At 41.3% G+C, this 58,440-nt stretch overlaps 2 protein-coding genes, 1 long non-coding RNA gene and 2 other non-coding genes across 10 annotated transcripts; 2 read left to right on the top strand and 3 right to left on the bottom strand.

Annotated features, from left to right (window-relative positions):
- Nucleotides 1-1,926: 1,926 nt before the first annotated feature.
- LOC118015179 lies at nucleotides 1,927-3,120 on the bottom strand. Its single transcript, XR_004680553.1, has 2 exons — nucleotides 2,930-3,120; nucleotides 1,927-2,765 (listed from the first exon to the last, which is right to left on the bottom strand). It is a non-coding gene; the product is annotated as an uncharacterized LOC118015179 (long non-coding RNA).
- Nucleotides 3,121-3,124: 4 nt separating this feature from the next.
- ZHX1 (zinc fingers and homeoboxes 1) lies at nucleotides 3,125-27,343 on the top strand. 5 transcript variants are annotated; one of them, XR_004680551.1, is made up of 5 exons: nucleotides 3,130-3,314; nucleotides 10,476-10,588; nucleotides 20,423-23,272; nucleotides 23,663-23,730; nucleotides 25,753-27,343. XR_004680551.1 is itself a non-coding variant. In XM_035011858.1 (4 exons), exon 3 carries the CDS (start codon nucleotides 20,648-20,650, stop codon nucleotides 23,267-23,269), a length of 2,622 nt encoding a protein of 873 aa, XP_034867749.1. In that variant the 5' UTR covers nucleotides 3,125-3,227; nucleotides 10,476-10,588; nucleotides 20,423-20,647; the 3' UTR covers nucleotides 23,270-23,272; nucleotides 25,753-27,343. The 5 variants fall into 5 exon arrangements, 3 of the variants coding, with proteins under 3 accessions (XP_034867749.1, XP_034867750.1, XP_034867751.1); XR_004680552.1 differs by having other exon boundaries at nucleotides 23,663-23,759; XM_035011858.1 differs by lacking the exon at nucleotides 23,663-23,730 and having other exon boundaries at nucleotides 3,125-3,227.
- Nucleotides 27,344-36,173: 8,830 nt separating this feature from the next.
- CUNH8orf76 (chromosome unknown C8orf76 homolog) lies at nucleotides 36,174-56,323 on the top strand. Of its 2 annotated transcripts, none has more exons than XM_035011857.1 (6): nucleotides 36,174-36,311; nucleotides 39,916-40,011; nucleotides 40,739-40,882; nucleotides 45,888-46,294; nucleotides 50,346-50,478; nucleotides 55,984-56,323. In XM_035011857.1, the coding sequence occupies exons 1-6, from the start codon at nucleotides 36,195-36,197 to the stop codon at nucleotides 56,179-56,181; spliced, it is 1,095 nt and encodes a 364-aa protein (XP_034867748.1). In that variant the 5' UTR covers nucleotides 36,174-36,194; the 3' UTR covers nucleotides 56,182-56,323. The 2 variants fall into 2 exon arrangements, with proteins under 2 accessions (XP_034867748.1, XP_034867747.1); XM_035011856.1 differs by having other exon boundaries at nucleotides 45,837-46,294.
- LOC118015480 lies at nucleotides 38,527-38,605 on the bottom strand. Its single transcript, XR_004680647.1, has one exon.
- LOC118015484 lies at nucleotides 38,697-38,844 on the bottom strand. The gene has a single exon (XR_004680651.1).
- Nucleotides 56,324-58,440: the final 2,117 nt, after the last annotated feature.

Below are 58,440 nucleotides of genomic sequence, written 5' to 3'. Positions count from 1 at the left end.
TAGCCACTAACTTTTTGGTGAAAATAGAATACATAGCAATGATTGAACCAACCCAGATGACACCATGATTAAAAAAAAAAAAAGCATATAAACATGTTACTCCTTGAATAAATACTGGGAAATCAGTTTTTCCTGTTTTTCTCGTTTTGCATCTGTAGTGCCATAGTCCTATATCTATAGTCTTAGGCTAGATGCAGAAACAGGGGAGGAGTGGAATGCGGAGAGCATTACTAAGAGTATTACCTTGTTTTTACTGTTGTTATTATCAACATTCCTATTTTCACAAAGTCAGCATTCAGAGAAATAGGAAATGACTTGACCCTAACCTGACTTTGAAAGTTTGTTCGGTCTGAACCAGCTTTAGCCAGAACGTTTTTGTTTACCTTCGGAACTAGCCATTGGAGAGCACTGTGGGAGTATTTCACTCAGGCTAAATTCTTGAGTTCACCTACCTGTAATTAAAAGTTTAAAGTGTCTTCGTTTGACGTCTTCTCGGCCAATCTGTTTTCACACTATCATGTTTTTCAGACGTTGTCACCAAAAGTAGAAAAAGGAAAAATAATAACAGAAGGAACTACTACAAAAAAGTGCTGTTGGAAGCCTATTCCTCTTCAGATGACACCAGAGCTTAGAACTTTGGATTCAAAGCTCTTCATTTCCTACAAATATTTTTTTTTCACCGTTCCAAATATGGAAGAGGCTCTGAATAGCAAAAGTGCTGTGCTTTTTAAAAACCTGCTGGACAACTTTTCATCTCTAGCGGTACTGAAGTTTTGCCATACCAGACTGTGTATGACAAACTGCAAAACATATGCATAAGAAATCTAGACTCTTCTAATTGTGCCAATCCATGGCTCAAAACTTACTTCTGGAGCCGCACAGCTGTTGAAATCAGTCATATTTACAATTTTTACAAATGAGTTTATTTTAATAAAAACAAGTTACTCTGTGAGCATGATCTCTAAACAGATTTATGTGGGCTGGCACAATCTGCTATGCTAAACATATATTCATATTGCTTGGGTCTGCAAGCAGGTTTTTGTTGGGTTTTTTTTTTTTTTTTTTTTTGAGGGTGATAACACTCTTGCTTTGTACAAGGATACCAAATAATTGGCAGCAATTCAGACAAGGACACTGTTCTAAGCACTGTGGTATTGAAGTTGTTTTCCTGGACAGAAGTTGTTTTCCTGTGGGCATGGCCCTAAATTGGGAGGACTCTGGGCTGCTAGCATCGGCAGTGACCCAGGCAGACAGCTTATAGTGAGAAGGAGGTGACTATAAACTGGTGCTAAAGAAGATGAAGAGGAGGAGAAAAAGAAGGAAAAAGGGAAGAAGGGAGAGAAGAAGGAAGAGGGAGAAAGGCAGAGAGAGAGGGTGAGATTTATATTCATCAGTCCATACCCTTAAAAGGGATCTCTTTTTGTATTCCATCTTGATCTCTTCTCCCTCTCACCTTGATGTTTTTATGCTCATGTTTTTCACTTGGTTACTCGACTGTAGCCTCCTTGAGGACAGAAATATTGGGTCTCAGCTTTGCATCTCCCAAAGCGCCTGGCGAACGCTGGTGCTCAAAAACCTAGCTGTTAAGTGTATGAACAAAAGAATGAATTTCTGTATCTGAAGCATTTCCTCGGAAAGAAGTCCTTAGCAGTTTCTCAGTGGGCACAGTACTGCCCCCTACGGGGCGTCCTGAGATTTTGTAGGGGCAGTTTTTGTTCCGCAGTTCTCATGTTGGGGCCAGAGTATTTACATAGTGAAAACCGTATTTTATTATTTTTATTGATATTAGTATTTTAGAATAAACTACTTTCTCTTTTTCCACCTTTATAACATTACACTGGTTTATTGAACTTAATTTGTGTGTTTACATTATCTGTGAATTTAATTCCAGGAGAGTAAAGCGGTGTTACATTTTTGTTGTAATACAGGATGTTGAGTATGGTAGGGTTGAGTACCTCTGTTTATAAGATCATTAAGCTTTGCTTGCTTCTGCTTCCTCAAGTTCTAGCATTCTAAGATGAAACATACAAATAAAGAAGCTGGTGTACATTGATTTCAAAAATCAGGCTTTCACTTTAAGCAACTGCACATTTTAGGATTAACGTGGCTCAGGGGAGCATTGCTGTCAAAGAACGGAGGGTCCAGCGTCCAGGCCCATGAATCTGTGTAGAGTAGCTTGGAGGGTAAGACGTTTCTGTCCGCTTTGGTTTGCACGTTTCATAATTTTGAAAGTGATGGGAGGGTGAGGAGGCGTGGTGACGCCGTTCGGTTTTCCCCAAAGCCTGGGGTCCTTGGCTGGCCCCCTCTGCGGGACTAGCTCACATGGAAGCTGTCCGAATTTGAAGACCACGGCTTGAAAAGAAAGCCCTTCAGCAGAGTGGCTCGCGAAGGGGGAAGCGAGGGCTTTCGGGGAGCAAAGGGTGGCTCCGTCTTCAACAGCAGCTCGAAGTGAAGCAGAACTGAACTTTCGGTGTCAGGGGGTGGAGCTGCGGTTGGTGGTGGAGTAGAGACCCGGAGGCGAGAAGAGGCGGGGCGGCGGTTGACAGAAGGTGGGGCTTCGGGCTGGGATCCAGACCGGTCTCGGAGAGGCGGGGCTTCTTTTGACAGTGGGCGGGGATTCCGACGAAGGGGCGGGGCTTGGGTGGACTGCCACCAGGAGATGGGGCTTACGATGACAAGGGGCGTTTCTTGCGAGCCGGTGGTGACAGTAGCAAGGCGGAGCGCCCAGAGGGCAGGGCCACAAGTGACAGAAGGCGGGGATTGACCTGAGTAAAGACAAGGCTTCTGTTGATAGCGGGGGGAGCTACCGGCGGCAAGGGGCGGGGCCGCTTCGAGACCTAGAGAAGGCGGGGCTTCTGCTGACAGGGGGCGGGGCTAACGCGGGCCGGGGCGGGGCTTCTGTTGACAGAGGGGCGGGGCGGCTCCCTACCTCCCCGTGCGCCAATCCAAAGGGTAGAGGCTCGGGTCGAACCCCAAGGGAGCAGCGGGGTGCGGGGTCCGGGAGTGGAGAGCCTGGCGCGGAGCGGGGTGGGGGCGCGCGGACGGCGCGCGCGCGGGAGGGCCCCGCCTCGGCCGGCTCCTTCCCTCCCTCCCCGCCCCCGGTCGGCCGCTGGGGCGCGCGCCTCGCGTCGCACCCCCACCCCCGACCCTCCACGCTCCGCGAGGCCCGCCGAGCTGCCGAGGCCGTGTGCCGGCCCGCCGAGCGGTTCCGGGTGTAGGGTTCACAGGTCAGAGTTGACTCCCTGAAAAGTGCAGCCGGTTTGAAATGCAAGATGGCGGCGGCGGGGCGCTGAGAGGCGCGGCGGCCCCTGCAGGTAGCGGCGCGAGCCGGCTCCGGGACGAGTGGGCCGGGACGCCGGGGGACTGCGGGGGGGAACCGGCAGCGCAGCGCCCGCGAGCGGCGCGGCGGCCGGGGAAGGCGAGCGGCTCGCGGGCCGACCGGAGGAGGGCGGCTCCAGGGCAGAGACCCCGGGGGCTCAGCGCACTGGCGGCGGCGGGTGGCGAAGCGGCCGCGGCGCGGGGCGTCCGAGGGGGAGGGACCCGGCCTGCCGGCACCAGGGAATCGCCACCGAGGGACGGCCCCTGAGGCTCCTTCCCGCTTTCGGGGTGTCTGCGGCCGTGGACGGAGCTCGGGTGCACTCTGCGAGGGAAAATCTCAGCCCCCGTCCTTCCGAGAGCACCGAGCAACTTGGGACTGTTGAGGGGAGTGAAGACGGGGCCTCCAGGGGTTGTGGGGGGGCGGGAGGCGCCGCAGGGGCGGAGGAGCCCAGCGAGGTTGAGGGTCCTAGAGGAGGTCGGAGGCCTGCCCTGAGGGGGCGCGTGGCCTCGTTGGGGACTGCCTCTCGGAAAGTAGGGGGCGATCCGCTTGCTGGAGCTGAGCGCATTGGCACTGGGGTTGGAGCCCCGGGAAATCTTTCGGGGGAGGCTGTACCCCACTTCAGAGAAGGCCAGGCACCCATGTCGGGGCCAGGCCCTTCCCCACTTTGGGGCCAGACTCAGAATTGAGTCCTTAGGAACTGTATTCCGTTTTGAGGAAGACTGGGACTTCGAAGTTAATTGAAGAGAATGGAAACGTTATCCGTCCCTTTCAGAAGGGAGACAAGGGAGGCCGACCAGGGACTCCTCCGAGCCTCGGGGCCTAACGGGAACAATCTCCTAATCTTGGCCGGGGATGAAGGGCTGGGAAGGAGGTGTGAGGGCGCGGGGAGCGGGGTCTAAGGGCAGGGAAGAAGAGCCCGGGCGGATGCCCTTTCCCTGTGGATTTACACCAAAGTTCTAGGTAAAGGGACTTGACATTCTTTGTTTCGTGCGTCTCCCTCCACCTCTCCCCTCTGTAGGTAACAGTAAGGAAAGAGCAAAACCCCAGAGAAGGAGAAGGTTCCGCTTGATATCCTTAGTTTAGGTTAGCGAAGCAGCGAGCTCTGGCCAGGCTTCAATGAGAGAGACTCAGGGTAGGGGAAGTAGGAAGCGGGGAAAGGGGTGGATAGAGGAGGAATCCAGGGTAGAAATGGGGCAGAGTGGGAATTCCACAGAGCTTTTCTGTCATCACACCCCAGAGCTGAAGAAAAGCATGAGAAGGAGCTCATCTTTGTGGGGAAGATGTTAAAAAAAGAAAAAAAAGAAAAAAAAAAAGGCTGATAGTTTGTGATGTGACTAGGTTGGAATTCCATGTAACTTGAAAAAGCAATTCTCTTAAAGGTTAAGAGGATAACAGAAACGGGGGAAATCACAGGATTGGCAGATACAGGGTTCACAGGGAGGAAGAAGCAGTTTTCCCTCCAGGAAGAGTGCCCATCTGTGGGTTTGGAGGGTACGTGTACCCACCTACATAAGTGCTCCTTTAGATTCGTTGGTATTGGTCGTTGTATCTCAGTCTTTGTCTGAAAGCTTTAACTTGTGTTGTATGTGTTACATGAATTATCTTTGTGTCTGAAAAATTATCCAAAAAAAATAAAAGTCGTTTGTTTTTATGCCATCAGTGAGGATGAATGGGAGTTGGTTTTAACAGGGATATTGGCCTTAGTATATCCATAGATTTTAAAAAATTTCTTAAGTAGCAATTCTGACTCTTGATTTCAAGCAAAAGAAATGTGGGTGCTGCCAAAGACAATAATGCATAACAGGATGTAAAAGGGCCCTCATGAGTATTTTTTCCTCTTAATCTGTCTCTCCTTACTCTTAAGCATTTTAGGGCAAAACTGACTAATCTTATGCAAAATCAAATGTAAAGTCTTGGGTTCTTTCAGTGTAGAAATGATAGCATTTCACTTATCAGTGAATCGTTTTGTAGAAGTACCTCTTCAAATGCTTTATTTAATGATCAGGATTAAAATGAGAAAAAAAGAAAGTAAGACTTGGGTACCTGCTGACAGCTATGATTCATACAGATTTCTTGAACCATTCTAGTATTTTTAAAAGAGCTTTAATGTCTTTCATGGCAATGTCTTCTCAAACACATTTCAAGTATAAACTAGTTGAGAGCTGCACATTTGGAGTATTATTATACATGTGAGCTATTCTTTGGTTTCCCCAAAGTGCATGTAGCTCTAGTTTTGTATTCAATTCTGAACAGATTAGGCTGGATGAACCAGAGTGGCACTGATGCCAGATGGTTTGAAAATATGCTAAGGCTGAAAACATAAATGTGCTTGTGCTGTGCTTGTACTCATTAATAGTAGATTTCTTTCCCTTATAGCGAGCTTATTATTTCACTGGATGTGGAGGACAGTTCGTGAATGATGTAGCAATTATTTCACCTTTGGTGATACTTGTAAGGTTTTGGGTTTTTTTTTCAATAAATGTGAATAAAGTTTTACAGTTATTTTATTCGTGAACTTAATAGCATAGGTGAGGTGGTTCATGTTGGAGATTTTCTCCCTTTTATATTATATTTTACATTAAGACTGAAAGGTGATGTTATAATGTATTTATATTTTCTTTCTTATAAGGTTAATTGGGCACAAAAAATGGGTTATTAGGGACTCAGTTTGCTGTAAATCATGGCTTTATATTTAAACGGAGATACTCTTAAAATTACTAAAATGATTAAAATGTAGCTGAGGAGATAACCATTTTATGTATATTGCATCATTGTGGATTTGGGCTCAAGAGACTCTACTTATTTGAATATTAGCAGTGTTAAACTTCAGTGCCTAAGCTAGGTTTTATTTTTTTTATTTTTTAAAAGATTTTATTTATTTATTTGACAGAGAGAGAGATAGTGAGAGCAGGAACACAAGCAGGGGGAGTGGGAGAGGGAGAAGGAGGCTTCCCGCCGAGCAGGGAGCCCGATGCGGGGCTCAATCCCAGGACCCTGGGATCATGACCTGAGCCGAAGGCAGACGCTTAAGGACTGAGCCACCCGGGTGCCCCCTAAGCTAGGTTCCTTAATATTCCTTAATTTAGGGAGGTGTTCAGAAATATCTATTGCACTGTAGCCAGTGTAACACATTCACTTGTATTCTAAATTTCTTCTAACTTAAAATCCTTCTAAATCATCCTATGTAATCTCAAAAGTAATTTAAATTACATTTACTTGAAGGGGGGAAAAAACTGTAATGCTAGCCTTTGAATAATAGCCAATGTTTCCATAATGTTACTGATCTATTTTATTGTATCCTCGTTGCTGATATTTTTGTGGTTGTGAGTAACCAAATTTGAATGGCTGAAGCTGCTGAGTTAGATTACTAATCAGGATATACATTTGAGTTTACATTTTGGAGATCTGTATTTTATACAGTTAATTTTTAAAGTAAATTATGTAAATGTTTATGTAGTTGCCAGGTTTTGACCTTAAAAGATACTTAATCTTTGCAGTTTATATTATCAGTATTCTATGATGTATTCAAGAGGTAGTAAGATGGTCTTATATACCTTTGATCCAAACAAAAATATAATGATATACTTTGGAAAAGAAGTTTTTATGAGCAGGTTAAGAATGACATTTATTCAAGGCAGTCAACATTTTTTAAAAAATATTTTATTTATTTATTTGACAGAGAGAGAGATAGCGAGAACAGGAACACAAGCAGGGGGAGTGGGAGAGGGAGAAGCAGGCCTCTCACGGAGCAAGGAGCCTGACACGGGTCTTGTTCCCAGGACCCTGGGATCACGACCCAGGCTGAAGGCAGACACCCAACAGCTGAGCCACCCAGCTCCCCCGCAGTCAACATTTTTTACTTGTTTTTTTTTTAAGTAGGCTCCACACTTAGCTCACGTGAAGCCCAACATGGGGCTTAAAGTCACAACTCTGAGATCAAGACCTGAGCTGAGACCAAGGGTCTGTTGCTCAACCAAGCTCACTCAGGCACCCAAGGCAGTCAAAATTTTTATGCAGGATTTTTGTTTTTAGTTTTTATATATAGATTTTTAAAAAATAGTATTCTCAAAGCCTATCTAAAAAACCAAAACATTAAAGTAGTAGCCATATACATATTATTTTAAATAAAAGAACTTTGTCATTAAGTTTTAGTGATTTCATATTTCTCATAGGATTTCTGACTCCCTTTTCCACCTTCCTGAAGGTCTTTCTTTCTCTTTTTTTTGGTTATTGTGAGGAATGAAAGGAGATAGAAAGATTTTCTTTTTTTTTTTTTAAGATTTTATTTCTTTATTTGACAGAGAGACACAGCGAGAGAGAGAGAGAGAGAGAGAGCACACAAGCAGGGGGAGTGGGAGAGGGAGAAGCAGGCTCCCTGCTGAGCAGGGAGCCCGATATGGGGCTCGATCCTGAGACCTTGGGACCATGACCTGAGCCGAAGGCAGACGCTTAACGACTGAGCCACCCAGGGGCCCCAAGATTTTGATATTTCTAAGCACTTCGCTCATAATTATGTTCTTCTTCTATACTAAGTCTATTCCTTTTTACCTTCTAATATTGTCAAAAAGAAATTTGTTTAGAACTTTGCTGGGTGTGGACTGTATTTGAAAGTGAGGAGGAGAGAACAATTTCTCTTCATGACTACAATAAGATGATTTATGTCAGAGCTTTGTTAGTTCTGTGAAACACTTTTTAAAATGTGTCATACATTAGGGGCGCCTGGGTGGCTCAGTCGTTAAGCGTCTGCCTTCAGCTCGGGTCATGATCCCAGAGTCCTGGGATCGAGTCCCACATCGGGCTCCCTGCTCAGCGGGAAGCCTGCTTCTCCCTCTCCCACTCCCCCTGCTTGTGTTCCTGCTCTTGCTGTCTCTCTCTCTGTCAAATAAATAAATAAAATTTTAAAAAAAATGTGTCATACATTAATGATTCTCCTTGAAGCTAAGGTCAGAGGAAATATGTGTATATTGGGGTGGAGGATATAAATTATGATTGATTAATGTCTACCTGTTAAAGCCAACTTGTTCTAGCATTGCTTAATATGCTCTAAGGTATGAAATGGAAAATAAAATTGATTGATTGTTGCCCAGACTTTAAAATATTTTATAATGTCTTAACATTTAGCAAAGTTTATGTGAAGACTTCTTTATTGTATAACTTAAAGTTAATACCTTAAATAAAAGTCAGAAAAATCTAAGTGTGGACTCACTAAGTGCCAAAAAATATTCCAAACACTTTACACGTGTTATTTTAAATACATGTTAGTAGAGCCCCATTTTAGATGAGGGGGCGATGGCATAGACAGGCTAAGCCACTTGTCTAAGACCACACAGCTAGTAAGTGACAGAGCTGAGATTTGAACCCATGCAGTCTGGTTCCAAAGCCCAAGCTCTTCATCTTTATTTACAGTTCATCTTCTGCCAAAACAACTCATCTGTTTTATTATATAATGTATATGACTGAGATGACTTCTTTAATTTTTTTGAAGTTCATTCTAACCTTAAAATTTAAAAAGATACTTTGAGTTAGAAGTATTGTAAAATAATGTCAGTATCAGGAGCTGAAATAACATCAGGCAAGTATGCTTTTCATCCAGAAGTATCAAGGAGCTCATTTGTTGCTCCTGTAGTTGCCTTGTGCCTTTACATGTCTCAGCAGCTCTTCTCAAGAGACTCTCGTTCGGTAAAACATCTTGCAATTACTGTGTGATTCAAGAATGGATTCAAATAGGTTACCAATTTCCTATAATATTAATAATTCATTTTGGAAAATAACTTCCCGTCTTTGGCAGCTGTTTCCGATCTTCTCTTTTAGTCCACATCCTGTAGATGGATAGCTAAGGAGTTTCCAAACAAGGAGATACCAGGAAATGAAACTGTAGAATCCCAGGCTGCAGATAGCAGGATGCTCCACTGGGCCTACCAGGAAAATGCTCTTTTCCTTTTCATGAAAATAGTGTAGCTATTCAGCCTAAGCTTTAACTTAACCTAGAAGTATTTTACTAAAGGATTGGGGTATTTACATTGTTTCTTAAGAGCCTCTTCATGAACGTGTATTTAAGAACAGAATCAAAGGATAAGGTGTTTGGAAGATCATCTTCCTTAATATTTATTCACTTGGTTTACGGAGTTTCAGTGGTTAAAGAACAACAGCTAAAATGCTTCAACCCTTCAAAAGTACTATTTACTGTTATTTATTAAGAGAAGCAATTAGTTTTTATTACAATTTCCTGATTGGTTTAAGTACTCTGAATAACATGCCACAACATTTTTGGACACATATCTCAATTTTTGGAGAATGATTTTGTTTGTTTGATTGTACAGTCTGATGCTTCACAGCACACTGATTGAAAAGCCATTTGGTAGTAGCTTTCTTGCAAAAATGAAATAACACAGGTCATTCTTTTAGATACCACATGCTTTGGGGTAGAATACCACTAGTTTATTTAAGTTGTATTGGCTTGTTGCCAGCATTAATAATCCACTCCATTCCAATTAATGTATTGTAAATTAGGATACAGATATCAGTGGGTTTATGTGTAAATATATAAACATACACCTCCTCCCACCTCTTAGTTTAACTAAATTGTCTTTCATAAGTTTTGTGTACTTAATATTTTACAATTCCCAATTTCTTCATCTCAGCTTTTATACTCAGACTGCATATATTTACATTTTGAATTTTTTTTTTAAGATTTTATTTATTTATTTGACAGAGAGAGACACAGCGAGAGAGGGAACACAAGCAGGGGGAGTGGGAGAGGGAGAAGCAGGCTTCCCGCTGAGCAGGGAGCCCGATGCGGGGCTTGAACCCAGGACCCTGGGACCATGACCTGCGCCTAAGGCAGACGCTTAGTGACTGAGCCACCTGGGCACCCCACATTTTGAAAATTTTTATTGAAAATAACATAAGAGTGAAAACAGTATTTGGTGGTTTTATATAATATAAATAGAATTTTTGAGAATGTTTTAAATTTTGTGTTTCTTATTAGTATTGGGTTTGGCATTTAAATGAATCTTTTACAATTTCTATGAGGAGGTTAAATTTTTTTTCAAAATTACATTTATTTTTAAAAAGTGAAGGCATAAACTTTAAAGTCCTAAGACTGGATTATATCTAGAATAATAAAGTGATGATTTTTTTTTTTTTTATTTTGTAGGAAATGGCAGGTAGGTACGTCAGACCTGTTGGTAATGATGGCCTGAGCTAAACACCTAATTTGAAGGGACACCCTCCGTGTCAAAGAACAGAATGCTGAAGAAGCTATGGCAAGTATGTGTTTTATTGTTTGGTGAGGGTAAAACTCAGATCCTGAATATGCTTCCTTTGGATCCCACGATCCTATATTTGGCTAACGTCTTAAAAGCTTTTCTTAAAAAAGCAGCGCTCACTCTTGACACTTTGTTAAGAAATGTAATTTCAAACTTTAAAAATGTAGGAGTATTGGCTGCTTTAATTTCAAAGGAAACAGCATCACACTTCATGACGAATCTATGTGGTATATTAATGATTGATTTTTCAATTAATATCTACCAAAATACACTGTGTATCAGGCACTGTACCGGTGCTGTGGTAACAGTGGGAAATCAGACAAATGAAGGTCATAAGGGCAGAGAACTTTAGGGTGGGAAATTGATCTAGAAATTTTACTGTTTTTTTACCTATATCCAGAAAAATGCTTCAGGACTTAAAATAACAATTCCTGAAAATGTATTTCCAATATATAGTCTACTAATAATAGTTAATTATAATTCTAAAAATTAGGATATTGATGATTAAATACTTTGTTTTAGGCTAAGCATGCCAGTATTTAAATACTTGAATATATTTGTACATAATTACTTTTATATTTTATTTAACTGGCATAAATTGGCTTTTATAAGAAGCATTAAATCACATACTATAGTGTTGAAATAGTTACACTTTAGTCCAATTGTTATTTTATTTTATTTATTTTTATTTATTTATTTGTCAGAGAGAGAGCGAGCACAAGCAGGGGGAGCAGCAGGCAGAACAGGCAGAGGGAGAAGCAGGCTCACCGCCAAGCAAGGAGCCCGATGTGGGAGTCGATCCCAGGACCCTGGGATCATGACCGGAGCCGAAGGCAGACGCTCAACTGACTGAGCCACCCAGGCATCCCTAGTCCAATTGTTATTTTAGATAATTCCAGCAAGTACTAGGAAAGATTTTTTTTTAAGATTTATTTATGTATTTTTGAGAGCGAGAGAATGGGAGTGTGTGTGCATGTGCACACACAAGTTGGGTGGGGTGGGGCGGGCAGAGGGAAAGAATCTTCAAACAGACTCCCAGCTGAGTGTGGAGCCCAAACCAGGGCTTGATCCCACTACCCTGAGATCATGACCTGAGCCAAAACCAAAAGTTGGACACAATCGACTGAGCTACCCAGGTGCCCCAGATTCCACAGCTATTAATGTGGTGGTTCAACTTTCATTTTTTAAAAATTGTTAGGATCCTTACAAGCTGACATTACCAATACCAATTACTATTATCTTTCAAAGTATTTTTTTTTAAAGATTTTATTTATTTATTTGACAGAGACTCAGTGAGAGAGGGAACACAAGCCGGGGGGAGTGGCAGAGGGAGAAGCAGGCTTCCCGCGGAGCAGGGAGCCCAGTGTGGGGCTCGATGTGGGGCTCAATCCCAGGACCCTGGGATCATGACCTGAGCTGAAGGCAGACACTTAAGGACTGAGCCACCCAGGGGCCCCTTGAACGATTACATCTTGACTGAAACATGTAACAGTTATTTTATAAATTGGGAAGGTAACAGACAGATGAATGGTTTTTCGGCCTCTCAATGATAATCTCACTTATAATCAAGAATAGCGTTCTTGTGTTAGACTGTGAAAGATTTAACATACCTCCTTGAGAAAAGTAGGGGAAAACTATTTCCAGCAAAACAATTATTTTGGGGTAATACTACAAACTTTAATAACAAAGATAGGAGATTTCTTTATAGTACTTATTTATGTATCACACTCAATATTTACATACCTACCTATAGGCCAGCAGAAGGTAGAAAACCAGGATGTTAGTGTTGTAGAGACCTTTCAAAAAGACATTTCACTCCTCACATCTGGAGTCAGCGCTTGCCAGGAGAAATCTGTCCAGCTTGGATTCTTCTTTTAATCTTTAGCAGTATTAAGGTTGGCTTTCTCAGGTGGAAAGAAAACAGGTAGAGAGGATAGAATTTCTAAACCCTTAAGCCCTTAGTTTAGCATTAGCAAAAGGATCTTCTGAAATTAGATGATTTTTGGCCACAGTTTCTCCAGTGCTTTCCTTTTTATCACATTTACTCCTGTCTATATACACCTTGATACTCGAATTTTGATTGTCTTGAGACCATTTTGGTAGTTTTCTTGAGATTTATTTCTTAGGTAATGATTCTAGGTTACCATAATTCTTAAAAACATTTGCTGTGGATACAAATTTGGGTTGTCAAAGTTCTCATTTAATTTTTTTAAGAACTTGACCGTTGTTTCTAAGTATTTTTACATTTAGGTTTTGAGAAATGCCTCAAGTGTAAAAAGGCCAAAATTGTTTTGCTTTTTTTAGTTAGAGAAAACGTCTTATTAGACACTTTTTTCTTTAACATGGTGGATATTCTTTGTTTTAATTTGACCCCTTTATTCTTTATTTCTGTTATTATTTCATGCATTCTGTGACTTTTAGTTTGAATACAAACATGTAAAAATAAGTATTTTCAGTTGGCTAAATAGAACTCAGAGAATAAGAAGTGAAACTAAATAGAATACAGAGTTCTAAGAATTCTCAGAATAGGTATGAATACATATCCCAAAGGATTATCAGTTTATATTTTAGCTACTCTGAGAACAGTTTTTAGCTAGTACCAGCTCAAAACTAACATAATCCTTAAAAATTATAGTTATTTTATGTGTTCATATTTGACTAAGAATTGGTAAGAAAGTTGTTTTTATTCACATAAAATCTTACCGATATAATATGCTTTTGTGGCTAACGAAGCAAATAAATTGTTGTCTGTTAATAATTTAATTTGAAGTACAAGACAGCCAAAAAAAAATAGAGGCATGGAAATTCAGTATCGTTATGGCTCTGCTTAACTATAAAAAATTTTAGACTTTTTGTAGCACTAAGCATAGAATTTGAAACAATTTACTATTTATAGTGTATTACATTGAGAACTTATTTTTTAATCTCTTTAAAAATGTAGAACACCATTAGAGTACAGTTTTCTCCAGGAATAGAAAAATAATGATTCTAAGTTCAGATTTGCATTTGCTGTTTTTACAGGAACACTTTTCTCCTGAATTTCACTGCAGGACTAATTCTGTGAATGAATTTATGTCCCTTCTTTTTTTTAAAAAAATATTTTATTTATTTATTTGACAGAGAGAGAGAGAGAGAGCACAAGCTGGGGGAGAAGCAGAGGGAGAGGGAGAGGCAGGCTCCCCGCTGGGTGGGGAGCCCAACGTGGGGCTCGATCCCAGAACCCTGGGATCATGACCTGAGCTGAAGACAGTCGCTTAACCAACTGAGCCACCCAGGTGCCCCTCCCTTGTTTCATTCTTAAACAGTCCACAAATTTAGACATATACTACTGATACATAAAGCTGATTTGTTACAACAGAATTATAGGTGTTGGTAAATATTTGTTGAATATTCATTGCTGTATTTTATTTTATTTATTTATTTTTTTAAAGATTTTATTTATTTGGAAAAAAAAACAAAAAAAAGATTTTATTTATTTGACAGAGAGAGATAGTGAGAGCAGGAACACAAGCAGGGGGAGTGGGAGAGGGAGAAGCAGGCTTCCCGTTGAACGGGGAGCCCGATGCAAGGCTCGATCCCAGGACCCTGGGATCATGACCTGAGCCGAAGGCAGGCGCTTAATGACTGAGCCATCCAGGCACCCCTCATTGCTATGTTTTAATAAATAGAATGGTCTATATATGAAGATGTTTTAATATTCTAATGACTAAGGTAATTTTATTAGTAAGGATTTTACCACTGGAAATAATCTACTATAAAGTAAACGCAGTTGTTCTTTATAACTCCTCTATAAATGAGTGTTTAATGAAGTAAAATGTTATAATACACAATTTTAAAGGTTTTTTTTTTTCCAGCAAATATTAATGAGGCCTTGATAGGCAATGTGTTGGGCCCTGGGGATATATAGTAGAGAGCTAAGTAGACATTCTTTTTGGCCATGTAAGAACTGCTGTTAGGATTGTCCCCAGTTTTTATACTGTGATAAAATGAATTTTACTTTCATTAAATGCTTTTCTGTAGAGAAACTTTGTTGTCATTATTTTGATGAATTAAGAATCATGAATTGTTTAAGGAGTATCCTACCCTCAGAAGAAGAGTCAGGATGCAGATAGAACCATGGAAATTGGCTTGACCTAGATCCATACGCTGCAGATTCTGAGTGCACTTGAGGGTTCGTAGAACTAGCTCGACTTCTCAGACCATGGAGCAGCTCCCAAAAATGTATGGAAAACACTTGAATGTTATACATACTCAGGGATTTCTGCTTCCCCTGAAAAAAAACCTTTATGTAGCACATGTTTTTTCCTTAAAAGTAGAAAGTAAACTTTGTTTCCAACTCTAGACAAATGACCATCGGAATATTCTAGTCTATTTGCAATTTTAAGGCCTTGAAATTGTTTGTTGTATTTTATAATAAAGCAATGTTATAATAATATTAAAGAAAATTTGTAAATAGCACACATAAATAAAAATTTTACCCATAATCTCATGTGAAAATTTCATTTCTATATATTCTCATCTAGTTTTTTCCATATGCCTACATATTTTCCCATAGTTACTTTATAGTTAATAGGCAGATTTTGTTCTGATTTTTAAAAAATTTAACAGTAAATGGATATTTTTTCATATTCCTACACTTGACCTTAAGCCAAAAGACTGAGAAGCGATTTTTTTCATATTCCTTAATTACTCTTGATTACCATTTTTTAATGATCATATAACAATTGATCAGATTAGGGTTTTTTTGTTTTATTTTGTTTTTACCATTTTTCTACTGAAAATCGCTTTCAAATATAATTATATTTATAGTGCTGGATGCATTTAGAGCATAATTTTTTATCTTATTGGCAGTCTTCACTTTGTGTTTTAATTGCAAAGCCACCTAGCTAGCTACTCAGTTGTGCAACTGAACTCTACCCCTTTTTACAAGTAAATAGTGCAAGGTTCCCCAAATTGATTTTGAGCTCTGTTTTTATTTGACCTTCAAGTAGGGGATGAGATGCCTGTCAGCTAATAGCGATTTCTGCGTGGCAATTTTCCTGTCTCAGCTGCACTGCACTTTAATGATAAAAGGAGATAAATTGGACCCACACCAAAGAAATTCTTATACTTTTTACCCTTTCCGCTTTTTCATTCAATTTGTGTGCCTTGTCAGCTGATTAAATTGCTCAAGAGAGAGAGAGAGAAAGAGGATAATACTAAATAAGTGGTATTCATCTCCCAAAAGAATTTTTCAGAGACTGGAAAATAACATTAATTAGGCATCTACTGTGTATCACAGTGTGTGAAGCATTTTTATTTCGTCGGCCTCTGAGGTGGATAGCACCCTTCTTATTTTCTCCAAGGCAACCTTTTCTGCTTCCTTTCTAGAAGCCTCCTGCAGTGCGCTCATAGAGTTCCTGATACTTCCTCTCTCATTGCATTGATCACAGTTATTTTAAGTGATAATTTACTGCCTGTTTTTCTTACTCAACTGCTAGTACCTGACAGACCTGAGGCAGTCGGTCACAGTCATCGCCGTAGGGTACTACCTAACACAGTGCCTGGCCCATGGTTGGCATCCAACAAATAGTTGTGTGAATTTGTTGAAATGAAGAATCTTGGTTTTATAGGTGAGAAAACTGAGGTTGATACTGAGTAACTTCTATAGTCACTGAACCACTGAGTGACAAAGGAGACTCCAGAACCTGTGGTTTGATCCTATATCACAGCGCCTCTGTGAATGTATTCCTCTGGGCCTGGGTTTCTTCTGTCATAAAAATTGGGTATTTGTACTGAGTTCCCTGCTTCCCCCCAAATCATGTCTTTATATAATCGGGACCATGAGGATGCCTTTGCGCTTTGGCCTATTTTTGAGCTGTATACATTATAGTAGAACTGAGCCATTGGACCAAATCTTGAGCTTCTTTTGGGAATCCTGTCTCCCTTTAGAAATACGTTAAATAATATAGTGACTCGGGCGCCTGGGTGGCTCAGTCATTAAGCGTCTGCCTTCTGCTTAGGTCATGATCCCAGAGTCCTGGGATCGAGTCCCACATCGGGCTCCCTGCTCGGCAGGAAGCCTGCTTCTCGCTCTCCCACTCCCCCTGCTTGTGTTCCTGCTCTCGCTGTCTCTCTCTCTGTCAAATAAATAAATAAAATCTTTAAAAATAATAATAATAATATAGTGATTCTGGTTTTGTTAGGTAAATGTAAACAGTTTCAGGAGTAAAGTGGGAAGAGTGTTTGTCGGGTCTGTGTATTTGGGTATAGAAGTAACTTGAGCTGAGGCCATCTTTAATACCCAAGATAATCAGATTTGAGTCTTGCATTACTGAAGACTTTTTTTTTTTTTAAGTTTCTCTTTTTAGTAGCTTATTTAAGTTTATATTGCCAAAACCAGTGCTTTCAAAGGAAAACACACAATGGTGCATATACATCATTAGATTGTAAAATAACCTATGAATATTTTGTAATTTTTACGACTTTAGCAAAAAAATATTTAAGCTTTTAAATAGGACGATAAAGGGATCTTAGCTCCTCAAGTTTATATAATCCTCAAGTTCTGTATCTCTTATTAGTACTGGCTACTCTCTTCTACCCCTGGGTGCCCAAGCCCTGCCTTCTACAGTGAAACAACCTGAAAGACACATTAAATTCACTTTAGATTAGTTTTCAAATTTCATGGCTCAGCAGTGGTAAGCTGAGAAGGATTTTTGGTGACACTGATACACTGTCTTGAAAGTAGTTAAGTTTTTAAGGCACAGGCTTTCAAACACATCTCAGAACCCTTCAGAGGTAGAAGTAGGATTTGTAGGATCCGTGGGATGCGGTCAGGAAGTAGGTTAGCCTTCCTACTTCTCCAACCAGACAGCTGTTCTTTTCTCTGTTTTGCCCCAAGGCTTCTCATAGAATTTTGTTTGAAGAAAGGGCTCTGCTGCTTACAACAAAAAGTTTGAAAACCATCACTAAGGAAAGGTAGCTTCAGAAAAAAACCTATCTTTGATTTTTAACTATTAGTATACTCCCAATTAAATATAATCTGAGATTCTAGGAGAATAACAGTTACAAAATAGCTTACTCCCCTGCCTTTCAACAGTTCTCCTTCACGGCCAAAAATGTGGGTGCTGCTCATTTGTTGCTCTTCCTTACTTCAAACTATTTGAGGAATTCCCTATTTCTAATGACAAAAAAATGATCAAACAGCTATACTAGCACTTGAACAAAATTGTTAAAATCCTACTGAATTGAATAGGAGAGATGGCATTAGCTTAGTGTATAATATTTAGTTAAGAAATAGTTCTAAATATCAGTGATTTCCTCATAGTCCCTTAGAGATCAGAGGCTTTTTCCAGAGGGGAGGAATGACACCTTTTGAGAATAGGGATTCTTTGAGAATAGGATACTATTATTACTAAGCTAATGCTTTTTATTTTATAATATGGGAAATTTGGTGATGTTTCTCCTTTTCCTGAGTCAGTATATCTCCTCATACGGACCAGGTTTTGCTTTGTAATCTTTAAACTTTTTCTCCTCACTTCAGCTAGGACAAGGATTATACTAATAAATGAAAATAGTTCTAATTTTTGGTAGAAAATAAATGAGACCACTTAACTCATTTTAGTCATTTTCCTTTGGGTTAGACTTCAGAAGCACACTGCCTTTCATTGATGTAGCATTAAAATTTTATTTCAAATATTTGGGTACAAAATTATTAAAATGTATGTGTATGAGCATGATTCACTTTTTCTTGATAAGTAACGGTCATTCTTGTGAATTTCAGCTACTGTTCTCTGTGGTGATGCTCTCAGGGCATGTTGAGTTGCTTTTTTTTTATTTCAATTTTTTATTTAAATAGTTAACATATATGATTATATTAGTTTCAGGTCTAGAATTCAGTGATTCATCACTTAAATACAACACCCAGTGCTCGTCACAACAAGTGCCCTCCTTAATCCCCATCACCCATTCAGCCCATCCCACACATCCCTCCATCAACCCTCAGTTTGTTCTCTATTGTTAAGAATCTCTTATGGTTTGCTTCCCTCTCCTTTTTTTTTCCCTTCCCCTGTTTTCATCTGTTTTGTTTCTTATTTTTTTTAAGATTTTATTAATTTATTTGAGAGAGAGACACACACAGAGAGAGAACATGAGTTAGGGGGGAAGAGGAAGAGGCAGAGGGAGAAGCCAACTCCCCGCTGATGCGGAACTCGATCCCAGAACCCTGGGATCATGACCCGAGCCGAAGGCAGACACCCAACCAACTGAGCCACCCAGGTGCCCCCCTGTTTTGTTTCTTAAATTCCACATATAAGTGAAATCATATGGTATTCATCTTTCTCTGACTGACTTACTTCGCTTAGCATAATACCCTCTAGCTCCGTCCATGTTGCTGTAAATGGCAAGATTTCATTCTCTTTGATGGCTGAGTAATATTCCATTGTATATATACACCACATCTTCTTTATCCATTCATCAGTCGATGGACATTTGGGCTTTTTCCATAATTTGGCAGGGCATGTTGAGTTTCATAGGACTGTTTTCCTATTCATTCTAGTTCAAGTTAATAAACATTTAGTGAGTCCCTCCTTCTAGGCTTTTTGTATGCAGAGGGGATACAGAAATGAATGAGAAGTCAGCCAAGATAGAAGAACATTAGATTGAAGATACAAAGGTCCTTGGAAAACTGAGACTCACCTATAGTAAGGAGATCAGGAGTATGGATAGGTTGTAGGTCAGAAATGTAACACTCCTTTGCCACAATTCGGTAAGTACTAGACTAGAAGATGAACCGAGGGGAAGGTTGGATCCAAGTTAAAGGGAGAGATCTATAGGGCAGATAAAGATCATCACAGAGCATGCACAAACAAGGCTCCTACCATAGGGAACAGCCTCCATTGTGTGCCCCTGGAACAGCAATTGTGTCTACTGTGCCCAAAGCATAAGAAATAGGAGTCAGGAGAGAGATGTCAGGAAGTTGAGGTTGAGGGCAAGTGTGAAGAGAACTACACGTGGCTTAAGGAGTTGGGCTTCATTCTTCCAGCACTGGGGAAACTTTACGTCAGGAAACTGATATGATCAGATATGTTTTATAAATCCTGGTAGCATTGTGGAGAATGATTAAGAATAATGTTTCTAGGGGCTCCTGGGTGGCTCAGTTGTTAAGCGTCTGCCTTCGGCTCAGGTCATGATCCCAGGGTCCTGGGATCGAGCCCCGCATCGGGCTCCCTGCTCCGTGGGAAGCCTGCTTCTCCCTCTCCCACTCCCCCTGCTTGTGTTCCCTTTCTCACTGTGTCTCTCTCTGTCAAATAAACAAAATCTTAAAAAAAAAAAAAAGAATAATGTTTCTAAAACTTTGATCATTCATACCCATCTTTGCTGCTTCTGTCGTACTTGGCTATGTTACTGGAATGATAAAACAGACTAGTAGGAGGAAGAGGACATAAGTGATGGGTTGAATTTCTTATACACTTAATGGCCATAGTCTCTGGGTACCTGTGACTGCTTTTTATAGTTTTAAATTTCCTCCCTTGTTAACAGATTATCATTTCACATTGATAATAGCGTGCTTGCCAAAGCAGACTTTTCTCCCACTTCCCTGTCAATATAGAGGTGGCTGAAAAATCCAAGTAAAGAGGCCTGGGGACTGACCATGAGTACAGTATGTGACCTTCAATGATTTGGCTTGGAGACATGTATTTTGATCCTTAGAGGACTTTTTTCCTGGTTCTGGTCTTATTCTAGATCTTTATAACTGAGCTATCCAACAACTTCATGTAAGTGAAATATAACTGCAGCTTGTTTAAAAGATCATAATCACACATTTAAACACATTTTTAATTTTATTTTAATGTAGGTAATTGGAGTTGTGCTTCCAAAATGTCAGCAGTTCGACAGTATTTTATCTGCCAACAATAAGCTCTTTACTTGATTGCACCATGAAAAAGCTGCTAATGAAACTTGTTGAACACAAAAATGGACTTGAAGAACCAAAAGCCGTTGTTTTCAAATGAAGAATACTGAACGGTTTTAAGCCTCAATGCTTTTTAATCACCACTGAGATTTTCCTCATAACATCAGAATGGCAAGCAGGCGAAAATCCACAACACCCTGCATGGTCCTTGCCAGTGAACAGGATCCAGACCTCGAGTTGATATCAGATTTGGATGAAGGTCCACCTGTACTTACACCTGTAGAAAACACCAGAGCAGAGAGTATCTCAAGTGATGAAGAAGTTCATGAATCTGTGGATTCTGACAATCAGCAAAATAAAAAAGTTGAAGGTGGCTATGAATGTAAATATTGTACTTTTCAAACCCCAGATCTAAATATGTTTACTTTTCATGTGGATTCGGAACATCCCAACGTAGTGCTAAATTCATCCTATGTTTGTGTCGAATGCAATTTTCTTACCAAAAGGTATGATGCACTTTCTGAGCATAATCTGAAATATCACCCAGGAGAAGAGAATTTTAAGTTGACTATGGTGAAACGAAATAACCAGACAATCTTTGAACAGACAATAAATGACCTGACTTTTGACGGTAGTTTTGTTAAAGAGGAGAATTCAGAGCAAGCTGAACCTACAGAAGTTTCTTCTTCAGGAATATCTATCAGTAAAACTCCAATTATGAAGATGATGAAAAATAAAGTGGAGAACAAACGGATTACAGTTCACCACAACTCAGTTGAGGATGTTCCTGAAGACAAAGAGAATGAAATCAAACCAGACCGTGAAGAAACTGTGGAAAATCCAAGTTCTTCAGCTTCTGAATCGAATACAAGTACTTCCATTGTGAACAGAATACATCCGAACACTGCCAGCACAGTGGTGACCCCAGCAGCAGTCCTTCCTGGGTTAGCACAGGTGATAACTGCTGTATCAGCTCAGCAGAATTCCAATTTGATTCCCAAAGTCTTAATCCCCGTTAATAGTATCCCCACCTACAATGCTGCATTGGATAACAACCCCCTTTTGCTTAACACCTACAACAAATTCCCTTATCCAACAATGTCAGAAATTACTGTTCTTTCTGCTCAAGCAAAATACACGGAGGAACAGATCAAGATATGGTTTTCAGCCCAACGCCTAAAACATGGTGTTAGTTGGACTCCTGAGGAAGTAGAGGAGGCCAGAAGGAAACAATTCAATGGAACAGTACACACTGTACCTCAGACCATAACTGTTATTCCTACACACATTTCCACAGGGAGTAATGGTTTACCATCCATTTTACAGACATGCCAAATAGTTGGTCAGCCAGGTCTGGTCCTCACACAAGTAGCTGGAGCGAACACCTTGCCGGTCACAGCACCTATAGCCTTGACCGTGGCGGGGGTTCCAAATCAAACAAATGTACAAAAAAGTCAGCCACCTGCCGTGCAGCCAATTGCAGAAACAAAGCCAGCCACAGCAGCAATCCCACCTTCCCAGCTCGTCAAACACGAAAGCACAGCGGCAAACCCTGATTCATTTGGCATTCGGGCAAAAAAGACTAAAGAGCAACTGGCCGAATTGAAAGTCAGCTACCTTAAAAATCAGTTTCCCCACGATTCAGAAATTATCAGACTTATGAAAATCACAGGCCTGACTAAAGGAGAGATTAAGAAATGGTTTAGTGACACAAGGTACAATCAGAGAAATTCAAAGAGTAATCAGTGCTTACATCTCAACAATGATTCCTCCACCACTATTATTATAGACTCCAGTGATGAAACCACGGAATCCCCGACTGTTGTTACTTCACAGCCTAAACAATCCTGGAATCCTTTTCCTGACTTCACTCCCCAGAAGTTTAAAGAGAAGACCACAGAGCAGCTTCGTGCCCTTCAGGCGAGTTTTCTCAACAGCTCTGTCCTCACAGATGAAGAATTAAATAGGTTAAGAGCGCAAACCAAACTTACCAGGAGGGAAATTGATGCTTGGTTTACAGAGAAGAAGAAATCAAAAGCTTTAAAGGAAGAGAAAATGGAAATAGAGGAAAATAATGCAGGTAGTTCCAAAGAAGAAGCCGGAGAAACTTCTCCCAGAGATGAATCTGGTGCACCTAAGCCAGGGAGTACAGGCAAGATCTGTAAAAAAACACCCGAGCAGTTGCACATGCTTAAGAGTGCTTTTGTGCGAACGCAGTGGCCATCGCCAGAAGAGTATGACAAGTTGGCCGAAGAGAGCGGGCTTGCTAGAACAGACATTGTCAGTTGGTTTGGGGACACCCGTTATGCTTGGAAAAATGGAAACCTAAAATGGTACTACTACTATCAAAGTGCCAATTCAAGTAGTATGAATGGTCTGTCCTCCCTTCGGAAAAGGGGGAGAGGGAGACCCAAAGGAAGGGGAAGAGGAAGACCACGTGGGCGGCCAAGAGGAAGCAAGAGAATGAACAACTGGGACAGGGGGCCATCACTCATAAAATTTAAAACTGGAACTGCAATACTTAAGGATTATTACCTGAAGCACAAATTTCTTAATGAGCAAGACCTTGACGAACTCGTGAACAAATCACATATGGGCTATGAGCAGGTCAGAGAGTGGTTTGCAGAAAGACAGAGAAGATCAGAGTTGGGTATAGAATTATTTGAGGAAAATGAGGAGGAAGATGAAGTTATTGATGATCAGGAAGAGGACGAAGAAGAAACAGATGATAGTGACACTTGGGAACCCCCACGACATGTGAAGCGGAAGCTTTCTAAATCAGATGACTGAAATGTAAGTTTTTAATCTGAGTGTATATTCATCAACCACATACATTTAGAATAGTCCCCTTGTATCTGACACCTTCACTTTTGACAGTTTTTTCTAAAATGGTTTTCCTTTTAGCTAATAAGAGGACTAGGGACAGTGACTGTGGCCAAGAGATATGTGATCATTATGAGTGGTCTGATTATTATGATTGTTACATTTATTATGTAGAATTTAATGCTGCTTTAATTATTTACTTTTTTATATAAAATGTTTTTTCACTTTGTTTGAAGGGAAAGTTGCCCATTCTCAGAGAAGGGAGACTGGTGGTGGGGGGGATTCACAAATACTAAAGATAACTAAAATGTATTGCTTGCAACCCTCCTTCACTAAAGCTTCATTTTTTGCCTATTTAAGGAAAGAATTCAAAAACGAAAACTAAAAAGAAGGGGAAAAGTGTACCGAAGGACAGACTTACCACAGGGGTGAGGATTGCTCAGTTTTAGGAAACTAGGTGAAAAATGGGTATCTTTTTTTATTCATTGTATTGCCCCCGAACTATTAGGTTTTTAACTAGAGTTTAAAATGCTTTATGTGTTAAAATTATTTAGTAATTTTTTTGTTGAAAGCCAAAGGTCTGTTTTAGGCTCTGTGTAAATTCATATTTGCTTAGATGGCATCTGTTTTTGAAAACTGTGATATAAATTATTTCTGTCTTAGAGGTCAAAAGGGTAAATAACAGATTTGATATTAAATTAACTCATTTGCCTAAAGTGTCTTTTCATTCTCTGATAGAAAATAAACCTGCTACCAGCAGAAACATTGTATTTGGTTAAAAATACATCTCTTGCTATAAAAGCACGAGTAAATATGCTTTAAATCTGAAAGGTTTGGCATGTTCCTTAAATTTTAATTCTTTTATAGATTGAATTAATTGAAATTTCACTGTAGCTGCAAATCAGATACCTGATTTGGAGTTAGGACTTCAATTCTTAATACTTTTAGAATTTAATAGCATAGTTCTATTCTTTTCTACTCTCTGTTTTGGAGTGTTCTAGGATAAAACTATACTCTATTGAGAATAACACACTTGTTATGAAATGTTTGTATATGTCTATCAGTAGTCCAAAAGCATTTTATTATCAGAAATTACTCTGGTGTTCTCAAACAGTAAAGAAGGAAACGAGACATAGATCCTTATTATCATATGAGCCTATTTACTTACTTTCTTAGCTGTTTGCATCCCTACCCATCCTCTACTTTTATGCTTTGTTATTCTGCGCAGTATTTCCTTAACTCCCCCATGTCTTCCTTGCTGCTTTTATTTATTTTTGCTGAACAATTATTTATAGAGAGCTTAATATGTACCAGGCAATTTTCTTATTGCTTAGCAGTCCTTTTCCAGGCTTTCTTTTCATTAACATTTTTTTTCAAGCAGAAAAACAGATGAAACTAAAAATGCACCTATTTTAGAGTAAATCTCACTGCAGGTTATAGAGCATAATGTAAGTCACAGGAAGTTAAACAGTTTTGTGTAGCTTTATCCTAAAGTACAACCCTCCGCTTCCTAATGTCAGAAATTTTCAGGACAGGCTTTCTTCTGACCCAGATGCATTAAATATTTTTAACAGGCATTTTTTTTAATTGCTAAACACAAGAATCCTCACTCAGCCAAGATTAAATCAACAAATGTGTTGCTGCAGTGAATTGTCCCTGTGGTTGTAGTAACCTCAGCAGTGATTCTGCAGGGAGCTGCAATCTTTTAAAAATAATGGGAACTTTTTTGTAGTTTTTGACTTTAAGTTTGTGTGGATAATTCTCATGTTCTATAGTGATACTCTAATGGATACTATGATCAAAAAAATACATACAAAGCCACAGTTTTCAAAAAATTGTATCATATATGTTAGACATGCACTTTCATGGTACATATTCAGGCATGCCTTTTTTAAAATATTCAAAAGTCTAAAATTATAAAATACATTAATTAGTAAGTTACTGTTGGCTTAACAAAATGTTTCATCTTATAAAAGGATTCACCATAAGTTTCCTCTTAATAGCTATTTCTTCACTTAAATACGGTTCAGTTTACCAAAAATAAGTAACCAGAATTTTTCCAAAATAGTTATTGCAAAAAGTGAAATACATATATATCTTTTGCACAAGCCAGACTTGTATATAAATAGAAAAAATTACAAAAGCCTTTAGATTTCAGTCTGTTTATTACAAAAACTGACAGTGAAATATATACTTCCTACTAATAATTGTTTTTATAAATTATTACATATAGGTGAAAATGTCTATATGCAGAACATATACATAGGAGTTGCACACAAACTCTAGTGCTTTAAATAAGATGTATATAACAAGTGATCTCCGTGTTAATAAGCAAATACAGAGGATGTATTTTCATGGCTAATTTGTATAATTTTTGTTTCGTAACTGGTAAACATTAAAATATGGTTTTCTTTAAAATTTTAGTTTTTTATTATGTTTTTCTTTTATAGCTGCCTAAAACGTTGGAGGAGAATCAATTCTTCAATGCAAGATGTCTGATTTACTGTGAATGGGCCCAATCTTTGATGACACTGAAAACGTTTTGGGGCATACACATTCTCAAAAAATAGGATCCAATATCCAAAAGAAATGGAACTTAATGTTGTGCCAAAGTTAAACTACTGCATTTGGCGGAAGTTCTGCAATGTAAATAGAACACTAATTAAACAACTTGTAAAAATTCGAATTTTAATATAGTACATTTTTATTCTGATATGATGGAGATGTTCTGATTCCTAGACTTTCTGAGGGGGTTTAATGACCACTAGAGCTTGTCCTCATATTTTGTCCAGCTTAATACTGTATGTCTAGTAAGATGGGCCTTATTGCCTGTATTCTTTGATATGTGATTAAGCTTATAGCTTTGAGTGACCAAACATTTTACAGAGTAAAAATTGTTAGAAACAGGAAAAAGAAAAACCTGATTTATTTCTATGTCTTATTTATCAGGCCTGCACTAAGATTAAAATTTGTGTGTGGGCTTGTACAATTTCAATGTAAGTGAAAAAAACAGCCTATTGACACATGTTGAAACAGTAAGATTTTGTGATATCATTGGCCCTTAATGATTGATCTTTAATTGAACACATTCATGGATACCACTATTACTCTGTAATAATCTGTTCATTTTTTTTATTAGAAGCTGAATTTGCTTTGTATTAAACTAAAGATAATCAATAGTGAAGAAGGAGAAGAAAATGGCATAAGAATTTGGATAGGGTGAAACTCTGAAATATTTTACCAAAAATGTGAAGAAGAACCATATAGTACATATATACTTAGTGTTTTCTTACAATCATAGAAATCAGAAATGTTTGTACAGGTATCAGATCAGAATTTTCAAGAATTATCTTTCAGGGAAATTCTACTTTATGTAGCAATTTCAGTGAAGAGAGAAAAAATTCTGAACTGATCATAATGAGTTAAAGGTTAGCTTTTCACTTATGAATCATGGGAGTGTTAACTGTTAACTCTTGCCATATCAGGAGACTGAAAGTTCATACTAACTTAATAAACGTTGTAAAGACCGGTGCTGTTCATTCATGTTGAGAAGGACCCTTTTTTTGTGACTACAGGATTGTTTTTCAAAATGTGCTTTCTTCATAGAAAAAATGTTCAGTTTAATTAGCTCTGGATTTTAAAATGTTTTTCTGAATGACCGGATGTAGTGGGCTTGGCCAGTTTCTTTTGTCTAATTTAATGAATAATATTAAGCTCTTGTTTTTACCTAAATGTTTGTCAGCTAATGAAATGTTATGAAAAAGCCTTGAATATGCATGCTGCTTTCATTTTTATAAACTTTTTATTTTTTAACTATAGCTTTATTAGTAATTCCAAAATGCTGCAATTTAGCTGATTTCTTCACTCAGACAGCTGGCTTTGTGGGTGGCTTTTTCATACTACTGTTAACTTTTTTAAGAAGAAGCAATGTAAAGACTGTAACAATTTAATGCACTAAACTGTTCTTTCTTTTACACATTCAAAAACTTCTTAAAGCACTCTGTATTATAATAATTAAATTGCTCCCTTTTTTAAACCATTGCTAATGTGGTCTGAGTTTTGTTTGACAATTTTCATATTTTCAAATTTGAAATGTCAAGTATTGGAAATGAAGCCTTTGAATAATACATTTATATTATGTTTCCCTTGCAATATGTCAACTTCGTATAGCTATAAATAACTAGTAGTAATTTTCCCCTCTGTCTCTTTTATAAATTGGTACTTCATTCTGCTCTGATGTTTGCTAGCTTTTAGATATATTTATTTGACAGAGCAAAATTCCTCTTCTCCCGGTTGATTATGTCCTTCAATACAGAATAAAAGTTAGCAGCGGTTAGTAGTTTTCAGTGATTTTTTTCCCATTTTATTAACTGAGTTTTTTAAAAACTGTGGTAGAATACACATAACAAAATTTGCTACTATTTAGGTATATGATTCAATGGCATTAGTTATGTTCACAATGTTGGGCAACTATCACCACTATTTCCAAAACTTTTTCGTCATCCCAAACAGAAACTCTATAACCATTAAGCAATAACTCTGCATTCCCCCTTCCCCCCTGCCCCTGGTAACCTTTAATCTACCTTGTTTCTATGAAGTTGCCTATTCTTGATATTTCAAGGAAGTGGAATCATACAATACTTTTCCTTTTGTACCTGACTTATTTATCATGTTTTCAAGGTGCATTCATGTTGTAGTATATCAGAACTTTGTTCCTTTTTTTTTTTTTTTTTTTTAAGTAGGCTCCACGCCCAGCGTGGAGCCCAGCGTGGAGCCCAGCGTGGAGCCCAGTGTGGGGCTTGTACGCACAACCCTGAGATCAAGACCTGAGCCAAGATCGAGAGTTGGACGCTTAACCGACTGAGCCACCCAGGTGCCCCTCTTCCGTTTTAGGGCTGAATAATATTCCAGAGTGTATCTGTGTTTTGTTTTGTTTGAGTATAGTTGCCACACAGTGTTACATTAGTTTCAGGTACACAGCATAGTGATTCAACAGCCCCATGTGTACATTTTGTTTATCTATTCTTCTGTTGATTCTTCTGTTATCTATTCTTCTGTTTATCTATTCTTCTGTGACAGACACTTGGGTTGTTTCTACCTTTTGGCTAGAAAAATGCTACAGTAAACATGGGCATATAAGTATCTGTTTGAATCTCTGTTTTCAGTTCTTTCAGATATATATCTTGGAGCAGAATTGCTGAATCAAATAGTTATTCTATGTTTAATTTTTTGAGGGACCATTAAACTTTTCCACAGTGACAAAATGTTTTCCACAGTGTCTGTAACCATTTTACTCCACCAGCAACATACAAGGGCTCCAGTTTCTCTGTATCCTCACCAACACCTTTTATTTTCAGTTTTAAAAAAGTATTATTATAACTATTCTAATAGGTATGAAGTGGTATCTTGTGGTTTTGATTTGCCTTTCTCTAATGACTAATGCTGTTCCACATCTTTTATCTGCTTATCGACCATTTGCATATTTTCTTTGGAGAAGTAAGTGTGTGTTCAAGTCTTTTGCCAAGTTGTAATTGGGTTGCCTTTTGTTGTTGAGTTTTAGGGGTTTTTTGTATATTCTATATGACACCTTTATCAGATATATGATTTGCAAATACAGTCAATTTTCATTATCCACAGATTCTGTTTATAGAAATTTGACTACTCACTAAAATGTATTTGTAATCCCCAAATAAATATTCATGGCACTTCTGTGCTCATCCATGCACATGTGAATGGTGGCAAAACATTTGAGTTGCCAATCTGCATGTTCCCAGATGAAGTTAAAAAAAAAAAGGTGGTGCTTTGCCTCTTATTTCAGCTCTCAGATTATAGAAAGCATCCTTTCTGTAGTCTGTTAGTGCCACTTTTTAAGTATTTTTGTGTCTTTTGTTGGTGATTTCGCTGTTTAATATGACCCCCAAGTGTAGTGCTGGAGTGCTGTCTAGTGCTTATAAATCCAAGAAGGCTGTGAGGTGCCTTATGGAGAAAATACATACTAGACAAGCGTCATTCAGGCATGAGTTATACTGCTTTTGGCCGAGAGTTCAATGTTAATGAATCAACAGTGTATATTAAATAAGGTATCTTTAAACAGAAAAACACATAGAACAGGTTATGTATTGATCAGTTTACAAAAGTGTTATGATCAAAAGCTCCCAGGATCTTAACCCTAGGAGCATTTGTTCAGTATTCACTAATTCAGTGTTCATGGTGACATAATAGAACATAATTATTGAGAGGAACGAGAATTGACTGTATTTTCTCCCTTGCGTGGATTGTATTTTCATTTTCTTGCTATTGTCATTTAATGCACAAAAAATTTTCAATTGTGATGAAGTTCAATTTATCTGTCTTTGTTATTGTTGTTGGTACTCATGCTTTTGATGTCATATCTAAGAATCCATTGCCGGGGGTACCTGGCTGGCTCAGTTGGTAGAGCATGGACCCTTGATCTCTGGGTTGTGAGTTCAAGCCCCATATTGGGCCTAGAGATTACTTAGTAAGAAAAAATCTATTGGGGCGCCTGGGTGGCTCAGTTGGTTAAGCGACTGCCTTCGGCTCAGGTCATGATCCCAGGGTCCTGGGATCGAGTCCCACATCGGGCTCCCGGCTCAGCAGGAAGCCTGCTTCTCCCTCTCCCACTCCCCCTGCTTGTGTTCCTGCTCTCGCTGTCTCTGTCAAATAAATAAATAAAATCTTTATAAAAAAAAAAAAGAAAAAATCTATTGCCAAATCCAAGGTCATGAAGATTTACCCCTACATTTTCTTCTAAGAGTTTTATAGTTACAGTTCTTGTATTTAGGTCATTAATCCATTTTGAGTAAATTTTTGTATATGGTGTGAGGTAGAAGTCCAACTTCATTCTTTTGCTAGTGGTAATCCAGTTTTCCCAGCACCATCTGTTGAAGCAACTATCTTTCTCTCACTAAATGGACCTAGCACCCTTCTCAAAAATCAGGTGGCTATATATGTGAAGGTTTATTTCTGGACTCTCACTTCTATTTCTTTGGTCTATATATCCATCCTTTTTCCATGACCACATTGTTTTGATTATTGTAGGTTTATAGTAAGTTTTCAAATCAGGAGTATGAGTCCTTAACTTTCTTCTTTTTCAAGATTATTTTGTTTTCTTGGGGTCCCTTGCAATTCATGTAAATTTGAGGATTGGCTTTTCCATTTCTGGAAAAAAAGTTATGGAAAATTTGAATTATGAACTATGGAAGCAATTATGTTGACTCTTTAGATTGCTTTGGGTAGTGCTGACATCTTAGCAATATTTAGTATTCCTATCTATGAACATGAGATGCCTTTCCATTTATTTAGGTCTTATTTCTTTCAGCAAGTTTTGTAGTTTTCAGTGTGCAAGTCTTTCACCTCCTTGGTTACATTTTATTCATAGATATTCTTTTAGGCGCTATTGTTATTGGAATCGCTGTCTTAATTTGTTCTTCAGATTGTTTATTGCTGGTGTATAGAAACAACTAATTTTTGTTTGTTGATTTTGTAACCTGCAGTTTTGCTGAATTCATTTGTTAGCTCTAGTAGTTTTCTTGTGGATTCTTTAGGATTTTCTATATGTGGGATCATGTCCTCCTTAAATGGATATAGTTTTACTCTTTTCCAATCTGGACAGCTATTATTCTTTTTCTCACCTAATTGTTCTGGCTAGAACTTCAAATACTATGTTGAATAGCACTGGTGAAAGAGGACATCCTTGTCTTCTTCCTGATCATAAAAGAAAGCTCTCAGTTTTGCTATCAAGTATCATTATCTGTGGGTTTTTCATGAATGTCCCTTATCATGTTGAGGAAGTTCTAGTCTTAGTGTTCTGACAGGTGTCATCGTGAAAGGGTGCTGGATTTTTGCCAAGTGACTTTTCTGGCATCAGTTGAGATAATTGTATGGATCCCCCCTTCATCTATTAATATGATGTATTATACTGATTAATTTTCTTATGTTGAACCACTCTTGTATTCCTAAGATAAATCCCACTTGGTTATGGTGGCAGGGCACTGGGCGGGACTGACAAAGGAAATGGTGCGCTGGGACCTGGTAAGGTCGGGAAGGTTGCAAGATGAAGGAAGGACTTGGGGGTGGGGGCAATGTGGGAGGCCCATTCTGGAGAGGACCAGCCTGGCTGCAGAGCAGGATTCAGTTAAAGAAATAAGGTAGGGGGGCGCCTGGGTGGCTCAGTTGGTTAAGCGACTGCCTTCGGCTCAGGTCATGATCCTGGAGTCCCTGGATCGAGTCCCGCATCGGGCTCCCTGCTCGGCAGGGAGTCTGCTTCTCCCTCTGACCCTCCCCGCTCTCATGTGCTCTCTCTCATTCTCTCTCTCTCAAATAAATAAATAAAATCTTAAAAAAAAAAGAGAGAGAAATAAGGTAGGGAAGGGATAAAACCTTTAGAGGTGATGGATATGTTCATCATCTTGAGTGGGGTAGGGGGGAGTTTTCACAGATACATACCTATGTCAAAATTCATTTTAAATATGTGCCGTTGATTGTTTGTCAATTATGCCTCAATGAAGTTGTAGAAACAAGAACACTAAAAAAACAAATAATAAAACAGTATGAGTTTGGTAACAGACTGGAGATGGCTTTGAATGCCTGACTAAGGAATGTATAGTTAGTGAAGTGTCACCCTTTTTTCAAAGTACCTCTAACATCTCCCTTGGGCTAGGAAGGAAAGTAGTAACCTCAGACACTGAGGTTTTGAGGGCTGAATAAAACTTCCTCTTGCTTCATAGAACATCTGGATTTCTGGGTAATTCCAACACCAATTTGAAAACAACCAGTTTTCCCACCCTTGGTTAAAGGCTATGGTCAAAGATAATATTTTGTTGTTCTGGAAGGGAGTATCTTTGAGAGGCAGAAATAGAAATTGAGCAGGGCTCAAGACTGGGATGGGTGTAGAGGTCTGTAATTTCTAAGTATAGTGAGAACAGTCTTACACTCTGGAAGCACCCCTGGGGCTGTGAAATGATGTACCCAAGAGACTAGAGTCTAGCCCAGGGGCTCCCAGCCAAGGCCAGAGCGAAGACCCCCAGCACTCTGCCTGGCACAGTGACTGCCAATTCCATAGACCATACATGTTTGTCTACTTGGCTTCCTGCCACCTCCCAGTCCCACAGCTGCCCCTGAGCCACCAGGAGACCACCAGAACCTTCAGCCTTCAGCTCTTTGAAATGGCAAGGGCATCTCACTCTTTGGCCAGTAGAATCTCTAGGCCAATGACCTGGAATGGAGACACAGAGTGATGCTTGTGATTTTCTTCTGGGGGCTTGAATTGCTCAGGTTTCAGAGGCCATCTTGGAATGTGTGCAAGCAAGGCAGAGAAAGCCATTCTGCAGAGACACAGAAAGAAGAAATGAGAGCTCCTAATCCTTCAGAACATGAGGCAGGGAGAGCCAGCCTCGGATTCAGTTCTCCATGTCTTCATGAAACCCTGCCATTTTGGTTTTGGGGGATAGTTAAGAACATAGACTTTGAAGTCAGATAAAGTTGATGTTGAGTCTGGTCTCTTTTACTCACTACCTGGGACCCTGGACAAGTGACCTCTCAGATCGTATTTCCTTTGGAAAAATGGAAATTATAATGTCTAATTCAGAGGGAGATATTGTGAGAATTATTTAAAATGAAGTTAATAGGGTGTCCACAGCACAACCTAATACATAATAGATGCTCAATAAATGTTGGTTTCTCCCCTCCTTCTCAGAAAGGACCTCAATATGTGACTTAGAACTGAGAAGTTCTCCTGTCTGCTCCTTCTGCCACTTCCTGTCCATTCAACAAGCATCGACTGAGCAGCTCTGGGCCAAGGTCTGCCTGAGGGCTGAGTTTCCAAGAGTGAGAAAGACACCATCTCTAGTTTCCAACAGTCCATAGTGTGATAAAGGCCACAATGGATAACAACATGGAGGAATTAGAGGAAAGAGGAAGGAGAGCTGCCTGGAGGAGGTGATATCTTGCAGTAGGGAACTCAATCACACCCCTTAATCAAAAATCAGATTTTTACAAATAAAAATCTATAAAAACAGATTTTTATCACAACTGACACAATCTTAAACACTTGCAGAATTCCCTTTTACTTCCTAACAGTGCCCAACACCTAGCTTTTCCCAAGTATGTAAGTTGTATTTAATAGTTACAAAGTGCCCTTCTCTCTTATTGGTTTAGTCTCCTCTTTTTATTTTTTATTTTTATTTTTATTTTTTTTTTAAATCCTCTTTTTATTTTTTTAAGTAGGCTCCACACCCAGTGTGGGGCTCGAACTCACAACCCCAAGATTAAGAATCTCGTGCTCCACCTACTGAGCCAGCCAGGCACCCCTTCTTTTTTTTTTCTTTAATATTTTTTAAATTTATAATTTATTTGAGAGAGTGAGTGAACGAGTCTGAGCTGGGGATGGGCAGAGGGAGAGGGAGAAGTAGACTCCCCGCTGAGCAGGGAGGGGCTCAATCCGGGACCCGGGATCATGACCTAAGCCGAAGGCTGACGCTTAACCAATTGAGCCGCCCAGGCACACCTGCACTCCTCTCTTTTAAAAAAAATGACATTATTGGGACACCTGGGTGGCTCAGTCAGTTAAGCGTCTGCCTTCGGCTCAGGTCATGATCCTGGGATCCTGGATCGAGCCCCATATCAGGCTCCCTGCTCATTGGGGAGTCTGTTTCTCCCTCTGCCTGCCACTCCCCCTATTTGTGCTCTCCCTCTCTCTCTCTCTCTGATAAATAAATAAAATCTTTTAAAAAATAAAATAAATAAATAAAAATGACATTATCCTAGGGTCTCTGTATCAAATGAGGCAGTGATTTAAAACTTGGGGTCCAGATGCCAGGTCCTCAATACTGATAGGGGCCTTTGAGCTGTTTTCATTATTGCCAAAGGCCCAATGTTAATCACATTTAACCTTTCCCCAGGTTTCCTGGGGTCCCTAACAGCTACCTCTTTGTTTTCAGCTAAAACCCTAACACAGAATGAGGCAATGCTGGTAGGCTCCGGCTGGGCAGAAGCTTGTATTGGCTGTTATATAGGACTTGGATTCAATTTTTTAAAGGAAAATGAAGCAATTATTAGTTAATTAATGCAGTTTTATTGTGTGCACAAATCCTCCACAAATCCTTCCCTCTGGGGGAAAATAAAGGGTTCTGAGTGGTAAAAAGGCAAGAAACCCGTGAGGTCAGTTATCCTGATTTCAAAGGGCAAAGAACCCTCTCTTACTCATAAACTGCCATGCTGTGCCTTCTTGACCACTGCAGCAGAATATCTGGCTCAGGTAGTTGGGCCAGGAGGAGGCTGGGGTGGGGTGGGGGGGCACAGGACCCAAGAGGGTGGACATTTCAAAACTAAACAGCCTTAAAAAAGAAGAAAAAAACTGAAAAAAGGTTCTCTCTGCCTGCCTTTGGTTTCTTCTTACTTTGCACCTGAAACAGGAATTTTGAATGAACACATTATTACTCACTTGCTATCTGATAGGCACTTTACGTGCATTATTTTAATCAATGCCCATTTCACAAGTTGGGTCACACTGCTAGTGAATAACTGAACCAGGATCATGAACCCAGACAAATCCGGTGCTTGGGGCCCTTTCAACATTATGCTGTATTGTCTTTTCTGCTAGAACAGGGCATATTAGGATTAGGGCAAATATCTCTACCCTCTTTAGACTCCATTACTTCTGGATGATAATATTATGGATACCTCTTTTTCTTCTATTTTTCTATAATTTCTGAATTTTTCCTAATTAGGATTATTACATCTCTGATGGGAAAACAAACTTTCTTCTTCTCCTTCGCCTTCCTCCTCCTCCTCCTCCCCCTCCTCCTCCCCCTCCTCCTCCTCCTTCTAATTCTTCTTCTTCTTCTCCCTTCTGTGGATGAATGCATCAGTAGCTAATGTCTGGAGGCTGTCCTGGAGAAGCCTTCCACTCAAGGCTATTGGATACACAGGCTGGTTCTAGATTTGAGGAATGATCAGTAGAGAGATGGGTTTTGAAACCTTGGGGAGTGGATTATGCTCTCCCAGGATGAGTTCGTGGAATAGAAGACTGGGTTGGAGAAAGAAACTTGTACGACAAATGGTGGAAGAGGAACAGGTGAGTGAGGAGAAATAGGAGGAAAACCAGGGAAAACCTGCTGTGTAATATGTCACAGTAATATTGTGCCGTGCAATATTGACCAGCATTTTGTCAATAATTTCAATTTTCTAGTCTCAAGGAATGTATAAGAACTCTAGTAAATATTAGTTTTAGACTTCTGGAATTTGGTGTTTTTCTCCAGGTAGAATTAATAGTCCTTGATGGAGCATCCAGAGTAAATTCTGTCCTCCGTTCTATAAATGCGTGAATTCTCTGGTCTTTGTTATTGGTGGTGGTGGTGGTGTCTCTTTTTAGAGACAAGGGGACTAGTGATTGGTTTCTGTATTTCCCAGCTCTTAGCCACGGAAAAATGGATCCTAAGCACGTTGCTTAACCTCTCTCGAAACCCCAATAGCTTCATTTGCAAAGTGGGAACCCCTGCGCCCTTCATAAATTGTTGGAAGAGGATACAAAGTGCAAAAAATGTGCTTAACACAGTGCCACGGAGGAATTTTTAAAAAGCTGCCCTGGAGGCTTTTTGATGCGTGCAGGTAAAGACCTCTGGGTCCATCTCCTAAAACGGAGCAGTCAAACACTCTGTCCCCGGCTTCGGTCAGTTTGTGAGTCAGATAGAAGTCTAAGTTCCACCGTGACTCCACGCCCGCAGCCGGCCAAATCCCAGTTTGCCACCCCCCCAAACTACAAGTCCCAGCATGCCGCGCTCTGGCCTTGGCGGCCCCACCCCTTCTGCGTTGGCCCGCACGAGGGCGCCTCTCTAGGCACCGCCCCCTCCCGATCCCCGGCGGCGAGCGCGCCATGGAGACCGGGTGCTGGTTGCTGGGCGGCGAGTTCGAGGACTCGGTGTTCGAAGAGAGGCGGGAGCGGCGGCCTGGACCGCCGGCGTCCTACCGCGCCAAGCGCTGCGAGCCGCAGGTGAGAGGGCGGGGCTTGCTGGCCTCTCTCCGGACCCCGGGCCTGGCCTCCGCGGGTCCCGGGCGGGGAGCGCTTCAAACGCCCGGCTCCCGCGCCGCCGCCCACGGAACCCAGGTCCTCGCGGTGCCGGTGCCCGCCGCCTCGCCCGGCCGGCCCTGCGCCCCCGCAGGCCTCCCCTCCAGTTGTCTTCCCCCTACCCCACGGGGCCGGGGCGTTTCCGGAGCCCCACCCGGTGGGCTCGGCCCACTGGGCCCCGAGCTGTCGGCGATTAACTCGCACGGGGCGTTTGGCGGGTGTCGCCAAGGCTCGCTATCCCGAAATCTTCAGTAACTCTGTGCGCCCTCACTGAATCTGCAGCCGGGCAGTCAGGGGCCCCAGAAATCCGGCCGCCGCCCACTTTGCAAAACTTCTCTGCTCCCCGGACAGCGACGTCCCACCCACGGGCCTGCCCTTGTTCAGTGATTCTCTGAACCCACGTCAGCCCCGCTCGCATGGTCACAGCGTTCAGTTAGGTCCATTTCTTAGAGCACACCTTGAATGCCGCCTCCTCCAGGAAGTATTTTCTGATTCCTCCTTCCGAGCAAATATGTTTGACTTGGAGTGCCCCCCCCTCCCGCCCCCCCGCCATTCAGTTTGTATTACAGCACTTGTCAGTAACCTAAAGCTCTTGGACCCGGAGTGCTAAATGATCACAGGAGAGTGGGGGCTTAACTTTATGTCCTCCAGTGCCTGGCAGTTTTTGTTAATAACAGGAACTCCGTGAATATTTTGAATGTGTTATTGCATGTATGTAAATCTCATCTCATGTGTAAGAACTACAATGCTATGTATCAGAAACTTAACCTGTTTCAGGCACTGTGCTAAGTTCCTTTATTTGTATTGTCTTCATTTTTCCTTAAAACCGTTGTACTTAGGGGGCGCCTGGGTGGCTCAGTCGGTTGAGCGTCAGCCTTCCGACCCAGGGTCCTGGGCTCTCTGCTCAGCGGGGAGCCTGCTTCTCCCTCTGCCTGCCACTCCCCCTGCTTGTGCTCTCTCTCCCTCTGTCAAATAAATAAGTAAAATTTAAAAAAAACAAAAAAAAACCCCATTGTACTTAAAGATGTCAGGTGCTCAGTAATTACTGAATTATGTTTGTTTTATTTAACTTATCTTTTCTCCTTATCACATACATTCTTTCAAAGTTACGGATAGTAGTTGATCATGTAGACTAAAACCAGGAATGGACTTGGGAAGTTATGTGTGCAGCATTAAAAGCCGTGGTTATGAGATAGGACCCTGCATTGCAGCGTTGGCTTTACCACTTGCTTTCCAAGGTGTTAATTCCTTATTTGTAATTTGGGAAAAATAATATTTGCTGGCTCACAGGGTTACTGTGGAGTGAAATGGGTGAGATACTTGGTCAGGTGTGATGTGCTTACACTCACAAAGTAAAATCCAAAGATCACGTGTCTTTAGGATTTGTTTGGTGTTATGATGCTGCTGGTAAACTCAAAGAAGCCTTATTCAAGTCATGTTGATTTCCCTGGGTATAAAACCGGGAGCTTGGGGTAGAAGACTTCTGTTGTCTCTGTGGGACAGAGGTCGGCCTTATCCAGCACTTCACCTCTTTGTTCCAGCCTTGCTCACAGTTCTTCCCTCCTTTCTCTTACCAGGAAGGGGGATTTGAAGTCATCCCTGTTTGAATGGTTGCGGGCCTGCAGGTTATGTGGGAGGATAGAAACAATCATTTGAAAGCCAGTTTTTCTTGATCATTTCCCAGTGGGATCATGAGAATTGCATGAAGGTTTGCAGGTCGGCAGTTCTTGTTCAGCTGGGATCGGCATTGTGACTGGAGAGCGGTAGAGCACGAAGGGAAATTACGGGTTCCGGACATAGACTTGTTGACTTACGTGGTACTTCAGGGACAACAGAAAAACAGCAGTTACCAGCTTTCTTCGCTGTGATGGATCAGGCGAAGGAGAGAAACTTTTACTAAGATAATAGGAGGGTAGTGATACCCAGGCAACACTTTTAGAAATAGAACCAAGCGATTCTGACATGATGGTAGAACCACCACAAATGCAGTTGCGTTTTGATAGCACTTACCTGGGGATAGACTACGTTCAGCCTCAGTATGTTTTACTGTGAGTAAAAGGGAGCTTGACCTGCTACTTTGAGGCTGGAAAAACTGGCACACGGACTGTTTTTTGTTTTTTGTTTTGTTTTGTTTTGTTTTCGGTCTCAGTTCTCAGCACACACTCCATCACCTGGTTCCTAGAACTCAGATTGCGCAGTGGTCACGTCATCATCGACCAGGGCTCACAGTTCAGGGCTCACAGTCAAAGAGGCAGAAACCTCCCTAACTCTCCCTCATCTCCAGCCTAGCCCGCAGCCCCTCATCTCCCCGCCCCGGTCCCCAGCCACACCTCGCCTGAGACGTCTTCATGATCCTCTCAGGCTCCGGGCCAGCGGCGCCGCCAGCAACGGGCCCCGATCATATAAGGAAAATCCTGCGAGCTCATCTGCGTTGCGGGCTACACTGGGGACTCGGGACTCCCTGCCCTCCCACACTCGCTACCCTCCCTCGGACGCCAATCGCCCCCACCCCCGCCCGGCGCCCAGTCTCCGGGTCTCCCCGTCTCCCCCCGTCTCCCCGCGCCTCTCAGGCCCAGGGGCCTGGACCTCGGCCCCTCCGCGCAGCCGCACCCCCGGACTGCTTTTTGTTACACCTGTTTTCTCATCTTAATGTTCTTTACTCACTAACCGAGAAATCCCAGTCTCGCTTTCCTTTCTATCAGTAGAAGAGCGAATAAAGTATTCCAGATGGGCATTTCCTCAGACTTCTCTTCTACAGGTCCTTGGCATTTGATTGGAATGGAAACCTCCTTGTAGCCTTAATTTCAGTCTCTTTGGTTAGATTCTACTTTTTGCTTTTAGGATATTTTCATAAAAGCACTATAAGCAAAGGTAATTCCTTTTTCCTTTGTCCTTTCCATAAAGAGTTGTCAATCCCTGTTCCATCCACTCTAAAAATGTCTCTACAGGGAAACCTGTCTCAGTCTAAAGAAGCAATGGGAACTGTGCTAGTTAAAATGTAGCTTCCCAGGCACCACGACTCCATCTTGAAATGCTTTAGATAGAACCATGTATGTCTGTGCTGCTTTTTCAGTTGAGAGGTTTCTTATTATTGGTATGTTTATTACTCATGATAATTTCAATTTGAAAACTGAGCCATCGCTAAAATTGTCATTCTTCTTGTTGGATGTTTTCCTGTGAGTCTCATCCTAAAGAAATATATATTTTTTTAAGATTTTATTGATTTATTTATTAGAGAAAGCACATGCACAGAGTGTGGGAGAACATGAGTTGGGGGAGGGGCAGAGGCAGAGGGAGAAGCAGGCTCTGGGCTGAGCAGGGAGCCTGATGCGGGGCTCGGATCCCAGGACGCTGGGATCATGACCTGAGCCGAAGGCAGACGCTTAACCGACTGAGCCACCCAGGCGTCCCAGAAGTATGTCAATTTTTGAGGCTTAATCAATTATGAATGGGAAATTGCTTCGACTTGAGTATGAGGGGGAAAAGCATAACTTAATTCTCTATAATATGCTATTTTCACAATTTCTAGTGGTTTTATGAAGAAACAGAGAGCAGTGATGATGTTGAAGCTCTAACTTTGAAGAAATTCAAAGGGGACCTCGCCTACAGACGGCAGGAGTATCAGGTAGAATTCAACATATATAAGGTTGCACTACTTGAAATAGGCTGTTGTTCTATCAGTTATAGCATATTAGTTATGAGCGTGTTGTTTGTGAGGGTGAATTTAATCTTCTGTGATAAGTGTTTGTAATCTCAGAATCCCAAGTTTCTGTCCTTTTCTACATGGCTCTGTATCACTTGTTTTGTTTCCTGTGCCTACAATGTAGCGATCTTTTGGGGATTCTTGCAGGTCTGTTTCCCCAGGTTCTGTATCTCCTCATTCTGTGGGAGCCTCTAGCACAGATGCCCCATGGAGTCACAGGAGCAGAGCACCCCAAAATGTGTGAGAAAAGGGAAGAACAAGTAGATACTAGGTCGCTTTACATATAAAATTTCATTTCTTCTTCACAAGAGTCGTTGTTATTTTGCTGATGAGAGAAGGAAGGTTGTATAGCAAGTTAGTGGCAAAACCAGGATTCAAACCCTGTCTGTTTGGCTCCAAAATGCTCTTCCTACTGTACGGTGTTTCCCATGGTAGTAGTGGTTATATTCTCCAGCCATCTCTTTTCTACCTTTTAGAAAAATAGTACTGACAAATACTCAAGTCTTCCTCAGTTCATTGTAGAGTCGGTTATAATAATATTCTGCCAAGAAAAAAATCATCCCTATAACTGAATCCTTTCTTCTACTATATTTTTGCCTCTCTTTTTATCCCTTCTCTTCATTTCCTTTATTTAACAAATAATTGGCAGAAAGCACTGCAAGAGTATTCCAGTATCTCTGAAAAATTGCCATCTACGAATTTTGCCATGAAAAGGGATGTCCAGGAAGGCCAGGTTCGGTGTCTGGTTCACCTGGGAAGGCACACAGAAGCATTGGAGATTGCTACAAACTTGGTAAGTGGTTTCACTGCTTACATTCCTTTCGCTTTCCTGGGATTGTTAAATAGTTTGTTTTCTAAAACAAACAAACAAACAAACAAACTTGCTAGCAGCAAAATCTGTGGGTTTGCTTAAGTAGAAGAAAATCTTCAGTGGTATAAGAACTTTATAATGATGAACAGTTCGGAGCTCTAGACAGTCATTTTCTTGTAATATTTTTTTTTTCCTGTGTTATGCTCAAAATTCTTCATTGCCTGAAAATCTCATTTGTAAAAAAAAGGTTTTACTCTTGTTAGGAGTAAGTGTTCAGAGTAGGAGGATCATCAGTAATGTTTTTCTCTTTAAATTTTTTTTTTTTAAGATTTTATTTTCCAAAATTTCTATAATGAACATGGATTACTTTTGTAAACAGGAAAAAAATTACCCAAAAAACCCTAAATATCATACTAAGCCAAGCTTAACAGCCTTTTTTTATTCTTAAATGGAATTCGCAGAATCCTTTTTTAAAGGGGTAAAGAAAAGCAGTTATTTGCAATTCTAGATTCTGCTTGTTTTTGTTTTCAGATGAAGGCATTTTTATTTACTTCTGGTTTTTCTGTGTTTAAGTTTTATATGAAGATTGGTCTAAGTTGACCAGTCTTAGTTTATAGATGACCAGTTTTCTTCCTCAGAGGGAATTAATGAGGGACCCAGACACTGATCTTGAACCCTGCAGATCAGGCTGCTGGTCAGCCTAAAGTATGCATGCAATTGAACCGTCCTCCTCCATCTCATTAACTAAGAAAAATCCCTAAATTTACTTGCCGATGGGGTTCATTGCCTGCGACCTCAGCCTCTTGCAGTGAGAGCAAACCTTAGAAATTGTCTTTGGGACGTGGAAAACAAGCTGCGTCTTGTTCTTTTTCTCCCCTCTAATAAATGTGCGTTAATTCTCAAGCTGGAAGGTAAGATTACCTTGTTCAGGAAGCACATGGCCCAAACAGTGAACTTGGTGTTTAACAGCGTAAACAGCGTTCATTCTCAGTCGCCCGGGTCTGCAAATTAGCCGCAGCGTTGGCCCTTTTGGTACCTTTTTCTAGACATCAGGCCCCCATCCTTCGTTCCTGTTCTGTGCTCTCTTGTCACCTCTCTTCCTGGCATCTCTTGCACGTCACTGCTCTGCTCCTCCCTGCCTAACCTACAGAAGGTGGTGGCAGTGTTAGCGTCTGGATCATTCCTGTGGTTCCTTCCAGCTTCAGAAGTCTGTTTCTGCGGCTCAGAGAAACATCTGTTGCCTGTCAGCAGATGCCAGGTGTCCAGAGCTTGGGATGATACGAAGCACGAGGAAGGACCAGTCAGAAGACCTCCAGCTCCCCTGGCAGGACTGAGAACTGCCCATCAGGCTTCTAGGCACCCTGTTGGGGAAGGAACCAGCAGTGTAGGCCCATGGGTCTCCCCCTTTTTTGGGTCTCTTCACATGATTTCAGTGGAGCCTACCAATTTTGCAGTTTCTCACTGCTTGGTACCCCGGGTTTTGTTTTATTTTTAAAATTTCTTCCCTTGGGGCGCCTGGATGGCTCAGTTGGTTAAGCGACTGCCTTCGGCTCAGGTCATGATCCTGGAGTCCCGGGATCGAGTCCCACATCGGGCTCCTTGCTCAGCAGGGGGTCTGCTTCTCCCTCTGACCCTCTTCCCTCTCCTGCTCTCTGTGTCTCATTCTCTCTCTCTCAAATAAATAAGATCTTAAAAGAAAAAAAAATTAAAAAAAAAAATTTCTTCCCTAATTACAGACCTTTCTGTTTTGTTATTAGCTCTGTCCTGTTTCTGTTTTTGTCTCGGTAGTTATCGTCCTTTCGTGTTCTGTGGGGGACAGGTCGGTATACAGCATTGAACAAAATAGCTCGTCCTGGAGTGCCTGTTGGGATATGAACACGTTATGCTCACAACTTCTTTTTTTTTTTGAGATTTTATTTATTTATTTGACAGAGAGAGACACAGTGAGAGAGGGAACACAAGCAGGGGGAGTGGGAGAGGGAGAAGCAGCCTTCCCACTGAGCAGGGAGCCCGATGCAGGCTCGATCCCAGGACGCTGGGATCACGACCTGAGCCGAAGGCAGATGCTTAACGACTGAGCCACCCAGGTGCCCCTATGCTCACAACTTCTAATTCATCTCTCTTCTTCATGATTTTTGGACAAAATTTGTAATAGAACTTACTTATATTTTATTTCTTATTTAAATAATGAAACATCTTACAGTAACTGATATGCTTATGTGATAAGCTGTGGTTAAGGACATTGCTTTCCTACGGTAAATGACTCTTTTAAATGTGTGCACTCTACAAACATTGATTTCAGTCTCACCATGTGCCCGGTTCTGGGTTCAGTGCTAAGGTGACAGATGAAGCATATCCATACCGTGCACATACACTGTTCATCTAGAGGGAGAATCCTAAGCCAGCTAGCAAGCGTCAACTCTTCTAAAGTACCCTTCATTCTTTGCCTTCTGGTATGGCTGACTGTAGCTCTGCTCCTTACTAGCTGTGTGACTTCAGGCAGGTTCCCTAACTTCTCTGTTGTGACTCAGTTCCCTCTTCGATGAAATGCGGATAATGGTGGAATCCATTTTAAAGGATTGTCATGAGGATTAAGTGAGTAAATCGCTTAGAATAGTGCCTGGCATATGTTCGCACTCAATAAATATTTTAACTCTTGTCATCATTACTGCATTTCAGAAGGAGTTGCATTATTTTGGAAAAATAACACGAAGTCATTTAAATGGAATTTAATTTCCAGAGAGTTATTTACTATTTATGCTGTAAAAACCCTCCCATCAAAATTATGGTTTGGGGGCACCTGGGTGGCTCAGTTGTTAAACGTCTGCCTTTGGCTCAGGTCATGATCCCAGGGTTCTGGGATCGAGTCCCGCATCGGGCTCCCTGCTCAGCAGGGAGTCTGCTTCTCCCTCTCCCTCTGCCTGCCGCTCTGCCTACTTGTGCTCTCTCTCTCTCTGTCAAATAAATTAATAAAATCTTTAAAAAAAAAAAAATCATGGTTTGTATGTAACAGCCTCTACCCCAACATACATTCTCGATATGAAATGTTATTAAACAGCATAAAGCACTATAGACTAGTTGCAGAAGAAAGGTAGCATTTCTTAAAATCTGTATGTGTTGTTCTCCTTATAAATAAAAGACATGAAGATTAATTAGTTACTGAACATGTGTTATGTCCAAGGGGCTATGCTCTGTACTAGGAATTCAGCAATGAACAACAACAAAAAAAAATGAGAGAAGTCAAAAGGCAAGAAACAGATTCTTAACTATAGAGAACAAACTGATGGTTACCAGAGGGGAGGGGAGTGGAGGTGGGGGATGGGTGAACCTGGTGATGGGGATTAAGGTTTGTGCACTTTTGATGAGCAGAGGGGCATGTATGGAGGTGTTAAATCACTATGTTGTACACCTGAAACTAACATAACACTGTATGTTAACTAACTGGAATTTAAACAAAGTAAAAAAAAATTGTAGAAGTTTTCTGAAGGGAAAACTTCAGAGAAGAATTTTATGTGTGGTCAGAGCTGACTGAGGTTGAAATAAATGAATTTTAAAAAGTAAAACAAAAACCCCTTTTGGAATCTAATGGTCTGTTAGGAAGGACAGAATACAAAACAATAGTATGAATAAAACCAGATGTATTCTGTCGTTGGGAAGGTGCAGTATCACCAGATAGGTCACATGGAGCTTTATTTTCTATATTATCACTTAATATATAAATATTTAGATTCTCCCCAAGCTTTCACTCACTGGCCTGTTTCTTCAGGCTGCATACTGGGTAGTTTTACTTGCATTTCTCGCCCATTGTAGTTGGGCGCAGGAGCTTGATCTGGATACTAGTAGGCCAGGTTTTCTTTAGGCTTAAAATTAACTGAAAGGTAATTTTAGTCTGCCATCTGCTCTCCACAGACTAACGTAGAAAAAGAAGCCTTGTTTTCCCTAACCCACAGGGCTTTTGCCATATGTCAAGTTAGGCAAGAGGTGGTGGCTCTGGTTAAAGAGACTTGAAAAGCATTTTCTGATCAGAAGGAAACCAAGCAACCCTTTCTGGCCAAAAATAATTGGCCTTGGTAATGGTTACCAGGGACGGCATTTGGATTCAATTATGATGCCTCATGAAGCACTGAGAGCTTCAGGGCTATCCTGTTTAAGATGTCTAAGCCAAGTCAAATTTGGAAATGGAGTCCATTTGAATCCTCAAGGAAACTGCCATTTGGATTATTAGGAAGCCTGGAATATTAAAATGGAACCATTACCCCAGGGTAAACAAAAGTTGGCTTGGGTCTTTCAGCTGTCTGGCTAAGACAATAAAGATTACAATAAAAATTGAAGATAAACTGACATTTATGATTTGGGTGCTGAATTTTGTCAGGCCACTGTCACATGAATTATGCTATGGTTATGACAGGATGTTTGGGAATGTCTGGTGGTTATTTTGGTCGGTAGTATGTGTTTCTCTAGGTTTATAGCTTCAAACAGTTGTCTCTACTTGTAGCTATTGAAAGATACGTCTAATTTACAACATACGCAACTTGGGTTTTTAGGCATCTCCATTTTTACGTGGAAAACGTTCCACAGTTTAAAGTTTTTTTTTTTTTTTTTTTTAAAGATTTTATTTATTTATTTGAGACAGAGAGCATGAGAGGGAGGGGGGTCAGAGGGAGAAGCAGACTCCCTGCCGAGCAGGGAGCCCGATGCGGGACTCGATCCCGGGACTCCAGGATCATGACCTGAGCCGAAGGCAGTCGCTTAACCAACTGAGCCACCCAGGCGCCCTTAAAGTTTTTAACACTTGGGCATCTGGCTAGCTGAGTCGGTAGAGCATACAAGTGTTGATCTCAGGGTTGTGGGTTCGGGCCCCACACTGCGTATAGAGATTGCTTAAAAATAGAATCTTAAAAAAATAATAAAGTTTTTAATTGTTTTTTCTCCTTAGGAAAATAAAGCAACTAACACAGACCATTTAACCACTGTGCTCTACCTCCAGTTGGCTATTTGCTCAAGTCTGCCGAACTTGGAGAAAACAGTTCTCTGCCTACAGAAACTAATTTCTTTGCATCCGTTTGATCCTTGGAACTGGGGCAAATTGGCAGAGGCTTACCTGAATCTGGGGCCAGCTCTGTCAACATTGTGTGCGTCATCTCAGAAACAGAACAATTTCACCTCTAGTGACAAAACTATCAAATCCTCCTTTCCACACTCAGGAAAAGACTGTCTTTTGTGTTTTCCTGAAACGTTGCCTGAGAGCTCTGTGTTTTCTATGGAAGCAAGCAGTAGTAATAACCAGAAGAATGAGAAAGCTTTGAAAAATATTCAAAACTGCGTGGCAGAGAAGAGAGAAGCAGAGTTGCTAGAGACTCAGATGAAAGCATGTGCCTCTTTTATACGAACCAGGTAAGTGAAGAATGGATTAAACAGCACACGGTACTAGGCCCAGGGTAAAGGTGTGATTTTTCTAATTTTAAGCTTCAAAAAGTCCTAGGATAGACATTTGGCTTGTTTTTGAGATTTTTTTTCCCCTATGGTCTAGATGGAATCCTTTGAACATGTCCTTTTAGTATGTAAGATTTAGAAACAAAACTGTTATTTGCTCAAGAATATGATTTGTATCATCACTCAAGATAAAATGTTAAAATTGGAAAACATTAAAATTAGGCAAAGAAAATTAAATGTATAAAACATTGACAAAGGGGAAGAGGTATTTTAAACCAGGAATTTTTCACTTGTAGGTTCCACAGAGATCTACTAAAGACAAAAATTGGCTCTTGTGTTTGGATCACTATTGACAATATGAATAAACAATGTTTAACTCATTCTACAGAGAATCCCCATGATTTAGGGACTCCAAACACTTTAAATCCATAGTTATAAGAGTTTAAGGGAAAAGGGAACATACACTTGACCAAATTCTATACTTTATGAGAGAAACAGATTCTCTTAGGTCTCAGGTGATGCCAAAAGAGTGTTGTTGTTATTATTGTTTTTAACTCTGGAGAATTCTAGAAATATTAACAGTGAGGCTTACTGAGAAATGCTATCTATGAAGCAAATTGTAAACTTTATTCAGCAAATGTTTAGTGTTGACTACATTACTTTGATTCAGAAGTACATTGAACCAGTGGTATGCTGGGCACATGCTGGGTGCTGGGATCATAAAGATTCTTAAAAAGACGCCCTTTTAGCGGCGCCTGGGTGGCTCAGTTGGTTGAGCATTGGCTCTTGATTTTGGCTTGGGTCATGATCTCTGGGTCATGGGATCAAGCCCTGAGTCGGGCTCCCCGCTCAGCAGGGAGTCGGCTTGAGGATTCTCTCTCTCCCCTGCCCCTCCCCCCGCTCATGCTCTCTCTCTCTCTAAAAATAAGGAAGTCTTTTTTTTTTTTTTAAAGGCCCTTTCCTTACACCACTCAGTGTGCTGAGGACAGTACACGTGTGGCCAGTGACAGGTGGCCCGGGCACTAACGGGGCATTGGTAGCAGGAGCAGACCCCTACGGAGCTGTCCACTGTAGCGGGAAGAAGAAAGCTTTACTGGGGGAGCGACGCTTCTGCCAGATGTTTCTGGGAACCTTCATCAGCTATAGAGAGAAATGTGTACTGGAGCTTTGTATACGTTGTTTCATTTTAATCCTCCCCCTCCGTGGGGCGGTCGTTGGCACCCTCTCGTAGAGACCAGGGAACTAACTCAGCATTACGCCGAAAGTGGCACAGCCATGAAATGCTGCCATGACTGGGACCCCGGCCTCTGAGTCCACAGCTTGTGTGCTTTCCGGGGCATCTTGCTGACTCTGGACCATTCCCCAGATGAGAAGAGGCAGGCTAGGTAAAGTGGAGGAAAGCACAGCCTGCGGATGGAAGGGCCGCTGGGGCGCAGGGTCGTCCCAGAGCAGGTGCGGTGACAGCAGCCTTGATGGTGGAGCCAAGAGGGGGCCGCAGACCGCGATCCAGGATGACACGGTGGGGGGTGGGGGAGTCAGGGCTCACCGTAAGCAACCTAATAGATTGTTACTGAGTGAACGGGTGTGGCCCCTCCCCTTGCTAGTGGTCTGGCCTTGCACAAATTACTTAAACTCTCTGCTCTCTGTTTCCTTCATCTTCATCTTCATGGAGAAAGGGGGAAATGCCTTGTCCATGGGGTGGTTCGAATTCACGTGTCTGAGCTCTTGGTGTAGTGCCCAGTACACGGTCAGCATTCAGTAAAGGCTGTACTTCTGTTAGCCTAAGATGTTAAATGTCATCTTGAAGGATTTGGTCCTTATGCTGAAGGCCTGAATAGTATTTGAAGGTTTTAAATGTCCAAGCGGTGTGATAAGAGCTGTGATTTCGAGAGAGAGATCTGGTGGCTGGGAGGGGATTTTGGAGGAAGGAGTTGGGATCCCGAGACACCAGTGAAGGAGCTGTAGAGTCATCGGTGGGTGTCGATGAGGATCTGACCTAGGATAGTGCACTGGTAATAAAACGAGGACATGGACATCACTGCAGGATGGGATAGACGGAACCTGGTGACCAGCTGAGGGTGTGGGAAAGACAGGGAGGGGAGAGTCCAGGACGAGTCAAGAGTCTACCTTGGGTGTATGGGTGGATGGTGGTACCTTTTGAGGAGACAGGACACACAGGAGGAGGAGCAGAGCAGACTTCGGGTGAAAGTAAAGATTTTGGTTTAATGTGCTGAGATTCAAGTACCTATAGGACATCCCGTTGGAGCTTTTCCCTAGGACGAGTTGAGCTCAGAAGAAGGGAGCTGGAGATGAAGGAGTTTCAGGAAGGAGATGAGCAACCAGATGATGGTGAGAAGTCAGGTAGGATTGACTCTGAGGAGAGGATTTGAAAGTGAGGAGGTCATTTGCAGCCCTTGAGAAGGCAGTTTGAGTAGCAGTGGGTGACAAGGCATAGGGCAGAGGGCTGAATGAACATGAGACGGAAGAGGCAAGTGTAAGCTATATTTTCAAGTACTTTCAGGAGCAAGAGGGGAAAGCAAGGACATCAAAGATAAAAGGAGTCACAAATGTACATGCTTCCAGAGGTCAGGTAGGTAACATAAGCAGGTTTGAGTGAGTCGGGGGAATGTGGGTCAGAGCATGCTCTCGTACCAGACTCTCCGGTGACTTCCCATTGCCCGAACATAAATGCCCTGCTTCTTTCCATGGCCTGCGAGATGTTGACCTTTCTCATTTACTACAGTTTTTTGTCTCTCTGTTTCAGCCACAGTGATCTTCATGATTTTCAAACACATTAAGCTAATTCATGTGTCAGGGCCTTCTTCCCCCAGATATTGTGGTGGCTGGCTCATCATTTGGTCTTAGCTTGAGTGGTAACTCAGAAAAGCCTTCCTTCACTGCTCCACCTGAGGCAGATACTTTATCCACCCTGCTTGGATTTTTTTTTTTTTTTTTTTGCACAGCACTCCTCACTACCTGAAATCATCTTATTTGTGATCTCTCTCCTTCCATTCCATGAAGCAGGAAGCTGTTTTGCCTACCAGTATCTCCCAATACCTAGAGTAGTGAGTGGTCCATTCAAGACATGAAATGAGTGAACAGGAGAGCTGAGTGCTAGTGGGAATAGCAATAGGGACCAGTGAGGCCTGAGGGAAACTGGAAAATCTACACATTGAATATTTTTTTGAAGATTTATTTTTTTATTAGAGAGAGAGAGCGCGCCCGCGAACGTGTGAGTGCGCAGGAGCCTGGAGAGGGGCAGAGGGAGAGGAATGAATCTCAAGCAGACTCCCTGCTGAGCACAGAGCCCGATGCGGGGCTCGATCTCACCACCCCGAGATCATGACCTGAGCCGAAATCAAGAGTTGGCTGCTCAACAGACTGAGCCACCCAGGCGTCCGCACATTCAGTACTTTAAAAAAAACAATGAAGAGAAGGAGCCATGTGGCAAGGACAGGAGGGAGGAGGAAAGAGAAGACCAGGTTATGCTTATGATGGGAAGTTAGTGGTGAGGCAGTCCAAGGAGGTCACCAGAGGCTTGTCAAAGATTTGACCCTGCTTCTGGTAATTAAAGTATGCTGGAGGATCTAATTAGTCCTTGAGGTCGAGTGGCTGTGGGTTCGGGGGGATTTCAGGGGTCACAGAACACTGACTTCAAAGGAGCACATCCCGACATTTTGTGAGGAGGAGCCTTTGATTGGGAAGCTTGTCCTTTTCACTCCAAATTGTTTGTGCTTTCAATCACTTGACTTCTACAGGAAGCCCTTTTGAGGTTTTTCTCCCTAAAGATTTCTTTGAGAAGCATTGGTCTATGAATTTTAGAAAAGATGACTCTCCAATGCAGTTTGCTCAATTTGCTCAAGTGGGAAGCTTTAGGGATTCAAATGAAGGTGAGTACCTTCCTTGAGCCTAGTTGGATTCCCATCCAGCCCAATACCTGTGCTCTCTGCGAACATTTCCTCACTGCTTTCCCTTCCCTGTTGCACACACGTTGGGACTTACTGTTTTTCAGGCTCTTGCTTCAGCTCACCCAGCCTCAGCAAACATCATTTGCTTTGGAGAGGAACTTAAGGACTCAGCAGGAAATTGAAGATAAAATGAAAGGGTTCAGCTTCAAAGAAGACACTTTGCTGTTGATAGCTGAGGTGGGTTTATGTGAACCAAGGCAGCAGAGGTATTTTTCCTGGCTCCAGTACCGTTTTTTAAAAAATAGCCGAATCTCCTCTACTAAGGGACTTTTTCCCTGCTTTACGTGCCTTTTGATCACTTAATCCGCGAAAGCGGCCTCTTCGTCATCTTTCTCCTGCAGGGTGCTAGGGGCGGGGGCTGTTTCATTTTCCTGTCCGTGCTTGTTAGTACCTGCCTGCTTGCACATCATAAATGCCCAGTTATTGTTTTTTGAGTGCTGATTAAACGAATGAATGAATGTTGACATTTCTTGCAGCATTTCTGTACGTTTTTCCTTCATTTGTCCTCATAACACTCAGAACAGCCTGTGGGGACAGGTGGAGCTGGGAGCGAGGCTCAGACAGGTTGGCACCTGCCCCAAATTTTAAGCTGCAGAGCTAGACTGGAGCCTGGCCCACTACAAGTCCGTTTTCTTTCTGTTCCACCTTTCTGCTACCTTGATGGTTGCAGAGAAATTCAAATGTCAGGGTTTTTGGGTTTGTTTTTTTTTTAACCTTTATTAGTTTTTTTTTAAAAGCGATGTTGAAATTACTTAAGATAGCATTTGGAGATTATCTGTGTTTGTATTTAAGTTATTCACACTAGTTCCTGTTAGTATGTGACTGAAACTTGATAGTTCAGGTGCTTTTCCCATGAAATAAGTCTATATCCATATCCATCCTAACATCATTCTTTCAAGAAATACTTATTGCTCATCTAAATTGCCAGGCTTCTTTCTTCCTTCTCTAAACTAAGCGCCCACTTGGACCCCTTTTCCCTCTTATGGGACCACATTCTCCTATCGCTTTTCTCTGAGCCTCTTTCAGCCTTTCCTTTGAGCCCATAAACATGCGCAGCGGATAGCCTGTCCCTCTTAAGTTTACTGTGTAGCCTTTCCTTAGTCTTTGTTTTCCTTCATCTTTCTGGTGTCCATAGCTGTTGGCCACCTGCTTTTTGTTTACTCTTCCCTTTACTTCCGAGGGACCATAGCAGTCTGATTTTCTCCTGTATTCTTAATATTCCTCTGCCTCTTGGAACTTCCTAGTTTCCTGTGTCTTAAGTCATGACATTCTCTGAGGTTCCACTTAAGTTCTCTGTTCTCTCTGCCATCTCCCACCGACATCATAACCACACTCATGGCTTCAGTTGTCACCTCTGGGTTGGTATTACCCTCTAATCTATATCTCTAGTCCCATCTCTGAAACACTAGTCTCACGTCTCAGACTAGTTACCTCCTAAGTGACTCATCTGAAATGATTGATGATCCTGCTATCACTTCAGGTACAAAGTGTCTAAAATGGAGCTGCTCATCAAAACACTTTCCGATCAGTCTTCTGTCAGTATCTAGCAGAGAGGAGTTGGAGAGAACCATCTCTTCATTCTAGACTTTGTTTTTTTCATCAGTTCTGTCTGTCATTCTTTTATCCAGAGCTGGGACCTCGCTAGCTGGGGGTCATCTCCTCTCCAGTCTCACCTCTAGCAGGCACCCAGCCGCCCTTCCTTCAGGCCCACCTTCCATTTCTCTTGCACCACCAGCACCCTCGTCCTTACGACCTCGTGCCCGGCTCACAGTGACCTCCTGGCTCGGCTCTCCTCGCTTCCTTGCTCTCTCCCCTCAGATCCGTCTGAAACCATGCTGCTGCTGGGTTTACCTCACAGCATCGCTTTGAGCATATTACCTGCCTGCTCAAAAACTCAGCATGTGTGTCCCCATCACCTTGGAGGTCAGGTCTCGTTTAGGTGCCTCCACATGATATCCAGGCCCTTCCAGAGAGTAACTCCAAACTTAGGACCTCGTAATTCCTTACACAAATCTTTTGCATCCTCTAGATTCATCTGCCACGTCTAACAGCCTTGCCATGGGTAGTCTCATCTCCACCCACTGACTGTATTCCCATCCTCAGAGACCCCGCCAAAGTCCCACATCCTTTAGGAAGCTTTCCCCAAACATTCCTGTCTGTGGCAAGGACTCCCTCCTCTGAGCTCAGGGAGAGTCAGTGCTTGAATAGATAGCACTTTGCCACCCCCCACCCCCCACAAAATACAAGAATATGTCTTACCTTTTCAACTAGATTTTAGGTTTCCTTATAAGTAAGGTTATCCTTACAAAGAAGACATTCTCCTTACCATGTTCAGTGTGTCTGTGGACTGCATGGAATAGTAGTTCTCCACCCGGACAATGCATATGAAGTACCTGTGGAGCTTTTTAAAAAAGACAAATGTCTGGGCCCTCATTGGGATTATAATGTACATTTCATTTTGTGCTCTGTTAATCTTACTTCGTGACATGAGCATGATCCTGTGTCCTTAAATATCCATTGATTGCATACTTTTTGTTTTTCTTTTTATCGTTGTTTTATTTGAATTAGGATCTAGGGGTACCTGGCTGGCTCAGTCGGTAGACCATCCAACTCTTGATCTCAGGGTCGTGAGTTCAAGCCCCACGTTGGGTGTGGAGCCTACTTACAAAAAAAATTAAAGGATCCATATAAGGTCCACAGACTGTATTTGGTTCTTCTGTCTCTTATATCTCTTTTATTCTGTAGCAGCTCCCCTTCTCTGCTTTTTTTAAGATAAAAAATATATATAACATAAAATTTGCCATCTTAATCATGGTTTAGTATACAGATCATTAATTACATGCACAGTGTTGTGCAACCATCAGCACTATTTCCAAAATTTTTTCACCATCCCAAACAAACTGTGTAACCATTAAGCAATAATTCCTATTTCCCCCTCCCTCCCAACCGCTAGTAACCTCTAATCTACCTTCTGTGTCTATGAATTTGCCTATACTAGATATTTCAAATAGTGGAATCCTATCTATAATATTTGCCCTTTTATGTCTGGCTTATTTCACTTAACATAATGTTTTCAAGGTTCATCCACATTGTAGCATGTGTCCGAACTTCGTTCCTTTTTATGGCTGAATAATATTCCACTGTATGTACATACACACCACATTTTGTTTATCCATTCATCTGGTGAATGCCACTTGGATCATTTCTGCCTTTTGGCTATTGTGAAGAATGCTGCTGTGAACTTTGGCGTACAAGTATCTGTTTGAGTTCCTGATTTAAATTCTTCTGGATATATACCTAAGAGTGGAATTTGGTGGGTCAATGGTGATTCTGTTTAACTTTTGGAGGAATTGCCAAACTGTACATTTCACTTTATACTCTGTTATTTTTACCTAACATTGTGATGTGATCGTGACCCTGTATCTTTATTTTTTTTTAAGATTTATTTATTTATTTTAGAGAGAGTGCACACATACTAGGGAGGGGCAGAGGGACAGGGAGAGAGAAACTCAAGCTGACTCCGCACTGAGCGCAGGGTGCACAGCCCGATGTGGGGCTCGATCCCATGACTGAGATCCCAACCTGCGTCAAAACCAGGAGTTGGACTCTCAACAGACTGTGTCACCCAGGGGCCCTAGCCCCATATCTTTAAATATCATTTGAGTATGTGCTTTTTAATGGCTGGATAGTAGTCCAGTTAAAACTTTTGATGAGCTATCATTTATTTATTTAAGTCCTCTATATTGAACATTTAACAGATATAAAGTACCTACTTAATAAGTTATTTCTTTGCAAAAAAATCAGTGTATTTGTTCCTTTTAGCATAGACTACTAGGAATAGAATCACTAGGTTAAACTATACAAACATTTTAAAGACTTGAAGCTCATTTCCAAATTGTGATTCAAAAAGGCTGGTTCAATTTACATATCATATATAAGAATACTGATTTTCCTTCTCCAGTCCTAGATATTAGGTTGAACCATGTGAAATTGTCAATAGTTGATCATTTTGACCTATAGAAACAATTTTATACCTATTAACTTATTTTTCAAAATCTGTGATTTGATTGGTGAAAATGGCTCTTTTTAGTGTTAATTTACTTACTTGGTTACTCTTAAGATGAACAGTTTTTTCATATGTTTATTGGCCATTTATATTTTGTGAAATACCTAGTCATGCTTTTTCTTCATTATTCTATTTGTATGTTTCTGTTTTTCTTAATAGTTTTTTAAGAGCTCTATACTAGGCTTACTAACCTTTTATATGTTGCAGTATTTTCTGAAGCTTACGATTTTTTTGATATATAGAAGTTTACATTTTTTTATATGGTCAAATATTTTTGCAGATATTTTGACAGCTGTGAATGATGCACCTGCTAATCCCTCTTTTTGGGATATTGCATTATTTGGATATTACTATTATTCAGTTCTCTTTTTTATTAAAAAAAAAGGCTTTTGGTGTTATATCCCAGATTTTAAAACACTACATTTCATTGAGTCCCAGAAATTATCAGTTGTAAGACACATCATTATTTGATGGGCCAGTAAGAGAAAAGTAAGATGCCATCCATGCTGTGCCACACTGGTGTTGTAAGGTACCTCTTGATGTCAGAGCTGTTAAAACACAAAACAAAAATTGTCTCAGAATTGATGAAAAAAAAGAATTGATGAAAGTACCAAGCTTTAATAAATGCTGACAGTTGCCTGGTTAAGCTGCTCACCTCATTAGCTCTTGCCTCAAATCATAAGTAGTCTTTGAAGATTTAAAGTCAGTGGAAACCATTCTTGAATGGGTTTCTAATGCATTATAATTTGAGTGTTCATGAACACATTGGATCTCAGGGTTTTCAGGAAACTTAGACATCATCTAATCCAAATCCAAGTGACTTAAATTCCCTTTACAGCATCCCTGCCAGAGGGCTCCCTAACCTTTTGTGCCAACGATATGAAATGTGTTGGGACTTGATTTTAGGTCACTGTCCTTACCAAAGATGGGCTGATCACTTAGCGGGTTCAGGTGCAAGCTTTCCACAACTTAACTTTTGCATGTCTTAGCAGAGAAACGAACACAAGATCTGGGCCTGATTCTGACCAGTAGGGAGCAGTGTTTTGCCTTCAGAGGGCAGGCCAGCTCCTCCGGTCCTGGATGGAGTCTCTCTGGGTCAGGAAGGGGTAGGCCCAGCTACCTGCTACTCGCCTGTTGGCTGCCTGTGACTTCTCTGGGAACTTCTAAGAGGAAGAATCTGTGCCCCCACCCCACCCCCAGCAGCAGTATTCTGCCCAGGCTCCGCTTTCTGGTTATTTTAGGAGGAGGAGAAGCACTCGTAGATACGTTCTTGCCAGCAGAAGATGATCTTTGATTTAAGAATGTTGACCGGGCACTCTCTGTAGGCTGAATAGCTGCCACATTAGTATTTCAGTGATTTGTTCACTCGGGGGGAAGATAAGAGGAGAAATATGGGGTATTTTACCTATGTACTCCTTGGATCGCTACTTCTGAACAAACCTCTTTTCAATATGTTAGAATCCTCTGGCTGCTGAAGTATTTCTGCTGGTTTTTTTTGTTTTGTTTTGTTTTTTGGTATGAAATCCTTTACCCTTGATGAATAGCATAGTCTTCCACTCCACGTCTGCTGCCCCTTTTTATTGGGATAGTTTTTTGTGTTTTTTTTTTTCTCGCAGGTTATGGGAGAAGATATCGTCCCAGAAAAAATAAAAGATGAGGTTCACACAGAGGTGAAATGTGTTGGCTCTACAGCCCTGACCGCCTTGGTGATTGCATCTTCGAAAGAATTTGAAGACAAGTGGTTCAGAAAGATCAAAGACCACTTCTGTCCCTTTGAAAATCAGTTCCATACAGAGATACAAATCTTGGCTTAGTGGTCCCTTTAAAAACAAAAGAAAACATCCTGTACTGTTTTAATTGTCCTTGTTTATTTCATACAGAATCCACTGCTAATCATGGAATATAGTGAATTTAAAAGTGATTGTTTTATAAAAACAGCTTCTCTTCCAGATTATTTCTACTGTGTTCAGTTTCTTGATTTTTTGTTTTGTTTTCTTTATAGACTTTTGCCATTCACTTATCTTAGACCTACTCTCCCTTTAGGAAATATCTATTGGGAAAGTGAATAAAAGAGGCTCTTAGATTATTTTTTAAAAACAGGCACTGTGTTACAATTAGCAGTAAAAGTATCCATCCACATTGTTCAGGTAAATTCATCAGGAAAGAACAAGAATATTGAAATGTAAAAAGTAAACCATTTCTGAGAAGGGTGTGTCAAAGTCTACGAAGGCTCTGAGAGTTTGTGTATGGGCCCAAACGAAAGAGTGCACATGGAGTGGGCTGCATTCTAGAAACTCGGGCCTCCTCTACTGGGCAGCAGTCAGCACGCTTGCCTGGTGCTGCAGAGGGGGACGCCATCTCTCCTGTGAGGCTGTTTGCTCTGCAGACATCGTGATGAAAAGATAGTCTGGAACGAAGGGCGGTTAGTGCCTTGCTCACCAGACGCACAGAAACACGAGGCCCGCGGGCCACTGTCCTGCAGGGTGATGGTCCTGTCCTTGCAGACACACGGATTATAGTCACAGTCTCTGACATCTTCGATACAGAAGGCCGTTACCTTACTCACATCGTCTGGAATGGAAGAGCTCCCTCATGAGGAGTGGAATTTAGTAGTCAAGCAAAAACTGCCTCAAGTGTTGTCCCACACAGCTTTTTATTCTCAGCAGAGGGAAAAGAATTCCAGCCCTGGGCAAAGAAGCAGGTCCTCAGGATTTCCCTTCTACTTCACCTGCTGCTTCACCCCTTTGCAGGCCCCTTCCCAAAACAGACAAACGTCTGATTCTGTTTCTGTTTTGACTGCTCTTTTAGTACCTACGATAGCCTGACTAGTAATTGCAAGTTGTCATTGATCTCTAATGTGAAACAAAAGATTGGTATGATTAATAGACACCGTAATTTTTAGGAATCATTAAAAAGTATGGAAACCTCGTAACAGCTCCCCATTGCCCTCCATCCACTCACGGAGTCATGAACAATCATTATGGAGCTCCTGTGACGTGACAAGCATTGTGTGGTTGCCATGGAGACACTGGCTCTGTCTCGGAGTTTATGGTCTAGTTGCAAATGGCCCCTCAGGATAGAGCCCGAACTGCCAATCCCTTCACGATAGAGCCTCTGATTCCCAGGCGCCCTCCTTCCCTGCTCCCCAGCTTTAGAGGCACCATAGCTTTTGCATATAGGCCTTCACACTGGCAATTTGGTCTGGCACCTCTCCCCACCCCCCATCATAGGGCTGATGCTGTTCACCTTCCAGGTCTCCATTTCCTTACAGCTTCCCAAAAGTCTTGACCTCCAGGTGGCAGTAGGTTTCCCTCTTTCCTGCTCCTTCACTGTTTCACTTGCATCTTGGTTCTTACCTACTCTATTGTAATCGCCTGCTTGTTTTTCACGATAGAATTTAAACTTTGTAAAATCAGTGACTAGGACTGTCTTTCATATCGGTATCCTCAGGGCAGAATACTTGGCATTTCATGAAATATTTGTTGAATTTCTGAACTGGCCAGCATCTCATTTTGTTGGCACAAAAGTTTAATCCCCCGGAGATCCAACACAGTGCTAAGGCAGAAGCACCCTGCCTGTTTCTCCTTCTGGAGCTAAACCCCTTTCTCCTGTTAGTCTAGGCTTCCTAGAAATGCCCTTTTCCCTCTAGTCTGGCTTGGCTTCCCATCTCGATCCTAGTGCCCTTCTAACTTTGTCCATGCTTTTAGCTTTCAGCCATCTGGCTGTCCTCCCAGATCCATCGTCTGTGCTGTCCCAAACTGCCTGAGTGGTCTTCGGGAATCTTCCCGCACACCTGCCCCACCTCACTTTCCTGGCAGCAATGTGGTGACGTGTGTGAGAAGCCTGCAGTGTGATGTTTAGCTGTAATGCTGGGCAGGAAAGAGCACTCAGGAATACCGGGCACCTCAGAGTTTTATTACACACGTCATCTTGGTCATTTCCAGCACAGATGGTGAAGGGTAGCGTTAACTGAACAATGATTATGCTAAAGAAAAATCTCAGGCCTGTCTACTTAGACACTCCACCCTCTTGTCAATGAATGAATCACTGGGAAGGTGAGCAAAGGTGAACCA

This window comes from Mirounga leonina, unplaced genomic scaffold (genome assembly GCF_011800145.1).
Source record: "Mirounga leonina isolate KUSES-001 unplaced genomic scaffold, KU_Mleo_1.0 Mir_165, whole genome shotgun sequence".
NCBI lineage: Eukaryota > Metazoa > Chordata > Mammalia > Carnivora > Phocidae > Mirounga > Mirounga leonina.
This window is presented reverse-complemented; position numbering and strand designations above follow the sequence as displayed.

What these genes read in the sequence shown, in the direction of transcription:
- CUNH8orf76 (XM_035011856.1), top strand. Translation starts at nt 36,195, where the DNA reads ATGGAGACCGGGTGCTGGTTGCTGGGCGGCGAGTTCGAGGACTCGGTG. An exon ending in CCAAGCGCTGCGAGCCGCAG is followed by an intron (nt 36,312 to 39,915) that starts GTGAGAGGGCGG and finishes CACAATTTCTAG; the next exon opens with TGGTTTTATGAAGAAACAGA. An exon ending in TGGAGATTGCTACAAACTTG is followed by an intron (nt 40,883 to 45,836) that starts GTAAGTGGTTTC and finishes TTTTCTCCTTAG; the next exon opens with GAAAATAAAGCAACTAACAC.
- ZHX1 (XM_035011858.1), top strand. Translation starts at nt 20,648, where the DNA reads ATGGCAAGCAGGCGAAAATCCACAACACCCTGCATGGTCCTTGCCAGT.